The sequence below is a fragment of the Sciurus carolinensis genome, chromosome X, assembly GCF_902686445.1.
Source record: "Sciurus carolinensis chromosome X, mSciCar1.2, whole genome shotgun sequence".
NCBI lineage: Eukaryota > Metazoa > Chordata > Mammalia > Rodentia > Sciuridae > Sciurus > Sciurus carolinensis.
Window position 1 is genome coordinate 40,057,047 of NC_062232.1, and position 70,797 is coordinate 40,127,843.

Sequence of the window (70,797 nt, forward strand, 5' to 3'; positions counted from 1 at the left end):
AAAATTAAAAGTTACTTTTTTGGCTGGAGTTTTAACTCCATGGTAGAGCACTTGCCTAGTTTGTGAAGGCCCTTGGTTCTACCTCACCCCCAATGTTAAAAAAATTGCCCACACAAAAGAGACTAACGTTTTAAGTTAACACAATCAAAAAAACAAAAGGCAAAGTTGCCAGAAAAATTTAAATGTGCTCAACTACATATAAAAAAAGAGAAAATTTGCATATAACAATACTTTCTCAGAAAAACTAAAATGGTAGTCGAAGACACTATATGTCATTGTAATGAAATATTTTGGGTCCCAGATCCAGATAGTTTGCAAATAATGCTTTTATCAAACTTTCCAGGATCTGTTAGTTCCCATTTTATACAAATTATTCCAGAAAATAGGAAAAGAACAAAAGCTGCCCAGCTCATTTTATGAGGCTGGAATAATCTTGATTCTAAAAGCACACGAAGATACCTTAAGAATAAAGTTACATAACCATTTCACTTCTGAAAATACATGCAAAAATTCTAATAAAATATAGCTACCTGAATTCAACAGGATTTTTGTTTGTTTGAATTTGTTTTGTTTTTTCTGGGAGAGTTACTGGGAATTGAACCCAGGGTCTTGTCTTGTCCATGCTAGGCACCACTGAGCCATACCCAGCCCTTTTTTCTCTATTTTTTTCTGGGGGTGGGGGTGAGTAACCAGGTATTGAATCCAGGGGTGCTTAACCACAGAGTCACATCTCCAATCCTCTTTTATTTTTTATTTTGAGACAAAGTCTCACTAAGTTGCTTAAGGCCTTGCTAAATTGTTGAGGGTGGCCTCAAACTTGTGATCCTCCTGCCTCAGACTCTCAAGTGGCTGAGAATTACAGTGTGCACCACCACACTGAGCTCAACAGTGCATTTGGAAAAAAAATAGTAGAATACATCCCAGGAAAGCAAACATGATCCAAATTAGAAAATTTGTGAATATAATTTACCACATTAATAAAAGAGAAAATCATATGATTATCATAAAGCAGCAAATGATTTAATTAGGTTCAATACCTGTTCATGATATTAAAAAGAAAAAAGAACTATCAAACCAGAGAACTTCCTTAACCTGATAAAGGTAACCTGATAAGGCAAAAACTTAGAGCAAAAATGCCTAGTAGAGAAATTTTATTCTTTTCTCTCTTTTTTTTGTGGGGAGGAGGGCTGGGGATGGTATGCAGAGTTGCCTGCATTGATAGGCAAGCACTCTAACACTGAGCCACACTCCATCTCTCTAACAGAGAAATTTTAAGTGCATTTTCTTATTAATATGGGAACGAGGCAAGAATAGTTCTTCTCAATACTCTAATAAAAAACTGGTTAATGCAGAACAAGAAATGAAGTGTAAGTTGTAGAAAAAACTGATAAAACTAATTTGCAAATGATATGAGAAAAACTGATAGGACTGATGAGAGTTCAGTGAGGCCTGCAGATACAAGATCAACCCACAAAAGTCAAAAGCATTTCTCTATACTAGCAATAACCAATAAAAAATAAAGTAACTAGGGCCGGGTGCTGTGGTACATGCCTGTAATCCCAGCTACTTGGGAGGCTGAGGCAGAAGGATCATGAGTTCAAAGTTCACGTAATCAAAAGAGAGGCACTAAATAAAATACAAAATAGGGCTGGGGATGTGGCTTAGTGATCGATTGCCCCTGAGTTCAATCCCTGGTACCCTTCCCCCACAAAAAAAGAAAGCAACTAGGTATGCACTTAATCAATACAAAAGACATTTATTTAAAAAGAAAAATCTAAAGCCAGGCGTGGTGGCACATAGCTGTAATCCCAGTTACTTGGAAGGCTGAGGCAGGAGGATGGCATGTTTGAGACCAGACTGCACAATACAGAGAGAACTGTCTCAAAAAAAAAAAAAGGAAAAAAAAAAAAGAAAAAAGTTTAAACTGTAATAGAAACATGATCTGAATACAACGACAAACATACATTTATTTATTCACTTATTATTTTGAGACAGAGTCTTGCTAAGTTGCCTAGGGCCTTGCTAAATGGCTGAGGCTGGCCTTGAAGTTGTCATCCTCCCACATCAACCTCCCAAATTGCTGGAATTATAGGCGGGTGTGTGCCACCTCACTTGGCTAAGGAGAGACATGTCATGTTGTGCTGGGAAGATTTTGGAGAAGTTTTAGTTATCTATGTGTAACAAATTACCCCAAAACTTTCTGTTTAAGAAAAAGAAAAGTGGACTGGGAGTGTAGCTCATTGGTAGAGTGCTTGTCCAGAATGTATGAGGCCCTGGGTTCAGTCCCCAGTACCACTACCCACCCCCCAAAAAAGGAAGGAAAAAATATAATGCACCAGGTGTGGTGGTGCACACCTGTAATCCCAGTGACTCAGGAGGCTGAGGCAGGAGGATCAAGGCCTCAGCAACTTAGTGCGGTCCTAAGCAACTCAGTAAGATCCCTGTCTCTAAATAAAAAATAAAAAGGGCTAGGGATGTATCTCAGGGTAAAGTGTCCCTGGTTTCAATCCCCAGTACCAAAAATGAATGAATGAATGAAAATATGAACGGTATCTCCTATATCTTGAGTCAGGATTCCAGGAGTGGCTTAGGTGGTTCTGGCTCAGAGTCTCTTATGAGATTGCTGTCAGAATGTCAGCCAGAACTGTAGTTATTTCAAGGCTTGGATCCACTTCAAAGAAGGCCTGCTCACATTGTTGTTGGAAAGAGGCCTCAGGTCCTTGCCACCTGAGCCCCTCTATAAGACTGATCAAGATATCCCAGCTAATGTCCCACAGAGTGAGCAATATGCCTGAGAGAGATAGAGATGGAGATAGAGATAGAGATAAGAGATAGAGACAGAGACAGAGAGAGAGAGCAGGAAGCTGAGGTTCCTGTTATGATCTAATTTTTAAAGTGACACTATCAACGTTTGCCTCATTCTATACATTACAATTGAGTCACTAAATCCAGGCCACATTCACAGGGAAGGGAATTAGACTCTATTTTTTTCACGTACCAGAGTTTGAACCCAGGGGTGCTCCAACACTGAGCTCCATACCCAGTCCTTTTTACTTTTTTATTTTGAGACTAAGTTGCCCAGGCTCTCCTTGAACTTGCAATCTTCTGCTTCTCAGTCTCTTGGGTCGCTGGGATTACAGGCATGTACCACCTTGCCTGGCTCCTAGGTGCTAACTCCTGATAAAAGCAATAACAGCATGTGATACTTACCCCACCCCCAAACACACACACAAGTAATATTATCATGATGATATCTGTCCTCAAATCTATACATTCAATGCAATCCCAGTAAAAATTTCATTACTTTTTTTAGCCAAAATAAACTTCCATTAGAACTTAGAATACTAGCTTGGCATGGTGGAACACACCTGTAATCTCAGCTACTTGAGATGCTGAGGCAGGAGGATGGCAAATTTGGGGCCAACCTGGGCAACTTAGTGAAACACTGCCTCAAAATAAAATAAAACAGGTTGGTGTGCAGCTCAGTGGAAGAGCACCCTGGGTTCTATCCCCAGTACCACAGACAGACAGACAGACAGACACACACACACACAGAGAACTTAAAATACTAAATGATCATGGAGAGCTAAGACAATCTCCAAAAGTAAGTCACCATTGGGACTTGCCCCATACTAAAGGCCTTAATCATTTAAGAAAGAAACTAATGTTGGTACAAGAGCTGACAAATAGACCAATGGAAGAGAAAAAACAGCTCAGTAACAGTTATATATTTACACAACTTAATATATGATAGAGATGGACACACACACACACACACACACACACATACTCAGAAGATTGATAGATTGCTTAGTCAATGGTGATAGGACATCTGGTTCAATGACATGGAGAAAAATAAAAATAGGTATCTCTCATCTCTCTCTCTCTGTCTTTGTAGTGTTGGGGATTGAATCTAAGGCCTTACCTATACTAAGTGAGTGCTCTACTACTATGCCATATTCCCAGCCCTAAAACAGGATCTCTGTCTCATATCACATACAAGGATATAGACCTTAAGTATAAAGCTATAAAGTTAATAGAAGAAACTAGAACATCTTTGTGTTCTGGATGAAGTGAAGGATTTTTTTAAAAGCACAGTTCAGAGCTGGTGATATAGCTCAATGGTAGAGCACTTGGCTCGCAAGCATAAGACCCTGGGCGGGGAATTGGGATGGGGGGAGGGAAGCAATCACCAAACAGGGAAAATTGATTATATCAACATTAAAGATCTTTAATTCAACTAAAGATACCACTGAATAACACAAATGCCATAGGGGGAGTGTGAGTTTACGATTTCCACACCTAAAAGAATTAATAATTAGAATATATGAGGATTCCAGAAATCAATAAGAGAGATATAGGAATGGGCCTAATAGGAATATGGATAAGTAGCATGATGTGTTCTGAAGTTTAAGAAATCTAGGCTATGTCAGGGGCAGGCCTTTAGAAGGATGGACACATTTGTTGCATGGATAAAAATTTAGAGTATCTGTAGGAAAATTAATTCATTCCCCATTGATAGGGAACTCAGAAATGAAGACTGTTAAATTCATTCCTTTGTAAAGGTAGCTTAGACACTGAAGGCTAGACAAGACCAAAGTGTGGGCAGCAGTCTGAGACAATATTTGCTTTACATTTCATTGCATCTTGTGAAAGTCCATTCTATGGGGCAGGTGCTCAGTACCCTGAGTGTCCCTAAAATTCCTTCAGTGAATTGGGATTTGCACCCCCTGAAGTTAGGAAAAAGCATGTTTTGCAGAGGGCATCTCAGGGAATCTACTGATGGGAAAATCAAATCTGGCGTAAGTTGTAATAAGATAAGGATAAGAGCTGAAGTCAAAGTTGAAAAGGATCACAAAAGGGGGAGGAGTCCCTGACAGGCAGCTAGAAGTTAGCCACAGAGGAGAAAATAAAGGGGTCAAGGTCAGGCACCCAGAAGATGAAGAGTCTGACATCACGGACCATAAAGTATGATGCTTCAAGGACAGTACATCAAAGTTCTTGATGGGTATGTGGTCAAAGGTTTAGAAAGTAAATATGACATCATTAGACGTTAATTATGTTGGAGGATCTAGTGCGTTAGCATTGGGGAACCTCAGATCCAAAGGGGGAAATGACATCAGAGTGGTGAGGATGACATCAGACACGGAAAGGGATTGAGAGGGAGAAATTTCATGCGTTTACGGAATGAAGACTGTTCAACTGGTGGGGGTGGGGTGCTGACGTCTGGGTCTAACAACTGCACAAAGGTCCCCTTCACTCGCGGAAGCGCACAGGGCGAATGCTCCCTTCGCTCTGCCGTCCTTGCCTCTCCCCGCACCCCCGCGGTGGCCTCAGCCAATGAGCACGCACGCCAGCGCGTGCTGGGAGGGCGTTCCGTGACGTGTCCGCATACGTATGCTTTATCAAGCGTCTTCCCGCGCGGCAGCCTCCCTATTCTCCCTGCTCTTCAGAGCCTCCTGTCTCTCTACTTTTTGATTTCCAGGTAAGTAGCGTAGGTCCTGAGGAGAGGATGCGCCTCGCCCCACTCACGTGCGCCACGCCGGCTTTAACGGAGTACCCGAGTGGGGAGATTAGCGGCCGCTGACACGTAGGCTTGTTTTTCTCTGGGGCAGAGGGGTCCAGTGCTTAGAGGTTCAACCTCTTGGTTGGTGGGAGGTTGACTCGCAGTGTCTTGAGTGCCAGGGATGCCAGGAGGAACTGGCAGCTTCAGCGTCGGCAGTGGCTGCGCGACAGCCGACTTGCTGTCCCCGTTTTCCCACGTGACCGCCGCCATCTTCTGTGGGCGCAGAGGGAATGCAAGGGTGTTCTGGGCCTGCGCGGCAGCACAAAATGACGGGCGTGGCGATATAGCATGTAAAGGGCATGCGCTCTGGCGGCACCAAATGACTACTGCGCTCAACTGCACCTGTAGATTTCCCGCCTTTTTAGCCATCTTCCTGAGTATTCTCGCTTAGTCTTTGTTTCTCTTGTCTGTGTTCTGTTCTGCTTTTCACTTTTTCTCATTTCTCCAATGTCTTTTGCTTCTCTCACCTTCACTATTTTTTCTACCCCAAACTCTACCCGCAGGATTCAAATTCACTGCCATGTCTTCTGAAGAAGGGAAGCTCTTCGTGGGAGGGCTCAACTTCAATACTGATGAGCAGGCACTGGAAGACCACTTCAGCAGCTTTGGACCTATTTCTGAGGGTGAGATGTGGGCTGGATCCACAAGGGTTTGCTAAAAGTATCTCTGGCACCCTTGTATTTCATGGAAACTTAAGAGAAATGTTAGGACTTCTCCTAACTTTATTTCTCTAGGTCTGAGGTGTAGACTTAGGCCAAGAACATAGAGGATTGGTGGGGGAGGCCATTCTCTTTATCTCCTTTTTCAGGCCAGTGCTTGGAACTTAACCCTTTCACGTACTGACTGATCTGTTTCCTTTCCCTTTTCTAGTGGTTGTTGTCAAGGACCGGGAGACTCAGCGGTCCCGGGGTTTTGGCTTCATCACCTTCACCAACCCAGAGCATGCCTCAGATGCCATGAAAGCCATGAATGGAGAGGTGAGGCCTCCTACCTGCAGAGGGGCCCTGTCCCCATCTGCCACTTTCTCCTTTCTTTCTATTTTTCCCTCTGTGTCTGCTAGGGGCAGCGCGGCTATGAAGCCCCGCAGTGCCCACTCACAGGAGCGTGACTGCCTTCTGTTCTAGGGGGTGGAGGGCAGCGGCAGACAGAGCCGGGCTGCCTGGGAGGCGACGACTGGTCCTGCATGAGGCCGAGAAGCCACCTGTGGATGGTTGACCTGCCCTGGGCTTAGGTAGTAGAGTCTGCAGACCTGTGGGCCTGGCCCGGAGAGGACCTCGTGAGTCTTCTGGGATGGACTCTGAAGCCTCAAACCAAGAGAGGTGTCTATCTAGCCCTAATAGTGGGGCAGCTTAGAGGAGTGGGGAGGAGAACTCAGCCTGAGTTCAGTCAAGATGTAAGTAGTAGCAGGGGGAACACGGTGGATTCAGGTCATTTTGTGGGATTTTGTAGCTCCTGATGAAGCCATTCTGGTCAGAGGAGCTTGTTCTGGAACATGGCACCCAGAATCTGGTGCCTAACAGGAATTTCTGGGCTCTTTTGCCCACCTGCCCATGCCCATTCTTCCCTCACCATTGCCCTGACTGACTGCCAACCCATCCTCCTTGTGTCTTCCCTCCCACACCTAGTCCCTGGATGGTCGGCAGATCCGTGTGGACCATGCAGGCAAGTCTGCCCGGGGCACCAGAGGGGGTGCCTTTGGGGCCCATGGGCGTGGTCGCAGCTACTCTAGAGGTAAGTGCAGTAATGAGTTTGATTATAAGGTGAGGGGGAGAGCCACATGTTAAGTGACCTATGTCTGGACAATTGGCATTTAAATATTTTCTGTCTGCTTTAGGTGGTGGGGACCAGGGCTATGGGAGTGGCCGGTATGACAGTCGACCTGGAGGATATGGATATGGATATGGAAGGTCCCGAGACTATAGTGGCAGGTGGGTATCCAGATTGGAATTCACTGCTACAGCTTCTCTCATGAAGCATTCAGCAGCCTGGGTAATAAAAAGAATGAGGGCTGGGGTTGTAGCTCAGTGGTAGAATGCTTGCCTAGCACATATGAGGCACTAGATTCGATCCTCAATACCATGTAAAAATAAATAAAGGTATCGTGTCTGTCTACAACCAAAAAATATTTTAAAAACATTCCTGATGGTTAATTTGTATTATGTATGATGCATTGATTTTATGGTCATGTAACTATAACATAGTCAGTAGTAATACAAAAATGTTGATTGTGTAACCATTGCATTAACTTGTAATGTGAATTTATGTACTATATATAAATTAATGCCATCAAATTGATGTTCATGTGCTTCATATATTCTTCTTTGTGCACTTTAAGTTTACATGATGGTGCATATTATGTGACTTTTTAAATATTGCCTGCAGTGTAGAATACATTCCTGTATAACAATTATGTGTTTTTTCCCAGAAGCCAGGGTGGCTATGACCGCTACTCAGGAGGAAATTACCGAGACAATTATGACAACTGATTTGAGGCATGCACACTTAAAGTAGGTGAGGCCTGAATATTGGCTCTAAGCAGACTTATGCCCATCAGACCCTGTTGTGTTCCTCTCATCTTTTCTTCTGACCAGACTGCTCAGCATTTCTGCTGCCCTCATATATCTCACCGAACCAGCCCACTAAACACCATTTTTAGATTTCCCTTACTCTTAGGTGCATGTCAGGGCATGGGGGACTGAAAAGGAATTTCCTGTAATCCTACTCTTTGAGGGATGGAGGAAATAGAGGTGAGAATATTGTCAGCTCATTTTCTTCCTGCCATCACAATTCTGCCCCTTCTTACTGTTCTCAGATACACAAGGAATAACACTTCTGATCCAGGATCGTCCTTCCAAATCGCTGTATTTATAAAGATTTTTGGAGCTGCGCTGAAACATCTGTTTTAGTACATCAACTTCTATTTTTGAATTGAGCTCCCAAGGTAGCTTGTTAAAAGACCTTTTAAAAGCTCCATGTAAATTTTTTTCTCATTTAAAGACAAATTCTGGGACATTTGTTGAGCCCAGGTATTTTTCCTTTTACCAGGTTTTTAGTTTGGGCTCTCAGGATTATTGCTTCTGGCAAAAGAAAAGTTTGGCCAGACTTAATTTTTTTAAAGCTAAAGTTGGGGACATTTTTAAAACCTGTACACAATGTTTATCATGATTAGAGAGTAATTTCCAAATGTACCTGTAAGCAATCTGTGTCAATAACATGATACTTTTTCTTAAAATTCAAGATCACCACCCTGATTATACAGACAAGCTTCTTAAAATGTTTGTGAATGTCATTTTTTAATGCTGGAAGAAAAATATTCTGTTGTGTCTCTTGTAGTGTTTAGGATATCCTTCACAGAACTGATTAAAATATGAAACCTGTACACAAATTGATATTGAAAATGCTTATTTCTTGCTCAACCTGGTTTGGAAGTTAAACAATGGAGGCAGGTCAGGAGGAGGGGGCTTGGAGAAAATGGTTGGGAGTGACATGGGTAGGGAATGCCAAAAGGGTAGAAAGTAGCAAAGTTTAGTGAAGTTTGGAATTATTTTGGTATGCATTGAGGCATGAAGTATATGGTGGATATAGGTGAAATGCCCTTCTGATTGGAATTAGATGGATTTTGGTTCCAACATCAGGGGATTTTTTTGGATTTTACTCTGACTTCTGAGGATTTGGTAGGTACCCTTCTCACAATGTTGTTCTGAGGATCTATATATGTAATCTCAGGACATGAATTCTGAGGATGCCAGTTACTTCCTGTGAAATGACGGGGGTTGGGGGAAGTATATTGAACCTATTGTGAGAGAAATCTGGTTTGAAAACAGTCTAAGAGCTTTGACTGATTTCATATGTCACGATTAAAATATAGACTCTTCTACTCCCCCAGGTAATTTGACCTTTGGAGAGTCATTTAACTTGGGTGCCTTTGTCTTGTGGGCATTTTACATTTACTGTGGGGGGTTAAGTGAATTAAATAGCTTATAAAGACAACAGTGGAAGCACTGTTGCAGGGATTTGGTAAGGTGGTAGTGGCCCTTTTAGTCTGATTTTGTATCTAGCTGGCCTCAGTCTTTGCTTCTCTCCCTCCCTTTAGTTGTGGTTCTAGTGACTGTATTAAGGCCCCATGGATGCTATTTCTCCATTGGTTCATGTTTAGAACAGAAAAATCAGTAATGCCCATGCTTACATGTGACCATTATTGAGCCAGATACCATCAGGTTACACCCTCCAAGACATTAGTTACACTAAGCTTCCTTGTTAATAGAATGTGGAGACTTGTATTAGTCCTTAGAGGCCTGCTTTCTGGCTTTCCCAACTAGTAGGGACAGACCCAAGAACCCTTTCCCTCCCAACCAAATGGTCATGAATTTGCTTTGGCAGGTGAATGGAGACTCAGAAACTTCTCAGACTTCTGCCTCACCTACTGAGCCAGGCCCAGCTTAGGGGCATTGTGGCTAACCCCACCAGGTGGGTACTTGGTCTAAGAGGCATTCTATGATGGCCATTTGTGGGGAGCTAATGTGGTGGGAGCTGACAGGAAGACAACTCTAAACTTCCTTATAGGTCAGGGTTGGGGAGACTTTGTTCCCTAGCTCAGGAGGGAAAATTTTACCTCTTAACCCATTGTCACCTGAGGTAGGAACCTATAATCAGTCACAATATTCCTGCAACAAAATGATTTCCTCTGTGGAATCAAAAAGACCACAAATAGCCTCATAGATCTGAATTAAGAGCTGTCAACCTGTTCTTTCTGGATATCAGGAGGTTATTGTAATTCAGCTGTGGGAGGCTCAAGACCCACAGCAGTTTTCTGTTACCACAGTCCCTAATAAAATTCCAGATCTGAAGTTCAAAGGACCACCCTCTTTTGGTTTTTGGAATTGAAGCCAGTTCTTTGTACATGGCAAGCATGTACCCTTACCACTGACACGCCTGTCCTCAGATAGCAAATGTCATAGGGCCCCTTGTTAGTCTCCTATTTTGATTTGGCCAGGAACCCACAGAAACTAAAAATGCCTACTCAAGGGTACCTTGAAAACATGTATCAAGGCTTGCAAAGACTTCAATCTCTGACTCTTTGTCTCTTAAAAACCTTGGTAGGGCTGGGGAGATAGCTCAGTCGGTAGAGTGCTTGACTTGCAAGCCCGAGGCCCTGGGTTCGATCCCCAGTACCACACACACACACACACACAAAAAAAAAAAAAAAAAAAAAACAAACCGAGCACTTGCCTAGCACATATGAGCACAACATGTAAAGTTTTTAAAAATTGGTACAAATGCCTTTTGTTTTTGTACTAGGGATTGAACATGGGCACTTCACCGCTGACTACCACTAACTTAAGTGTCATCATTTTTTAAACATTTTGCCTTCCTCTAAGACCTTTTGAAGATCCAGAATAATCACAATGGCTTTCAAATTCAAAGCCCTGCCTCCTACCCAACTTAAGTAGAAATCATTGTTTCCTGACCCTACTTTGTACCTTAACTTCTCTGCTTCAGTTTCAACATCCACAAAATGAAAATATTAGTGCCTATTTCATAAATGAGTTACCTGGTAAATGTAAAATGTTTATAATGGGCCAGGTCTCTGATATTGCCCCTATATCCTTGGCTCACCTTCTGAGTTTAGGTGATACAGAAAACAATTATATTTCAGACAACTGTCTATAGAAGTTTTGGTGAATAGTTAAGGTATGTATAAACAGTTGTAACCAGTGTTGCCACTCATTCCTTATCAAGATAACCTGCCAGTCCTGGCCCAGCTGATTCCTCTTTCCTTCCTAAGCTAACACACAGCCACCCTCACTTATAGGTAATTCATAGGGCACAAAGATCTGAAAAACTTAAAAGGGGATTTAGTACAGGGTTGCCTTTACAATTGAACCTACATCCCTACTCTCCCCCCTGCGGGGGTCTCACTAAGTTGCTGAGGCTAGTTTTTTTGTTTTGTTTTTGCAGTGCTGAGGATTGAACTCAGGGTCTTGTGCTTGCAAGGCAAGCAGTCTAACCAGCTGAGCTATATCCCCAGCCCCTGAGGCTGGCTTTGAACTTTAACCTGCCTCAGCCTTCAAGCCGCTGAGATAGGACTGTGCCACTATTCCTAGCACACATGTAGCTATTCTAAGCAGGTAAAATAAGTTCTGGAAAGCTTCATGTTTTTTCTTGCCACCAAGTTTAAAAGCCACTCAGCAAGACCCTGTTTCTAAAGAAAATACAAAAAGGGCTGGGGATGTGGCTCAGTGGTTAAGTGCCCCCTGGGTTCAGTCCCCAGTACCAGAAAAAAAAAGTAGCTATGTGTGAGGATTACTGAAGAAATACTAGTGTGTGGTTATGATAAACTAGCCTGTATCCTATGAGGGATGGTTCTTAATATATGGTGTATGCACAAAGTTAAGGCTTCTATGTTAAACAACTTAGGACATTCTGAATAAATATTTCTATTATGCTGTTGAGGTTTTTTGTATGATTTGTTTTTGTTTTAGTGTTGAAAATTGAACCCAAGACCTTGGTGCATACTAAGCAAGAGACTACTACCACAGAGCTACACCCTAAAGCCCCCAGTTTTTAAATACTTTAGTCCTTTTATTCATACTGAAGGCTGGAAAATAAGCATAAGTGTTACATTATGATGAATAAACTTAAGCAGGCATGTGCTACCTTGAGAAACCATTTGATAATTTAAGTGAAATAGCAGTTTTCAGATGCAGTGTTAAAAGCGTGATGAAATCTCAAAGTTCATGGGACCTGATTGCCTTGGATACTTGTCTACACGGATAAAAGTAGGAGTTTGTGCCAGGTGCTGTGGCACAAGCCTATAATCCCAGTGGCTTAGGAGGCTGAGACAGGAGGATCACACTTTTTCGAAGCCAGCCGCAGCAATTTAGCGAGGCCCTAAGCAACTTAGTGAGACCCTGCGCTACATAAAATAAAGGGTTGGGGATGTGGCTCAGTGGTTAAGCACATCTGAGTTTGATTTCTGGTGACAAAAAATGTAGGAATTTGCCACTTAAGACCAATTCATGTAGTGTTTTTTCCCCTAGTTTGTCTCTTATGAGGTTTAACGGCTTGAGAAAGTAAGTTCACCTACTCATCACCCAAGAACTCTCCCTTTTTCTTGGGTAGTAATAGAGGGAAACATTTTAAAATTGAATCTGTCAATATTCACATTGTAAACCCAGTAAACATCTCAAACTTAATGTTCGTATAAGTTGGTTTTTTTGGTTTTTGTACCGGGAATTGAACTCAGGCATTCGACCACTGAACCTCATCCCCAGCTCTATTTTGTATTTTATTTAGAGACAGGGTCTCAAAGAGTTGCTTAGCACCTTACTTTTGCTGAGGTGGCTTTGAACTCGATCTTCTTGCCTCAGCCTCCTGAGCCATTGGGATTTCAGGTGTGTGCTACCACACCTGGCATGAGTTGGTTTTTTATTATTCACAGAAGGTTTTTGTTGTTGTTTTTGTGTTTTTTTTTTTTTTTTTTTTTTTTTTTGGCAGTACTGGGGGTGGAATCCAGGGCTTTTGCACATGCTCATCCAGTGTTCTACCACTGAGCTACACTGTCAACTCTAAATTTTGAGACAAGATATTGCCAAATTGCCCAGTCTGTCATCAGACTGAGTCTTCAGAGTACCTGTGATTAGTACCACATCCATCATCCCACGTGGGTCTGTGTGAGTCTGATGAGAATACTTGTGATCTTTGCACTTTTTTTTTAAACCAGGGACACATGCTAAGTAAACGCTCTACCACTGCACTATATGCTCAGCCCTTTATTTTCATTCCTTATTTTGAGTCAGGGTCTCTAAATTACTAAGGCTGGCCTCAAACTCCTGTTGCCTCAGCCTCCCAAGTCTGGGATTACTTCATACACCACTGCACCTGGGTAGTCTTTGTTTCTATGCCACTATGGTATGTATTTGATTACTAGGCCTCTAACTTTGTTCAGTCTCAAGATCATTTTGGCTGTTTTAGGTTGGTGAATCCGTTTGAATTTTCAGGTTGCTTACCATTTCTGTAAAAAATGCTGTTGAATTTTTTTTTTTTGCAGTGCTGCAAATTGAACCAAGGGCTTTGCACATGCCCAGCAAGTACTATACTGCTGAGCTACATCCCCTTTCTTTTATAGTACTAGAGATTGAACCCAGGCCTCACACATCCTAGACAAGTGCTCTATCACTGAACTACATCCCCAGCTCTTTTATTTTTATTTTGAGACAGGGTCTCAGTAAGTTGCATAGGGTCCCGCTAAATTGCTGAGGCTGGCCATGAACTTGTGATCCTCCTGCATGAACCTCCTGAGCACTGGGATTATAGGAGTACACCATAGCTCCTGGCTAAATTTTGAGACAGTCTTCACTAAATTTCCTGTGACTTGCCTAGAGTTTAACATTCGACCTGCCTTAGCCTCCAGAGTTGCTGGGATTACAGGCTTGTACCACCACACTCAGCTGCCATTGGATTTTTGTTATAGATTGCCTTGGGTGCTTATGGACCCTTGAAAAATATAAAATCGGATTGGGGTTATAGCTCAGTTGGTAGAGTACTTACCTTGGAAGCACAAGGCCCTGGGTTCAATCCCCAGCACCACACACACACATGCACATACACACACATATTTTTATATATATATGTAAATATATATATAAAATCTTCCAATACATGGATATGGAATGTCTTTCATCTCTATCTCCTTTAATTCATCAGCAGTACATAGTTTTGTGTACAAGTATTTTACTCCTTGATAGAGTTCTTTTTAATGCTATTGTAAAGGTGTTTTTGTCATTTTGTTTTTGGTGCTGGGGTTAGAACCCAGTGCCTTGCACATGCCGAGTACCCACTCTACAGCTGAGTTACACCCCCAACCCTGGAGTTGTTTTCTTAATTTCCAGATAATTCTTTGTTAGTGCAGAAACAAAGCTTTTATAATTTTTTAATTTTTTTGTACTGGGGATTGAACCCAGGGGTGCTTTACCACTGAGATACATCACTGGCCCTTTTCTATTTATTTTGTGACCAGGTTCTTGCCAAGTTGCTTAGGGCCGTACTGCAGTTGCTGAAGGTAGCTTTGAACTTGGGATCCTCCTACCTCAGCTTCCCAAAGTCTCTGGGATTGACCATATAGTGTTTGTCCTTCATCCTGTTAATGTGGTACATCAATTGTATTAATTTAGGTATATTAAACTACTCTTGTATCCCAGATATAAAATCCCACCTGATTGTGGTATATGATCCTTAACATATACCACTGAATTTGGTTTGTCAGTGTTCTGTTTAGGAATTTTGTAGTTTATTTTGTTTGAGATGAGTTCTTTCTGTGTTGCCCAGGTCAGTTTCAGAACCCCTAGGCTCAAGTGATCCTTTTGTCTTGGCCTCAGTAGCTGGGACTACAGGAGTACAGTACCACACCTGCCTTTTGGGGGTGGTTCAGGGGCAGTACTGGGAATAGAACCTAGGGACACACTACTAAAAAAAGATATATTCCAGCTTTTTTAAAATTTTGAGACTGTTGGGGATATAACTCAGTGCTGGAGTGTTTTCCTAGCATACATGAGGCCTTAGGTTTGATCCCCAGTACTGAAAAGAAGGTATTTTGAGACAGGATCTTGATAAGTTGCCCAGTGGTGATCTTCTTGCCTCAGCCCCTGGAATTGGTGTGATTACAGGCATGCAGCACTGTGCCCAGTCACTGTAGGGAGGTTTCTGGGCTTTTTTAATACGGAGTCTTCCTACATTACTCAGGCTGACCTTGAATTCCTGGGTTCAAATGATCTTCCTACCTCAGAATCCTGATTCCTTGAACTACAGACCTGTGCCACCATGCACAGCTGTTAGGAGATTCTTTAGTAATTCAGTATTCCTTTTTATTGATTATTTTGGTTTTCCATTTGTGATTTAACCTTAGTCATTTGAATGTTCCAAGGAATTGATCCATTTCTTTTAGGTTATCCAATTTGTATATTAATTGTTCATAGTGGTCTTTTATGATCTTGTGCGTTTCTGTGGTATCAGTTGTAATATGGTTTTTTTTGTTTGTTTGTTTGTTTTTGTACCAGGGATTAAACCCAGGGGTGCTCAACCATTGAGCCACATCCCTATCCCCTTTTATATTTTATTTAGAGACAGGGCATTGTTAAATAGCTTAGGGCCTTGCTGAGTTGCTGGAACTAGCTTTGAACCTAGAATCCTCCTTCCTTAGACTCCAGAGCTGCTGGGATTACAGGTGTGCAACAATGTACCTGGCACAATGTCTAGTCTTTGATTTCTGATTTTTTTTCTTAGTTTAGCTAAATAAAGCATCTCAAGTTTGTTCATCTTTTGAAAAGAAAAAATTTCATTGGTCTTTTCTATTTTTCTCAACTATTTCTGCTCTGATTTTTGCATTTCCATTCTTCTGCTTTATGTTTAGCTCTTCTAGTTTCTTTTCTTTTTTCTTTTTTTTTTCTTCTAGTTTCTTGAGGTATAAAGTTAAGTGGCTTTTTGATATCCTTTCTTTTTTGGTACTTGGCCAAGTGCTCTACCACTGAGCTACAACCCTAGCCCCAAGTACATTTTTCTTCATTGGGATCCATTCTACCCATTTGACCAGGTAAGTGAGAGAAAAACTTAACGTGGGCATAGTTCTTTTCTTGTGAAGCAATGTGATGTTTCCTGGTTTAATGTATTTTAACAAAGATAGTTATTCATCCTAAAGTGATTATGGAATCTGCAATTTGAAAAAATGCTCCAGCCTGACAACTTAATAAGACCCTGTCTCAAAAAATTTAAAAAGAGCTGGGGATGTGGCTCAGTAGTAGAGTGCTTTCCCTAGCTTGTGTCAGGCTGTTTTCAATCCCCAGTACAAAAGAAAAAAATGGTGTATGTTTATAATTGTTGAATCTGGATGATGAGTATGTAAAAGTTCACTATACCAATATTATCTTTGGTTTGTAAGTTAGAAATTTTCTATATTGAAAGGTTAAAAAATACTATCAGGAGTGTGGTTTATATAACTTGCAAATTGGTATGGGAGCTGTCAGGTGTTTTTCTACTGGCCTGCTCTGTTCCCCATAGCCCTTATCGTAGTTACAGGCATTCCTATTGAAGGGCCTCAAGAAATCCTGTTTGATAAATGCCAGTTTGCATTTCTTGCCATCTGACATTTATTAAGTTGATCTTTGACACATACCAGCCCTAGAACCCCTTCCCCAGTCAAGCTTTCATTACTTCTCTGACTTCCTCAGACAGAAGTACCATCCCTTTGCCCAGCATCAGAAGTCCTACCTTCCTTCCTCTAAAACCCTAGACTGTTTTAAAAACCTCAATCTCCTTGCCTCTGAAAACATAATAATAAAGGTAGTCCACTAAATTAATTGAGACATAGGAAACACCTAGAACAGCATCTGGTACTTGGCATGGAGTTGATAAATGTTAGCATTTGTTGCATGCACCATATCATACTGTTGGGTACACGAATATGACGTAGCTTTCCCTCAGGCATCACATATTGGTAGAGTCTATGCACAGTAACTAAAAAATTGCTTTATGATGCAACATTAGTGAGTGACAATCCTTAAGAAGGAAAATAATCAGTATAAGTTGCAGAGTGATGGTACATGCCATTTCACACAGGGAAGGCAACTATGAGGTGGTGACCTTTAACAAGGACTTAAACTTAGTAAGCAAGGAGGCTGTCTGGTGCTCTGCATCTTCACATAGGCCACATAGGTAAGCTGATCCATCTTCGCAGAACTTCCTGTGACGCTTGAAACACAGCATGGGAAGCTCAAGATGGGGTGCTATGAGGCCATTTCCCACTCACTCCTTGTCTCCCAGAGTGGCTGTACTGGCCTTACCAGGTTCTGCAGGTAAAAGACTTTCTACCTTTCTCTTGACTCAGGGCTCTAGAAATATAGCTTCACCCTGAAACTAGCTCCTTAGCAACATAGTGTCCTGTCAGCCATGGAATAGCTTTCCTGTTGCCTGATACAAGGGATATGAACTAAACTCTTGACAGTTTTGTTTTGATACTGATGGTAAAACCCAGAGGCAATTTACCACAGAGCTACATCGCCAGTTTTTCAAAATTGACAGGTTCTTTCTAAGTTGTTGAGCCTGAACCAGAACTTGTTATCCTCCTTCTTCAGCCCTTGAGTCACTGGGATTACAGGCATGTACCACCATGCTCTGTGGTTATTCTTGCTTTCAATTTCTATGTAAGTAACCTTGGAATCTAACAAAGGCTCTTTGTTTTACCAGCCAAATCCATCAGCCTTGCCTTGACATCTTAGGAGAATTATAGGCAGAAGGAAAAGCAAGTGCAAAGGCTCTAAGGTGGAAGCATGCTTGGTGTGTGTGAGGAATAGCAAGCATGTCATTAGGGCAGGTACAGAGCGAACAAGGGGGCCAGTGGTAGGACATGAGGTTAGAGAAGCGTAGGGCCTTGTGGAGAGAACTTTGGTTTTTTCTCTGAGAGATGGGAGTCACTTAGGGTGGGGCACCATGCAGGGAAAGGTGATGGGTGACTTGGATTGTAACAGAATCTAGCTGCTGTGAGGAGAGACAGAGGGGACAGGAAGAACAGCAGCAGTGAGAAGGCCACTACATCAGTCTAGGCCCTCAAAGGCAATGGTGGCAGCAGTGCAGTTAGAGAGGAGAGGTCAGATTCTGGTATATTTTAAAGGAGAAACCAACAGGATTTGCAAATAAAGCAGGGTGGGGTGAGTAGTACAAGTTAGGAATCCAAGCTAGATGCACTCACCCAGAGCCACTTGGCACTTGGTGTTAGCATAGAGGTTAAGAGGAAGGATTCTGCAGCAATGGCAGTGTAACTTCAGGCATGTCACTTTATCTCTGTCTTCATTTCACCATCTGTGACATGGGTTGGTCAGAGTACTAACCTCATAGGACTAAGGATGAAATATTATTTTGAATTATGTAAAGAACTTATTATTAGTCACATTACTGTATGATGAATCAAGTGCCTAGGAAAGAGCATTCCAGATACCAAAAACAGTTTGTATAGTTTTCAAAGGATATAATAGGAAGTCAGTGTGACTGGAGCCCCGACTGATAAGAGTGCTAAGGGATGCAGCTAGAGAGGAAGCCTAGGAGATTGGCTTCTCATGGAAACTCGAAGCCATTTTGAACTTCAGAGGTGAGACCAGACACAGGAATGGAAATTGATTTGGGTCTTAAATCCGGTGATGTACAGAGGGGAGAGAGAGAGAACACTGTTGTCAACACTGTTGCCTGGTTACATGGGCGGGGTGTGTTGATTGTTTTGGTGTCTGGGATAAGGAACTTAAGTTCAACTTCCTGCCCAAGTCCAAATACTAGTTATAATATTTTCTACATCAGTGGCCATGAGCAGTAAAGCCCTCTAGGGTGACAGTTACATAAGATCATTGTAGTAAGTGCTCAATAAATGCAGGCTGTCGTGACAATCAGGGAAAATCCAGGATGGCTTAAAATTTAAAGAGCTTAACAGGGGCTAGGGTTATAGTTCAGTGGTAGAGCACTTGCCTAGCCTGTGTGAGGCAATGGGTTTGATCCTCAACACCATATAAAAACAAATAAAATAAAGGTCTTGTGTCCATCTACAACTAAAAAAATTTTTTTTAAAGCTTAACATTAAAAAGTACAAGATGTAATTCAGTATATTAGTAGAAAAAAAAAGAAGACGACTCGAAGGCTGCATCCATTTTGGCTACCATTGCCAATGACTACAATTGAAAACCAAGGCCCAAGTTTTTCCAGACACTCAGGCTGGGTGTGAGTCCCTCAGTGGGCAATTGAACTGAGTCCTATCCCTATGAAGGGATTTCTCTACTCTGAATCAGTTGCTGACAGGCCTTAACTATCCACCTTATTTTTTTCACAATTAGAAGTCAAGAGCTCTGTGTATCTGGCTCCTTCCTTTCTTTTTTCTTTCTTTTTTTTTTTCAGTGCTAGAGATGGAACCCAGGCCCTTGTACATGCTAGGCAAGCACTCGACCACTGATCTATATCCCCAAACCCTCTGATTTCTTTTTTTTTTTTTAATATTTTTTAGTTATCAGTGGACCCTTATTTGTATGTGGTGCTGAGAATTGAACCCAGTGCCTCACGCGGGCTAGGCAAGTGCTATACCACTAAGCCACAACTCCAGCCCCCTGATTTCTTTTCATTCTAGTTCTAGCTCAAATTTATTTCTCATACCGCCCTCAGGGTAACACTAGCAAAACTATTGTTGTATTTATAGTAAGTACTAGTTTCAGAAATTTTTTTCCCCCAGAACACAAGTTTATTTAGCATTTGGATGAAATGGTTCTCATAGCATCTTAAGAAAAGGATTAGTGTCAACTGGACCAAAAATACACCCAAACTAAAACCCTTAGTGAAAGGAAAATGTAAAAACAGGCATTGAGACTGTACAGTATCAAATTCCACCTCTACAAGGCAGGTCAGGGGGCCCCAATCTCAAACAGTGGCAAGGCATTCCTAGAGGAGGGGGCCCCTCCCAGGAGCTTGGTCAGTCCCTCAGGCCCTATTATGGAGTAGGTGGAGAGCATCTCACAAAAACACAAGTCTCAGCAAGGCTGGCCTTGGGATTGTTTATCAATCAGCCCTTGAGTGCAACTAGACCTTGCAGAGGATGGCCAATGGAAGTGACAACATATGGGCAGATCCTAGCTCTCCTTGCTCCCTTTATAACTGTCCCTAGCACAATATGTGGAGCTGTAGTAGACAGTGTCTGGGCAGCCCTGCAGCACAGGCCTTCTGACCGGCCTCAGGACATCAGTGGGCTCTGTACCCCAGCAACAGGCCTGAACATCCTGGGGGAGGCCTGATGCTTCCCAGGGGAAAGGAGCCACTGGGCAACACTGAAAGAGCACCCTGAACAGACACCTGGCCAGTCCCAAAGCAAGCCCACACTCTGCAGCCCCCACAGTCTACTTCAGGCCACCCTCTTCCTTAATTCCTCCTCTATGTCCCTGTAGTCCCCAGAGGAAGCTTTCCAGTTCCACACACCTCATGCTAGCTGGCCTATATATGTGGTTCTGCAGTCTAGCAGGGACCCACTGGACTGCTGGTGCCTGTGTAGGGGCTCTGCTGGGTGTTCCTCAGGACCCTTTTAGTCCTGGCAATAAGACTTGACTACTACGGTGGAGTCTTACTGCCCACACTGCACTTACTGGAGATACAACATGCTTCCTGCTTTGTTCTCAGTGGTGGGTGTTGGTCCCTTGTGGCTATGATGTGATTCCAAGGAAGCCCTTTGACAAGCAAAGTGTGGCTTCTAGATCTGGCTCCTATGGGTCAAGCCCAGGGACAGCTTCTTTAATGACAAAATTTATACCTCCAGTCAGCTCTGGAATACATGTCAGGTCTAGGCAATTTAAAATTCTGCACAGAAAGAAAACTGGTTTCCGACCAGTAAGAGAATGTGCCTAGAACTGAGCTGTGTATAAAGGCCGGTCACCACAAAGTACCATTGAACCATATGCCTTAGTCACTTCTTCCCTCTAATTTTCCTCAGTGGTACAAGGTGCCCAGATCCATGAGCAAAGGCAAAGGCTTAGACATGTCTCCATCTAGAAACCCAAGATGAAATGGCCAGCTTGGGAGAGTAGAACCCCAACTGATCCCAAGTTCCTGTGAACTACCATTTGCAAACATTTGGCCACATGTAGACACGTGGAGACACACAAAAGATCCAGACATTCAAAGTAGAAAAGATGAATGTGCTTAAAATCACACAGAGCCAGCTTAATCTCCAAACCTCAAATGCTAAAGGCCTGTGTCATGAGACAAGAACATTGCCCCTTGGACCAAAGGCACCCAGCACCCAGTGCCGCTGAGGGGTGGGGAGGTGTGTATGCAGCCATCAGACACTGGACTCCACTGGTGTCGATGGTGCAAGAAGTGGGATTACGGGATAGGGACACAGCCCAGGATGTTCCTTTAGCCACCCCTCATCCCAAAGAAACAGCCCTTTATGGCACAAACAAGGTGAGGTTAAGGCGTACCAGACCCAGAGGTCATTCAACAGAAGGTAGTGCCTAGGGCTCCAGCATGTGGCAGGTAGAAGCCTGCTTAGCTCCCAACCTGTGTAGACCCAGTGCCTCCTCCTGGGGGAGTCATGCATAGCAATGCCTTAGAGATGGGAGGAGTGGACTCCGTCCTCTTGCCACAGAGTTGGGCTTCACAGAACCCAGGTGGAAAGTGGGCAGTAAGTTCAATTTCCTTCTATCCCCCCTTCTTAGGGCTTTAGTTATCTTGATGTTCACAGCTGGACTGGGAAGGGTTATCCCCAGAGTAGCCAATGTAGCAGAGCACACCCACTACCTAAATGACAGTCCACAAAAATCCCCTACTGCCTCCTGGGCACGCATGGCAGTCCCATGCTCCATCTGCCCTGGGGCTCAGTGACTGGTTGATGACTGGCCAGCAGGCTTCTCTGTGTGCCACTACAGTGAGCAAGCCCATCTAAGATGTGTTTGGTTTGAGCATAGCTCAGTACTTTTGTTCCCTACCTCCAAAATGCACAGTTTGAACATTTTGTCTCCTCCCATTTAAAAAGGGACAGTGACCAAAAGCTATGCCATGTTTGTGAAGCCCTCAAAGAAACTCAGTGCAGATGCTTGCTCTTCTCGGAGGGAGGCTGACTGCATTTTATGTACACGCATGCTTGCCGGTGGGTATGTGGGAGTGGAACGGGGTCCAGACTGTGGCAGGGCCCTCACAATACTGCCGTTTGCCTGTGATGAGTTCTGCTTCCTCAGATGTTGAAGCACGCCAAGGCAAGAATATTATGCAGGTTTTATTTAAAGGTTATAATCAGACTTCTCCCAGGAGGAAGAAAGGGGCCATGGCTGATGTTCTAGAGTCCCCCAGAAGTGAGCACACCTTATGTATTTTATAGATCAGGGACTCCTTTGTTCTCCTGTTCTTCCCCCGCCCCTTATCTCTCTCCTTCCTGCCTACGTGACTAGGCCCAGGAGATGCCAGTTGACATAGCAAAGAAAGAAAATGAGAAGCGGATGGCAGGGGGAAGGGCCACAGGGAGAATTCAGACAGGTAGGGACCCAGGGGGCATTAGCAACTCCCTGCCTGTAGGTTTTTGGGAGAGGAAGTTAGGCAGGTAACCTTGGTGATCAAAAAGACTCTGGGGAGCTGGGGAGATAGCTCAGTCAGTAGAGTGCTTGCCTTGTAAACACAAGGCCCTGGGTTCGATCCCCAGCACCAAAAAAAAAAAAAAAAAAAAAAAGACTCTGGAGACACATTCCAATCTCCCCAGGGACAGTCTCCAGCTTCCAGATGCAGATGGATTTCATGGCTTCTGTTTCTTCCATTTGGAGACACATTCCAATCTCCCCAGGGACAGTCTCCAGCTTCCAGATGCAGATGGATTTCATGGCTTCTGTTTCTTCCATTTGACTCAATTCCCTATTTTTACACTAACTGCCTGTCTTCACCCACAAGCCTCCCACAGAGGTCAGTGTCTCCTCGACAGCAAACAGGAGCTCCATTGCAGTTCCCATTGGCTTAGCTGTCTACACCATGGTATTGAGGGACCTGTGACTGTGGCACGTCTTCAGTTGGGGTGCTCCCACTCTGGGGAGGGTTTGGGGCACAAGCAGGACACTGCTACTGTCAGCAGTCTTTCGTGTCTGCCAGGGAGGCTGCTCCAAGTATGGAGGCAATGCAATTTCAGTGTCACCATCCCCTGGGGGCAGTGGGCCAGCTTCCACAGGCTCAAAGGCATTGTCTGGATCCAGACACATGAACTTGCAGCATTCCCTGGGGTCTTTTTGATACTGCTGACATCCCTGAGGCCCCTCACAGAGGGTGGCCACACACAAGTAAGGCTCCCCTCCGTGGCAGGTACAGCTCAAGCATGGGTCATCCCCCTTGGGGGTGAAGTAGAATCCTTCATCAACCGTGTTGTCCTTGATGTTGACGCAAGTTTGACTTCTTTTACACAGAAATGAAGACTTCTCATAGCAGCTCTCAGCATGCCAGCTGTGGAAGTCATAGTGCCGCAGTGTGGGGAAGTGGAAACACTGGAGCTGGACGCAAAACACATTGTCATTCTCAGACATGGCCAAGGTGAAAACAGGATCTGGGGACAGGAACACCTCTGAGGAGCCTTTGAATGCTACCTCCCAGTGACCTTCTAAGGAGTGGTTCTGGCTGGTGAAGACATACTGATAGCCAACTCACAGCTTACGCTGGTCCCTCCAACCAAAGCTCTGCTTGGGCTGGTCCCATTCCTGGGCCAGGATGAAGCGCAGTTCCTGGTCATTGGAGAAGGCGACAAGCGAGCTGTTCACACGCTGGCAAGTCTGCGCAACATCCCAATAGTTCTCCCCAGTCAGGTAGACACGGTAGCAACCGGCCGTGCCTTCATTGTAGTGCCACCCTGTTGGGCACTTCCCTAGGAAACTGCTGAAATGAACCGGCTGTGCCACATTGATTGCATGGAAGGGTGTGGGGTTGCCTCTTCTGCCCTGCCCCAGCCACAGATCCACAGCCTCCTTCCCATGGTAAGGACCTGTCTCCCCAGTTACTTCTGGACAGTCAGCTTCATCACTCATCTTCACAAGTTGCCCATCCATCACACTGGCATGGAACGGGGGGGATGCAATGGATGACACTGCTGCAACAGGCAAACTGCCCAGGGTTGAACCGCAGCTCTGGTCACAGCGGTTCAGTGACAGTGAGCGCGAGTAGGAAGAGTAGCAGGAAAGCACTGCTGTCTGCTTTGGGCACCATTTGTTCTCTGTTCATCATCCCCGGGGCAGACGCGTGACTCCACGGGGAGGCTGAAGCAGCCAGGGCGAGGTTGGAAAGGCTGAACCCAGGCTAGGCACTGAGATGTGGCAGGCCAGGATTCCGGTGGGGAAGTGTTGGGATTAAGCGGTGATGAGGCAGGGCTGCAGACTTGCACTCAATCTAGGCCACAACCTCAGGCACTGACTCAAGCTCCGTACAAGATGGCGGCCACCCTGTTCGAACCTGCGCCACCTTGCCTCCTCCAGAAATTATTTCCTTGTTGTTTTATCTTGACAGCTAGAACAGCAGCTCTGTAAAAGCAAGGACCATTTTATATGAGTTACAGCTGTTTCCCCAGTACCTGGCACCTAGAAGGACCTGAAGAAATCCTTTCTGGAAGGCTGGCTTGATATTTGTTTGCTGGGTGCTGCTTGAGTGGTTTTTTTAAGGCTTTTCCCAACTGGAGGAATCTTGTTTCTGATTCAGGCCATGGAGTGTTGTCAACCATGAAGATATTAGGGGTTGTGAGAACTTTGGCTTGAGAGGTAGATGTTTTCCTATCAGGAAATGGTGAAATTCATCGAGTTATGACCTCACATCCCAACCCCCTTTTGCTCCATTTAGGAAGAAACTTCAGGGATGAGATAAACAAATGAAGATTCAGTGTCTGCACTCCAGTTTACCGCAGCATCATGGCTTCTTCATTTCACTATCTGGTCTTGATTCTCAGTATACCCCTTGTCACCCCAAGCCACCTAGACTTCCCCTCAAATTATGTTCTAATTTGTCCCCTGAAGTTTGGGGGCCAACTTCGGATTTCATTTCAACCTGGGATAGTCATGAAAAGCTGACGAGAGTGGTTCAGTGCTTTTCTTTGTATTCTTGGAAACCCAAATAGGCACACAAATGAAGGATGAATTTGGATAAGATCTGACCTCTTCCATCACTGGAATCACTACTGTCATGAGTATTATCTTCAAAGAGCTCTGGCTTACCTGTCTTTTCTATCTATATCTATTTTTTTGTTTGGCTGGGACCTTCAACCACATTCTAGAAGTAAAATTGCCCTAGATCCTGTTAAGAGTGAATGGGACCTGTGATCTTCCATGGGGTTGACCTTTTCTCAATCATGATTGTAACCAATGTTACTCAAAAGCTCCATGAGCCTCTTTTCCTCCATTCACTTACCTTCCTTTCTTGCAGCTCAATCTGCCCCTTCCTCTCTAGGCTCCCAACAAAATGGTTTCTTTCATCGGCTTGTTCAGAATTCAGTTTTCTTTTTTCCCTTTGTACTGGGGATTGAACCCAGAGGCACTTTACCACTGAGGTACAACCTCAGCTTTTTATTTTTTTTAAATTTTGAGATAGGGCCTCATGGAGTCTGGCCTTGAACTTGTGATCCTCCTGCCTCAGCCTCCCCAGATGCTGATATTATGGGTGTTTACCACAGGGCCTGCCTTCAGAATTCATTTTTTAATCTAATAACAATATTTACATGGTTTAAAATTGAAAACTGTCGGATACCTAACATATAAGAGGTGACTGTGGTCATTTTAATTTACAGGAGCTATCTCTGGCAAGTAGATTCTTTTTTTTTTTTCCACTTCAAATATAGAATTCTTTTAATTATTTTTAATTCTCACCAAATTACATTCCTGAGGGTCATATTTTAAAAGTTGTAAGATCATCTATTTTCCTCAATGTAGAATCCCATTCTGACGTCCCAGTAGAAGTGAGACTCACGTCACATCCCTGATTAAGATACGCCAGTTCAGCAGTGAGACCTTCCTCGGCCTCAAGTCACCTATTTGTTCTCAACAGCAAAAACAAAACATGAACACAAGAGAATAAGCCCAGGCTGGGGATATAGTTCAGTTGGCAAAATGCTTGCCTTGCAAGCACAAGGCCCTGGGTTTAATTCCCAGCACCGCAAAAAAAAAAAAAAAAAAAGAGAGAGAGAGAATAAGAGAATAAGCTCTCCTGAGAGCCCACCACTCAGGTCTGAAACAGAACACTTTTTTCTTTTCCAGTTTTCTTTTTCTTTTTATTTATTTAATAATTTATTTTTGTTGTAAACAAATGGGATACATTTTGTTTGTACATGGAATAACAGCATATCATTTGCATATTCATACATTTACATAGAGTAATGATGTTTGATTCATTCTGTTATTTTTTTCCTTCCCCCCCACCCCTCCCACCTCTCTTTTCCCTCTGTACAGTCCCTCCTTCCTCCTTTCTTGCCCCCCTCCCACCCCCCATTACGTGTCATCATCCGCTTATCAGTGAGATCATTCGTCTTTTGGATTTTTGAGATTGGCTTATCTCACTTAACATGATATTCTCCAATTTCATTCATTTGCCTGCAAATGCCATAATTTTATCATTCTTTATAGCTGAGTAATATTCCATTGTATATATATATATACCACAGTTTCTTTATCCATTCATCAATTGAAGGACATCTAGGTTGGTTCCACAGTCTGGCTATTGTGAATTGAGCAGCTATGAACATTGATGTGGCTGTATCTCTGTAGTATGCTGATTTTAAGTCCTTTGGGTATAGGCCAAGGAGTGGGATAGCTGGGTCAAATGGTGGGTCCATTCCAAGTTTTCTAAGGAATCTCCGTACTGCTTTCCAGAGTGGCTGCACTAATTTGCATCCCCACCAGCAATGTATGAGTGTACCTTTTTCCCCACATCCTCTCCAACACCTATTGTTGCTTGTATTCTTGATAATTGCCATTCTAATTGGGGTGAGATGGAATCTTAGTGTAGTTTTGATTTGCATTTTTCTTATTACTAAAGATGATAAACATTTTTTCATATGTTTGTTGATTGCTTGTAGATCTTCTGTGGCAAGTAGATTCTTATTGGTAAAAGTTTTTAAAACAATTCTACATTTAGTGGGTATTTTCTCAGTTCTAGATGCTAGTCAAAGCTTTGTAAGCATTAATTGTAAGATCTCACAATAACCGTGAAACAGGTGAAGAGACTGAGTCACAGACAAGTTATGTGACTTGCCTGAGACTACATAGCTCTTAGCTGGCAGAGCCTCTGCCAGTGGCCATGTAACTCTGTCCTCTGAAGTGAATTGTACTGCTTCTCACAGAAACAGCAGATGTTCACACAACAGGTTGTACACTTTATGTACATTAATGACTCATACTTTAAACAACCCTATCATTAGGTTGTGTTATCTAGTATCTTTAAAAATATTTTGTGAATATGAATATTGTAAAAACAAAAGTCTGACAATCTGGGCAATTCAAATTCAAATTTTTTGTTATTTGTTTTCTTTTCCTCTTTTTTTTTTTCCCATGCTGGGGATTGAACTCAGGGCCTTGCACTTGCAAGACAAATTCTCTATCACCTCCTCTAAACTGTATCCCCTGTCCTTTTTATTTTTTAATTTTTTCTCATACTGGGGATTGAACCCAGGGGTGCTTAAGTATGGAACCACATCTCCAGCCCTTTTTATATTTTAATAAGTTGCCAAGGCTGGCTTTGAACTGGTGATTCTTCTGCCTCAGCCTCCCAAATATGGAATTGAAGGCATGTGCCACTGTGCTCAGCTCACATAATTTTTCTTTGGAACAGAGTGGTGAGATGAAGAAGGGTTGGGAGGCTGCGGTTCTGGCTTAGTGGTAGAGCGCTTGCCTACCATGTATGAGGCACTGGGTTTGATTTTCAGCACTGTGTACAAATAAGTAAAGGTCCATCAACAACTAATAAAATTATTTTTTAAAAAGAAGGGTTGGGGCTGTGTCCAGGGAGGATAGACGTGAGTGGGAAAAGCATTGCTCACAGCACACATTATGCTGAAAAAGGAAAACATGTGAAAGTATACTCAATGCTGGTCAAAAATAGGGGACCATTCAAATAAAATGTTGCCCTTGAATTCCCTGGCCTTTAGATTTTCTCATTAAAATGGGGATGATACTAGAACCCACAACATTCCTATTGATTAAATTGATTCATACATGTAAATCACCTTCAACAGTACCCAGCACTTTGTCCAGTTGTTGAAGTTACATGTTTGTGCAGTGAAACAGTTTATTCAATCATGTTACAGGGTATTTAAAATGAAAACACCCTGATAGCTTACCTAAATGAATAAGAGAGCTGCTAAACCAATATAATTCAATATGATCTATTTTTGTTAGAATAAAAAAAGGGTGATCTTCCATATGTCTCCTCATTTAAGGTGGCTTAAAAAACATTCTTGTGCTTGGTACAGTGATGCACACCTGTAATCCCAGCAACTTTGGAGACAGGCAGGATTGTAAATTCAAGGCCAGCCTGGGTAAATTAGTGAGCTCCTGTTTCAAAAAAGGCTGCAGATATAGATCAGTGGTAAGTTGCCTCTGGGTTCAATCCTCAATACTGAAAAAATAACTTGTTTAGTTGATTAGTTGATAAAAATCATGTGAGGAATGTTATGAAAATAGTGTCAGTTGATGTTAAGATATAATAGGAACTATACCTTGAATTTCAACCTTGTAAATTCTGTTTCTCCTGATGAACACGTTGAGATGCAGCTTCCAATTGAAATTAAAGATGATTTGGATGACCTTGGATCCAAACTCCAAAGCCTCCTTTGCATAATTGTGTCATCTACACTTAAATTCAAGCCTCAAGCTTCCTGGGGGGCATCCAAATCCAACCACTCCCAGTCCGTGCACACATGGACTATTATCACAGAGGTGTCCAGAGCACCCTCCCTTTTGGGGGGTTACCAGGGATTGAGCTCAAGGGTGTTTAACCACTGAGCCATATTCCCAGCTCTTCATTTATTTATTTAAAATATTTTAAGTTGCAGATGGACACAATACCTTTATTGTGTTTATTTGGTTTTTTTTATGTGGTGCTGGGGAACGAACCCAGTGCCTCATATTGCTAGGCAAGGGCTCTACCACTGAGCCACAAACCCAGTCCATCATTTATTTATTTTAATTTTTTTTTTATTGGTACTGGGGATTGAACTCAGGGGCACTCGATCACTGAGTCACATCCCCAGCCCTATTTTTTTTCCTTCTCATTTAGAGACAGGGTCTCACTGAGTTGCTTAGTGCCTCGCTTTTGCTGAGGCTGGCTTTGAACTTGCAATCCTCTTGCCTCAGCCTCCTGAGCAGCTGGGATTATAGGTGTGCACCACCACACCCGGCTATTTAGTTTTGAGACAGGGTCTCACTAAGTTTCTGAGGCTGCCCTGGAACTTGCCATCCTCCTGAGTCACTCCTAAGAACTGGGCACGGTGATGCATTCCTATCATTGCAGTGGCTCAGGAGGCAGGAAGATTGGGAGTTCAAAGTCATCCTCAGGGGCTGGGGTTGTAACTCTGACGGTGCGCTTGCCTAGCATGTGTGAGGCACTGGGTTCTAGCCTCAGCACCACGTAAAAAAAATAAAGGCATGCTGTTCATCTACAAGTAAAATGTTTTTTAAAAAAAGTCATCCTCAGCAACTTAGCAAAACCCTAAGCAATTTAGCAAGACCTTGTGTCTAAATGAGGTATAAAAAGCGGCTGTGGATGTGGCTCGGTGGTTAAGCATCTCTGTGTTCAATCCTCGGTACAAAGTTTTAAAAAACAAAAACCCTAAAGAACGTACTAAAGGTTTCTGCATCTATGATTATATTTTATTCTACTATTCAAGATTTGCTCAGCTAAGATTGTGCTGCTAAAAAGCAGCCTCCACCACCCTCACAAAAAGTTGCACTGAGTTCTAGTGATTGATTCGCATACTTCTCATCCCGCCATACCTGGGACCCCTGGACATTATCCCTGTGTATAATAAAGGTGCTCAAAAGGAGTGGTTAGAACTCAAAGGGTGGAGCCTCCTTCCTTGTACCGGAAACTACTGTCCCTCAATGCGCCTGCGAGACTCCCACGCCCTGTGAAGTGTTCCTATCGATTCGCTCTGTGCTCAGCAGCTCTTTCTGTTAGCAGGCGGCCATCTTGCCTAGAGCCTGAGAAAGGGAGAAGAGAGACAGAAGGAACGGGTGACAGTGGTCTCAGGGCCGCCCCGGGGGCCTCAAGAGCCGGAGGCAGCCCCGGAGGTGGTCCTCGATCCTGGGCTATGCTCTTGGACCCGAGAAGGGAAGGCGGAGGGCGGCGGGGTCAAGATGGGTGGGGAATGTCAAGCAAGGATTGCTAGGCGGGGGAGGGGCGTTGCTATGGCGACTGGGGAGGGCGGGGTCAGGTCTGAATTGCTGCTGTGAGTCACCCCGGCGCTGCCCAGGAAGGGCAGGGCTGGGGTGATGACCATGGTAACAGCCCAGTGGGATTTCGCGACGTCCCCGGCGTGGAGGGAATCGGTGTCTATGGCAACGGCCACCTGGAGGAAGGGGCGGAACTAGATCCCTTTGCTTGGGACGCTGACATTCCAAGCCCTTATCCTGCAGGCTCCCGCGGGCGGACAAGCCAGAGGAGGAGGCCGGGGAATGGCCGCGGTGTGGCAGCAAGTCTTAGCCGTGGACGCGAGGTGAGGCGTGGGGTCGGAGCCCATGGGAGCGGAACTTACTGTGGTGCATGCGCAATGGCGATAAGTGAGGCTGGGCGGAGAACTTGCCTTATGCGGCTGCGTGGGCATGCCGGAGGTGAGCATGCGCAGTAGCAGGGTATGGGGGCACTCCCGCAAGTGAGACGACCTGGCCGGAGAGGGTTCTAAAGAGCATGCAGGGGAAAATGTGGCCAGATATGGGCATGCGCAAAGAGGCTACTGGGGATGGGGGCGGTGGAGCTCAGGTTGATGACTTCCTAGGCACTACCATTGCGCTCTCCACCCCGTCGACTTCTCCATGATCACTGAATGTGACCCCATCACCACACCACACTAACCTGTACCATTGCCTCACACTAACCATTGTCGTGCCAGCCTGGCTTCTATCATCATGCTAGACTGATCCCTTTTATTGTTTGCCTGACTCAGTCATCCCATACCACCCCAACGGAGCTGCAGAATGTGTTGTCCGCACTCTGAGCTCATCACCATGCCAGTCATTACTGCAGAATCACCACTATCACAGACCAGGAGGTACCCTCCCATCACCACCATTGATCACTCTTGCCACCCTGATCTCAATCACTGCCACACATCTCATTCGCCGGCCCTATGCCCCAAGCTGATTGATTCCCTTTGTCCCGTGCCTGCTGCCTGCCTGCCTCCTGACCCCGCAGGTACAACGCGTACCGCACACCAACGTTTCCACAGTTTCGGACCCAATATATCCGTCGGCGCAGTCAGCTGCTGCGGGAGAATGCCAAGGCTGGGCACCCCCCAGCACTGCGTCGGCAGTACCTGAGGCTGCGGGGCCAACTGTTGGGGCAGCGATACGGGCCCCTCTCTGAGCCAGGCAGTGCACGTGCCTATAGCAACAGCATCGTCCGCAGCAGCCGCACAACCCTTGACCGCATGGAGGTGAGGCCTGGTCATACCACCTGTCATGCATCTTGCTTACCTTCACTATATTCACCACAGACATTTGTCAAGCAGTGATATGTGTAAGGCACTCTTCCAGAATCTTAGGGTCAGCAGAGGATAAAGAGATAATATACCAAATAAGCCAATAAAAAGACAATAAACCTGGGACTGGGGTTGTGGCTCAGTGGTAGAGCTCTTGCCTAGCACGAGTGAGGCCCTGGGTTTGATCCTCAGCACCACATAAAAAATTTAGTTGTATGTACTGTGTCACATACAACTAAATACACATTTAAAAAGACAATAAACCTGGTAAACAGGCAATACACAAAATAAACATGTTAGCAAACATATAGCAAGCCAGATAAATATATCAATAATTACCATGGTGAGAGTAAAAAGTGCTAAGATGGAAAAATAAAACATTCTTAAGGGATTAAAAAAGGACTGGTGTAGGGGTGGGATATAGCTCAGTGGTAGAGCACATTCGCGAAGCCCTGGGTTCACTCCCCAGCACCAAAAAAAAAAGGGGGGGGACTTGATTAGGGAACAGAAGGAAGCTATGTTTGATAGGAGTGATCAGGGAAGCCTGCTTTGCTTCAAGAAGATGACAAATGAGACCTGAATGAAGTGAGAGTTTGAGCCAACTGGTTATCTTGGGAAAGGGTATTCATTCTTTGTGCAGAGGACGTGTATTGAGTATGTGCGGAACAGCGGAGCAGAAACAGGAACGAGTGAAGAAGCCATGCAGATGAGCTGTGATGGTGGGGGGGGCAATGTGTGTGATGAGAAGGGATCAGATTCTGGATATATTTTGAAGGCTCCAGGCCTCAGAGGTTCTCAAGGGCTATTTTTAAGATATATCCACCCTGACCCTCTCTTCCTGTAGGACTTTGAAGATGATCCTCGAGCCCTGGGGGCCCGAGGGCACCGCCGTTCTGTTAGCCGTGGCTCCTACCAGCTGCAGGCACAGATGAATCGCGCAGTCTATGAGGACAGGTATGCACCAGGGGCAACTGAGGGATGGGCATCCTTTTTTTTTTTTTTTTTTTTTGGTACCAGGGGATTGAACCCAGGGGTGCTTAACTACTGAGTCACATCCCTAGGCCTTTTTTGTACTTTTCCTTTGAGATAGGGTCTCACTGAGTTGCTTTGGGCCTCGCTAAGTTGCTGAGACTGACTTTGAACTTGTGATCCTCATGCCTCAGCCTCCCATGTTGCTGGGATTACAGGCATGTGCCACTGTGCCTGGCTGGGATGGGCATTCTTGAGGAAGAGAGGGGCACCAGGGTATGGCAGGTCGAACACCCACACCTACCTCCTGTCACCCTCCTCCCCATTTCCTTTTGGGGCTAAGGCCTCCTGGCAGCGTGGTGCCCACATCAGCAGCAGAGGCAAGTCGGGCCATGGCTGGGGACACATCGCTGAGCGAGAACTATGCCTTTGCAGGCATGTACCATGTTTTTGACCAGCATGTGGACGAGGCAGGTGAGCCAGTGTATGACGGGTCCCATCACCAATTTTTGTCCAATCAGCTACCCAAGGTATCCTTTTCCAGAATGCAGGGCCTCTGACATGCCTCTTAAGGAGGAATTACCATCCATAAAGCCTTTGACAAACTCAAAAGTCCTCTCCAAAGTGGTGTGCAAAGTCTTGGTACTTTATATACTATAAAGGACCTCAGAAACTCAAGAGAGTACTTTGCAGCAGGCTGCCTGGGTTCTTGAGTCACTGGGAAGAGTTCAAAGCCTTTGCTGATGATAAATTCCCTCGTAGAGAGCAGAGAGGGCTACACAGTGTCAGGTTTTTCAAACTGCTGACACATGGGTGATTGTAAAGTGCTCTCTAAGACAGTAGGAACTTTTTCACATTGCAGAAGACTTTTGAAATCTGCAAAGTACCTACTGAAATTTAGGGAGCATTTTGGCAGAGGATACAACTGCCTTTGTCAGCCAAGGAATGCCCTTTGCTGAGGCCACCATTCCTTTTGCAATGGGGTCCCAGCCCCCTGTACACATGTCGGAGCCTTTTATAAACAAGTGCCCAGCAAGTGTGCTGACTCCCACAAATGGCTCCTTGGCATTGCAGTCCCAAGGGTGCGCTTCGCCAATGACGACCGGCACCGCCTGGCCTGCTGCTCCCTCGATGGCAGCATCTCCCTGTGCCAGCTGGTGCCCGCCCCACCTACTGTGCTCCGTGTGCTGCGGGGCCACACCCGTGGCGTCTCCGACTTTGCCTGGTCCCTCTCCAATGACATCCTCGTGTCCACCTCGCTCGACGCCACCATGCGCATCTGGGCTTCCGAGGACGGCCGCTGCATTCGGGAGATCCCTGACCCTGATGGCGCCGAACTGCTCTGCTGCACCTTCCAGCCCGTCAACAACAACCTCACTGTGGTCAGGCTCCAGGGCACCTGCTCACAAAGGGCGGGCATGCCGGGTCCAAGGGCTGTCTGTGGGCATCAGAATATAAGGTCTAGGAGCCCTCCCTAGTCCTGCCACATAGCATTGCTACTGTGGTCAGACTCAAAGGGAAACCTGCCAGAGAATGGGAAACACAGTTCTGGTCTGAGATGGCCTTGCTGTGGTAGACTCCAGGGGGTGAGGCTGGAGATGCGGTCATGGCTCCTGGACCCCTTCAGTCCCATTGGTCAAAGTCCTAGTTTTTCACCTGCATGGGGCTCTGGAGAACAGGGCGATGAGGCTGAAACTTCATCTAGTCTATCACTGTGGTCAGACTCCAGAACAGATCAGTCAGGGCATAGGGGTAGTATATGAAAAATTTGGTATGGCTTGGGGGTGGTGGCATTAGGTACAGGGAACTGTGCAAGAGTGAGCTGGGGTTTAGGGCTCTTTCTTGTTTTAGCAGGAGCAGCCTCTCAGTCTCCAGGAAGGAGTGGTCAGGGCACAGGGGAAAGCTATTATTTTATTATAGGCCTGGGAAAGCCCTTTGGTTTTCAGACTGGCCAAGGGTCAGTATTATGGCTGTGACCCCTTTAGTCCCATGAGCAGCTTATTCTACTCTGGGCAGACTGCAAGGGAACATGACTGAGTCACCTTCTGCTCTACCCACTGCAGTCCCACTCTGGTCAGACTCAAGAAGAGACTGTTGGGGCACAGGACGATGTATGCATTCTACCCACAGGTGGGGAATGCCAAGCACAATGTGCATGTCATGAACATCTCCACTGGCAAGAAAGTGAAAGGTGGCTCCAGCAAGCTGACAGGCCGTGTCCTTGCCCTGTCCTTCGATGCCCCTGGCAGGCTGCTCTGGGCGGGTGATGACCGTGGCAGTGTCTTCTCCTTCCTCTTTGACATGGCCACAGGTAGGCAGGCCATAGACCTGCATCTGGGTGCTCTCCCTCTTGTCCTTCCAGGGCTCAGCCTTCACCTTCATCTTTGCCTCCCCTGCCTCCACTGCTATAGGAAAGCTGACCAAAGCCAAGCGGCTGGTGGTGCATGAGGGTAGCCCTGTGACCAGCATCTCTGCCCGTTCTTGGGTCAGCCGTGAGGCCCGGGACCCCTCGCTGCTCATCAATGCTTGCCTCAACAAGCTGCTGCTATACAGGTGGGTCCCTACCCCATCAGGTTCACTTTGGCAGGGACAGGGTAAGAAGGCCTTCCTCCTCCATCAAACTGGGAGAGGAGCCTATCTCCCTCATCAGATTAATTTTACTGAGGGTGGAGGTCTGGCTTCATAATATGATGACAGGTCTGGCAGTATAGCTCAGTGGTAGAGCACTTGCCCAGGATGGGTGAAGCACTGGGTTTGATCCTCAGCATCACATTAAAAAAATAAATAAAATAAAGGTATTATGTCCATCTACAACTAAAAAAATTTTAAGAATATTTTAAAAAATTAACTCAATTATGATGATAATAACAATAATGTGAGTAACAGGGGAAATAATAGCAGTAGTGTGCCTCTGTATGGCAACTGCTGTGGCCAGGCCCATTCAAACCGCTTTCCGTGTATCAATTTGATTCTCACACTAACCTGTGAAATAGGTACTGTTATTATCTCCATTTTATAATTGAGCACATTGAGGCATAACAGGTCAGGGTCATGGGCTGGGGAAGTAGCTCAGTGGTAGATGCTTGCCTAGCATCAGGCCCTGGGCACCATCCCTAGCACTGCAAAAACAAAGGGGGAAAAAAGGAAAAAGAAATAAAGAAAAAAGACCAGAGTGCCTTAGAGCTGAGACCTGCTTCCCTTCCTTCCTTTCACTTATTGTATTTACTTATTTTCTGGTGCTGGGGATGGAATCCAGGGCCTTGCACATCTTAAGTCTATGTACTATCACTGAGCTACACCCCTAGCACTATTGTTGTTTGGCATGTCTGTGGGGGAGAATTCCCTTTCCTCACTCACGTCTGTCATGTTACCCAGTTGGGGCTCACAATCTCTGGATTGTGCACTAAACCACTTAGGCTGGCTGGACACAGTGGCACATACCTGTAATCCCAGAAACTTGGGAGGCTGAGGCAGGAGGATTGGAAGTTGGAGGCTAGCTGGAGCAACTTAGTGAAACCCTGTCTCAAATAAAAAATAAAAAGGGCTGGGGGTGTAGCTAAGTGTTAGAGTACCCATGGGTTCACTCCCCAGGACCACACACACACACACACACACACACACAAAACCACACAAAAGACATGTCCAGGCCCTACTCCAGTTCAACAATTTCAGAAGTACTGGGTGTGTCTGGGTTTGGTATATTGAAAAAGTCTCCAAGCAATGTCTGACCTGTTCTGGCCTGGCCTGGCCTGAAAACCACAGCCCAATAAGATGTCAGTTCTGGAGATTGAACCAAGGACCTTATACGTGATAAGCAAGCACTACCACTGAGTTTATCCCTAGACCTGTTTAATTTTCTTTAAATTTTGAGACAGGGTCTTGCTAAGTTGCCCAGGCTGGCCTTGAACTTGGCAATTCTTCCTGTTCCAGCCTTCTGAGTAGATCATAAATGTCTGCCACCATGCCCAACAACAGAATGATTTTTAATTGTACTATTAATCTTCAAGAAATTTTCTATATAGATATACACGTTTACTTTTTTTTTTTTTTACTTCTAGTATACTCTTAGGTTTTTGCCCACTTCTCCCACCCTCTGCCTTCCCTCCTCCTGCCACCTCTGCCTTCCCATTGCCACAGCAAGGATGGTGATAATAGGCATCTTTCCACATGTGTTCTCTCTCTGCCCTCAAGTCCTTGGTGTGTGCACACACCCACATGTTGAGGGACACTCATTGTTTTACAGAAATGGGCCCCTCCTGCATCTTGTCCACATCTCAAATTTACCCCTGGGAGATGTCTTATGGAACCCCTGCCCCCCACAGGTTACCCATAGTAGCTGTACCTCATTCTCTTTAGTAACTTCAGTTCTCCATTGGGTGGACTGACCATGATTTATACAGTCACTTCCTCTCTGTGCCTGTCTTGACACCAGATCTTTTAGAAAGAGCTCCTTAAAATGAAAGACTAGTTAACAAAACTCTAGAGGCTCTCATTCATGTCTACTGATACAGTTTCTGAACCCTCATGAACACACACAGCAGCCTGTACTTACAGGTGTATGCTATCCTCTCAACACTGGATTTAATGCCAGGCAGAGTGGCACATGCCTGTCATTCCAGCTGTTTAGGAGATTGAGGCAAGAGCTTGAGCCTGGGAGTCCAGGGCCAGCCTGGGCAACATAGTGAGACTCGTTCTTATAAAAAAAAAAAAAAGGTTTCATGAACCTTGAAAAGATCTCAGGCACAGGGGTGGGGACACAAGATTGGCCCCCCTGCTAGCCCTCTCCTGGAGCAGAGGCTATGCCCTGACTCGCTCTGTCATTCTCTTCTCAGGGTGGTGGACAACGAGGGGACCCTGCAGCTGAAGAGAAGCTTTCCCATTGAGCAGAGCTCACACCCTGTGCGCAGCATCTTCTGTCCCCTCATGTCCTTCCGCCAGGGGGCCTGTGTGGGTGAGTCCCGGAAGGGCAGGGTGCCTGGGTGACTGGGAAGGAACAGACACCAGGTCTGCTACTGTCCTGACTCAGACATCACAACACCCTAATGCCATGACTTCCTGGGCTTCATGTCCTCTTATGCCCTGTCAGCCTCACACAGGAACTCACAGCTCCAAAAACTTTGAACACAGACCCCCAAATAACCCAGAAACTTCACAGCCTGAGACACAGGCTCCCAAACAGCCCAGAGATCCCACATTGTACACACAGAACCAAAATCATCATGACCTTCCATCTAGGGATGGTTACCCTTTTCAAACCTCTGCAAGCCATGCTAGGTCTTCACACCTCAGATATCTCAGGGCCTTCTTACCCGCAGCACCCCAGTTGTCCTGATGGCCTCTCCCTCTCACCCGGACAGTGACAGGCAGTGAGGACATGTGCGTGCACTTCTTTGATGTGGAGCGGGCAGCCAAGGCTGCTGTCAACAAGCTGCAGGGCCACAGTGCACCTGTGCTTGACGTCAGCTTCAACTGCGACGAGAGCCTGCTGGCCTCCAGTGACGCCAGTGGCATGGTCATCGTCTGGAGGCGTGAGCAAAAGTAGGGTCCTGCAAGCCCTGTGCTGTCCACCGCCCCCCCACCTCCTACCCTGGCCTTGTGTTGTAAATAAAGTTTCTGTGGTTGTGCTGAGGGCCAGATCCCAGGTCTGCCAGGGGGCGGCATGGGGGAGTGGGCAGCTCTGGGACCCATGATGGAAGGAGTTCCACTTATTCATGCAGTGTTGTGTTCATTCATTCAACAAGCACTTACTGAATGTCTGCTGTATCAGCCTTTTACAGCCATGCATTCAACAGTGTTGAGCACCAGCTGTGTGCCAGGAACTGTTCTAAGCCCTGGGGATACAGCCGTGGCCTAATATGACAGAAATCTCTGTCCTCATGGGCTTGTATCCTAGTGGAGGCAAGCACACAATAGACAAAAGCATGGCCAGTCCCCCACTTATGATGATTCCACTTATGATCTATCCACTTTCCTACTTCTAAACTCTTTGATGGTATGAAGGCATACCCATACTAGTCTGTTTTTTCACTTTCAGTACAGTGTTCAGTAAGTTACATGAGTAGTCAGTACTTTATTATAACGTGGGCTTCGTGTTTGATGAGTTTGCCCAACTGTAGGCTAATATAAGTGTTCTGAGTACCTATAAGGTAGGCTAGGCTAAGGTAGGATATGTGGTAGGTTAGGTGTGTTAAATATATTTTCAACCTATAATGTATTTATCAGGATCTAACCCCATTGCAAATCAGGAAGCATTTATATGTAATAAGTCAGCTAAAGATAAGTGGTATGAAGAAAAATAAGGCAAGGAAGGGAGATAGTGTGGGAGTGGGGGTTGCAGTCCTTTTGGTGATGTCATTAGGGAAGACATTGTTGACGGTATCATTTAGACAGAAGTCCAGAATGAAATGAGAGGGAGCCATTGTGTATAGGAGAGAACATTCTCGACAAAGAAAAAAGCCCGAAGAAATGCACTGGAGGCTATAGAGGGTGCCTGAAGGATCACTGTAGGCCTGAGCGTGGTAATAGGTGAGTTCAAACAGGCCAGGTGCTGTTAGGGGTTCATGGGCCATCGTGAGGACGTCAACCTTTTTCTTGAGTGAAGGAGAAGTCACCAGTTGTAAGCAGAGGAGGAACATGATCTGGTGACAGTGGAGGAGTTGGGTAAATGATGCTGGGTTCTGTCCCAGGGGATTCATCATATTAGGCTGTAGAACTCTGCCAGGTCCTCCAGGAGGCTGAGACTCTGCAGATCTTCCAAATGATAGCTCCTGCCTGAGTGGGCCCCTACTTTTATATTGGACTGTTTTCCACAAGCAGGGAGTAGAGATGTTGATTTCTTGGAGCGCCCAGTTGGTGCAGATATCCGTGGACCCTGAGACAGCTTGGGGCTTCTGCTGTGGGATGGAGGCAATGGCAAATCTCCCAGACCATTCTTTTCTCCTCCTGTGCACACCCAGGGCCCACATCAAGCACTGCAAGAGCTCAGAAACCAAAAAGTGATGTTCAGTAAGGAACCCTGAGTAAGGAGAGATCATTTGGATTTTGACAGGGATAAATAACCTAAGTCCCTTGTTAATAATCAGAATGACCAGGAAATGTCCTTCCCTCTGGCTCTGTATTCTGCCATGAATATGTCAATTTGAACTGTGACTAATATCTTAGGACCTCAGGGTCAGCCAACAAAGTCAGACTCCAGCCTGGTGTCCCAACATTGTTGAGCTCCAGAACTAACACCACCAGTCTTCTTGGGGCAGGAAAATAATCTGTTCAGTTTCCTGATATTTGGCAAAAAGATTTCTGATACTTCCCTCTGACAGAACTTAGGCAAATGGTGATAAGCCAGGGACATAGGGAGCTGGGTCATTCACACATATTGTGTATCATTGTCCCCAATAACAACTACAGGTTCAGTAATATGCTAAGAGGACTCATAAGACCCAGCATATGGTTGTATTCATGAATACTGTTTATTACACCAAAATACAGAATAACATTAGCAAAGGGAAATGGTGCCTGGAGCCAAGTTGTGGGGAGACCAGGCACAAGTTTCCAAGGATCCTCTCACAGTTAACTCATCGGATGTGCTTAGTTCTCCTGGTAATGGGGTTGTGACAGTATGTGAAATGTTGCCAACCAGGGAAGCTCATCAGAGACACAGGGCTAGGGTTTTATTGAGGGCTAGTCACAGAAACACCCCTTTCCCAGCACACTGGCCCTTATCCAAATTCCAGATTCCCAGAAGGAAAGCAGGTGTTTGGCATGAACCACATTCCTTGTGCAAATAATTGAGGCACAGTGAGCCATCCTTACCTTTTAGGGAGTCATGGGAACACTTCTGAAATATAAGTTCCCAGACAGCAGTCAGAACCAACCTTGAAGCAGGCCTTTCCAAGGAGAGCAGTTCAGATCTGCCATGTTAAGTCTTCTGCACTATATGCCACACTAAATAGATGCTCAGTTTCAGCCAAGGCCTCTAGATGGCAAGATAATTATGGAGCACCTCAGTTTTCTTAACTTCTTTTCATTACACTCTTCATGGTTTATTGAGTCTGGATTCAGGATGATTGGTCATGATTGTTGTGCATGATTTTGGGGGGTTTCCTCCTTGTGAAATTTTTGAGGTGGCAGAGTTAACATTTCTACTTTAAATTCTTCTTGTTGATACTTTTCTTTGGCTGCAAATCTAAGGGAAAATAAAAACTGGACAAATAATAAAGAATAAAAAATAACATACGTTGGTCAAACGTGGGCCTCTGTTAACTTGTCCATCATCACTGTGCCTCTGATTTGACATCAGATCTGGAGCTCTGTTAACCATTCCACCATCAATGCCACTCTCCCATTCCCTTATAGCTGGGCCTCCATTAACTTGTCCATGCCCCTTGTCTGACTTTGAACTGTTATGTTTAACTACTTAACCATCAAGAGCCTCTCTGGCAGGAGCCTAAAAGTGGGCCTTTATTAATTATTACCCCACCAGTCAGTTACCACTGGTCAAGTCTCAAACCAGGGCTTCTGTAAGATATTCCACCAGCAACCATCCTCTAAACTGTCCTTGAACTTAAGCTTCTGTTAGTTACTTTGTGAGCAGTGTCCTTTTGCTCTGAGGATCCTCAATCCTGACCTTGAATCTGAGCCTCTATTAGTTATTTCACTGTCAGTTCTCTAATGGTGTCAATTCCAGTCAACACCTCTATATTAGCAGTTGGACCATTAATACCTGTGTAGTCCATAATTAAACCCAGGCCTCTTAACTATTCTAACATCACTCTTTGACCTAAAATCTGGGCATTTGTTTGTTTGTGGTGCTGGAGAATCAAACCCTGAGCATTGCACATCACATGCTAAGCAAGCTCTCTACTACTAAGTTACATCCCCAGCCTCTGGGCATTTCTTTATTTTTTCTTTATTTTGTACCAGGAATTGAACCCAGGGGTGCTTAACTACTGACTCACATACCCTTTATTTTTTATTTTGAGATGGTCTCACAAAGTTTCTTAGAGCCTCATTAAGTTATTGAGGCTGGCTTTGAACTTTCAATCCTCCTGCCTCAGTCTCCAGAGCTGCTGGTGTTACAGGTGTGTACCAACATGCCTGGCCGCTGGGCATTTCTTAATGGTTCCTTAACTGATGCTTGTCTAGTATGACCTCAAACCCAGGTATTTTAAAGACTACCACCATGAGTATCCATCTGGCATATGCTTAAACCTGGGCCTCTGTTAATGCTCCCACCATCTTTTGTTTATTTATTTATTTTGGCACTGGTAGTTGAACCCAGGGATCCTTTACCACTGAGTGACTTCCCCTGCCATTTTTTTTTTTTTTTTTTTTTTTTTTGCAGTGCTGGGGATTGAACTCAGGGACTTGTGCTTGCAATGCAAGCACTCTACCAGCTGAGCTATCTCCCCAGTCCTCCCCTGCCTTTTTTATCTTTTATTTTGTGAAGGTCTCACTAAATTACTGTGAATGCCCTTGAACTTGTGATCCTCCTGCCTCAGCCTTCCAAGTTTACAGGCCTATGCCACCATGCCCGGCAATGCTTCCAGCATCAAGACCCCTAATTTTATTTTGAACCCGAGTTTTTTTTCTCTCTCCTGTCAGTGTCATGGTGCTCTAAACTCCAGTTTGGGGCTCTATGATCCCACCATCAGTAACTCTTTGCCATCCAAGCATGACGATGCATGCTTGCAATCCCAGCTACTCAGGAGACTGAGACAGAAAGATCGCAAATTCAGGGTTAGCCTGGCAACTTAACACGATTCTGTCTCAAAATACACAGGGCTAGGGTGTAGCCCAGTGGTAGAGAACTCCTGGCTTCCATCCCCAGTATGGTGGGGATGAATCCAGGCCTCAGTGAATTCATGGTCAGTGCTCCTCAGATCTGATATCTGAATTTGAACCTCTATTAACTTTTCCACACTCAGGTTTGGAATGTAGGTTAGTGGTCAAGGGCTTGCCCAGCAGGTGCCAAGTCCTGAATTCAATCCCCAACACTGCAGAAAAAATAAAGAAAACTTTTCCACATTCAGTGCTCTTCTGGCCTTGACCTCAGTAAACTAGTCCACTATTTATACCCTCTGATATTGCTTCAAACCCTGGCCTTTATTTACTATTTCTCTGTAACTGCTGCTTTGATCTGATCTTGAACCTTGGGCACTGGTCACACCTGCAGTATCAATTCTTTCTGGGGCAGGCCTCAGGCCTGTGTGCTTATTTACTATTCCATGGTTGTTTCCCCCTGTTCTGTCCTTGAACCTGAACTTCTGCAAACTATTCCACCATCAGAACCCCTCTGATCTCATTTGAAACAAATTCTGGCTGAAAATTCTTTTTTTGACCTTCAGTCTGGGTCTCTTGTTAATATCCTATCATCACTGGCTCTCTGCTCTAGCTGGACCTTTCTGAACTCTAAAACCATGAAGGCATATCTGGTCTGACCTTGAACCCAGACTCTATTAGCTTTGTCTCTATCAAGACCCACTTTGATCTGAATATTCACATGGACATCTCTTAACTAAATAAGCATGACAGACCCCTCATCCAATCAAAACCGAGAGCTTTGGTTGACTATTCCACCCCTGGTATCCTCTGCCCGACCTCAAACCTGGGCCTCACTAAACTTTTCCACCATTATTGGTCCTCTGGTCTGACCCTGAAATGACACTTCTCTTAATTTCTAAAATCAAGTCCTCTGTTTTGATTTTGAACTATCCTCACCTCTCTGGTTGACCTTTTCTGTTACCAAGTCCACCATCGGTATCCTAGTCTACCTTAAAAAACAAATGTCTCTGTGCACCATCAAACCATCCCTGCTCTTCTGGCATGGCCTTGAAATCAGGCCTTCATTTGATAATCCAGCTTAAAGGTCCTTCTGGTCTCAAATCAAACCCAGACCTCTATTAATTCTTGATCCAAGAATGCCACGCTGATCACACCTGGGCTTCTTTTTAACTATGCAACCTCTAGTCCCCTCTAGTCTTAATTTGAACAGGTCATTTTAACCGTTAAACCTTCAGTGCTCCATTGGTCTGACCGTAAGTCTGGTTCACTGTTAACCACTACAGCATCAATGACCATCTGGCCTGTTCTCAAACTGAAGTTCCCTTTCAAAGTTATTTCACCTTTAATGTTATCCTGATTCTTAATAAAAGCTCTTCCACTATCCTTACTCTCTGATCTGATTCTTTTTCTACATTAAAAAATTTTTGTGGTCCTAGGGATTGAATTCAGGGTTTCTCTGCCACTAAACAACATCACCCGTCCTTTTTAATTTTCTTTTTAAATTTTGAGATAGTATCTCACTAGGTTGCTTAGACTGGCCTCTAACTTGGAATTCTCCTACTTCAGCCTCCTGAGTTGCTGGGATTACAGGCATGAGCCATCACACCTGGTTTAGTCTGATTTTTAGCCAGGACTTAAATGCTTACTCTTCCATAATCCAAGATATTCTTGTCTAGTTACCCAACACAGCCAATTAACTGTTGCAAAATCTTTCCACCTCAGGCCTGGCTTCAAACCCAGTCCTTTGTTAAATATACCACCATCATTTCCCTCTGGTTTAGCCTTGAACTGAATCCTCTGATGCTCCATCACTGGTACCCTGAGGATCTATTGTTGAACTTATACAGTTGTTATTGCTTCCAACATCAGTGCACCTAGAGTCTGAATTTCCCCAGGTTTTGTCAAATATTCCAGAATCTGTTCCCCTCTCAACCGACGTCACCCAGATATTCATTTAGTTGTCCCCATCTCTTTTTCTCTGGTCTCATCCTAAACTAGGGCCTCTGTTAACTACTATACCATGAATAACCCTCTAGTCTGAATTCAAGCATTTGTTGACTATTCTATCAATACTCACACCTCCATCTAGATATCCAAACAGAATAATTGTTAACTAATTAAAAATATTGGCTTCTCTTACTGACCTTAAATCTGGCCCTCTTTATTCCTGGTATCTTATTGAACTGTGTGTATTAACTCTTCTTTCACTAATGCCCCTCTTATCTGAATTGAAACCATGATCTCTGTTCATTTTTTCACTATCAATTCTCCCCTAATAGTGTCACCTCAACCTAGGCCTCTGATGAGGACACCACTGTTAACGCTTCTCTGACCTGAGCTTAAACAAGGGCTTTGGTTAGCGAGGTTGCCATCAATACCCTCCTGTTTTAGAGTACTCACCCACTCACCCTGGCATAGGTTAATTGGTTCATCATTCATACCCTATTTCTTTTTTGTTGTTGTTCTTTTTAGATACACATGACAGTAGAGTGTATTTTGACATATCATACATACATGGAGTATAACTTCCCATTCTTGTGGTTGAACATGATGTGGAGTTACACTGGTTGTGTATTCATATATGAACATAGGGAAGTTATATGTCCAATTCATTCTACTGTCTTTCCCATTCCCATCCCACCTCCCCTCCCTTCATTCCCCTTTGTCTAATCCAATGAGCTTCTTTTCTTCCCTCCCTCCAACCCTTATTGTGTGTTAGCATCTGCATGTCAGAGAGAACATTTAGCCTTTGGTTTTTTGGAATGGGCTTATTTCACTTAACATGATAGTCTCCAGTTCCATCCATTTACTGGCAAATGCCATAACTTCATCCTTCTTTATGTCTGAGTAATATTTCATTGTGCATATGTATCACATTTTCTTTTTCCACCAATGTCTATTTTCTGATCATAAATGTGGGCCATTGTTAAGTCTTTCAATATCCATGCCTCTTTGATACGATTTCAAGCCTGAATTTATGGTAAAGATTCCAGCATTAGTAGCATTCTGTTCTGAATTAGGACTTCAAAATGGCTACTCCTGGGGAAATATACTACAGTCCGGATTTAATGGGGTGTTCTCAGAAACAAATGTGGATTCTAGAGGAGACACAGACTAGGATGTGGATATGGATACCCTATGATCTATACCTGACTCTAGGTGAACCCAGGAGTCTCCACATCCTGGTCTGTGTGACCCCAGAAGTGCTCGTACCCCATGTATGACCCAGAAAGTTTCATACCCCAGTGCATATGTAACCAGGAGTGTCCACATTCTAGTCTTGGTTACCAGAGGATTGCTGACTCCCTACTCTGTGTGGTTCCATAAGTTTCCATGCTTCAGACGGTGGTATGCCAGAAGCATTCATATCTCAGTCAGTATGACATCAGGAGTATCTAGATCCAGTCTGTCTGATCCCTGTATTTCCAATCTGCAGGCTGTGTGACTCATGGGGTTCCATTTCCCAGTCTGTTATTTCAAATATACCTATACCACAGCCAGTGTATGTTTCATAGCATGGAAATCCATCTGTGTAACCCAGGGGAACTCACAAAGGAAAGAAGAAATGGATAGATATTCTTTAATTTCTGTTGCTGATAATTGCATAAATGTAGGTAAGTTCAAATGTTGTTTTTTAAACCTTAAGGTGAGGGCTGGGGCAAAGCTCAACTGTAGAGTACTCTTAGCATGAGTGAAGCCCCAGATTTGATATCTAGCACTATAGAACAAAAAGGCCTAAAGGTAGGCTGGGAATGTAACTCAGTGGAAGAGCGCTTACCTAGCATGTACAAAACCCTTAGTTTAATCTTTAGCACTTCAAAAACAAAACAAAACCCTAAAGGTAACCATACATTGAATTAAAAGCAAAGATAGAAGCTGGAAGTTGGTGGCTCACACCTGCAATCCCAGCTACTTGGAAGGCTGAGGCAGGAGGAAACTTGAGGTTAGCCTAGGCCACTTAGCAAGATCTGTCTCAAAATAAAATAAAAAGGGCTTGGAACGTAGCTCAGTGGTAGAGTGCTTACCTAGGATATCTGTGACTCTGGGTTTACTCCCCAAAACCATGAAAAACACACACAAACAGGGGCAGAACTTCCAAATCACTTGAAAAGGAATGAGAAATAATTCCATAACAAAAGGTGAAATAGTAAGGAAGCATCAAGGAAGTATTTAAAATACTGAAAACATCAAACAAGACATAATTTAAATCCTGACAATAATTTTTTTGTGTGTGTTTGGTACTGGGTACTTGATGATTTACCACTAAGCTACATCCCCAGCCCATTCTATTTTATTTTTATTTTGAAACAGGGTCTTACTGAGTTACCAAGGCTGGCCTCTTACTTGCAATCCTCCTGCCTCAGCCTCCCAAGGAGCTAGGATTACAGGTGCGTGCCACTGCCCTGGCCCAAAAGTATTCGGAAGAAAAGCCAGTCCTGGGTTTTCTTGTTCTATCTTACTTGCCTGGTTGTGCTGGGCTCAGCTTTAGAGAAGGAAAAGTTTATTTTGTGGCTCATGGTTTCAAAGGTCTTAGTCCATAGACAACTGACTCCATTCTTTGGGACCCAAGGTGAGGCTGAACATCATGTTGCAAGACTGTGGCAGAGGAAAGCAGCTGGGAACATGGCACCAGGAAACAGAGAAGGAAATTTGGGCTCAGCTTTATAGCACACAGTGCCAGAGACATTCCCTATGATCAATTCCTGCACCTTTATTTCATGCTACACCCCTCCAATTTTCTCAGGTAAGCTTTATTGACTCAACTACTTTTATATATACATTCAGCTGAGAAGCAAGATGGCCATTCCACTACTCTGCTTCCCCCAAACTGGTGTCGTTCTTGGTGAATGCAATGTTAGGTTCAATCTTTTACTGGGACATTTTATGGGGACTTTGCTGGACAACCAATGTCATTGGATTGATTTTCTGGAAGCAGAATTCGAGATGGAGTTTGGAATACAACATATTTATTAGGGATCAATTCCTACAAAGGGAAACAGAAGGAGGCTGGATTGGACAGAGGGAAAGCTCAAGGGCTATATGGGCCACACAAAGACTTGGCCAACCCAGTAGAGATCTTTGGAGCAGGGATGACCCAGCAGAATGCCCCCTGTTTGAAGGAGACTATATCCCCAGGAAGGGCACAGTCATGGAGGGGTGGAGGGCTTGGCTCTCTGCAGCTGGGGAAGGCCTTGATGGCACTGACAGCTGGAGGCTGCCTGCCTGTTATATTCACTCCCTGAAAGGAGGTCTGGGTAGTGTATGTCCTTCTCTATCACTGCCAAGAAAGGCTTGGGGAGAGGGGATGTGAAAAGAAATAGGTAGCCACTGGGTACTTAATGGGGACCCAGGTAAAATCTCAGTTTTCCCATTACTACACCACATGTTCCTGGATTAGTCACTTCACTACTCTATACCTCAGTGTCCTTGAGACCATTTTGAGGGCTGGGAAATAATTCATTCATTTTTCTGATATATATTGACTGAGTTGCTACGTGTACCAGATATAAGAATGGGCAAAATAGATAAGACTACTGCCGGCAGGGAGTCAATATTCCCAATGACCTTCTAAAATCTACCTAGTGACACAGACTGAGAGTAGCATTCACTCCTGGCCTTGCTTGTCGTGAATGTGACACATAGTGAACACCTTGTCCTCAATACATACACAGATAGATGACAACTTGGTAGTGAGGTAAATAATCACTGGGATCCACATGATACCAACGAGGGAGCCACTGTGGGTTCTTGAACAGGAGTACAGAAATGAATGTGGAGATTTAGAAGGGCTATACTAGTGGCAGTCAAAAGAAAAAGAAATTTGTACTGGATATCTCCCTGCTCCTCACATAGGTCAAACAAGATCAAATAAACAGTTAAGACCTGGCTATTCTGTCTGTCTACCCCTCTGTAATATTTTTATTTTTGTTGTGATTATAGGCAAGTTTTTTTTGGACTGGGGATTAAATCTGGGATGCTTAACCACTGAGCCACATCCCCAGACTTCTTTCATATTTTATTTAGAGACAGGGTCTCACTGAGTTGCTTAGGGCCTCGCTGTTGCTGAGGCTGGCTTTGAACTCTTGACCCTCCTGTCTCAGCCTCCCAAGCTGCTCCGATTACAGGTGTGCACCACCACACCCAGTCATTTTTCTATCTTTGGAGGGTGTCTACAAATTATTTTGTAATGATTATCAAATGAAAGGATCTCTTTATGATTATTAATAAAGATTAATAAGCACTGTGGAGTATGGTGGTACAGTCCTGTAATCCCAGCTACTCAGGAGGCTAAGGCAGGAGGATTGCAATCTTAGGGTCAGCCTGGGCAACATAGAGACCATGTCTCAAAATAAAATAAAAAAGATTGAACTGGGGACATAGCTCAGTTGGTAGAGTGCCTGCCTTGCAAGCACAGGGCCCTGGGTTCAATCCCCAGCACCACATAAATAAATAAATAAATAAATAAATAAATAAATAAATAAGGTTGAGGATGTAGCTCAGTGGTAGAGCCCCCTGAATTCAATCTCCAATACTCTGCCCCCCAAAAATACCTTGCAAATAATAGGACTACAGGTGCATGCTACCACACCTGGCTTAGTTGGGAATTCCTATGAAATTAGCTCTGACTGTATGTGCCCCTAACATCTGTTCTTAAGGAAAGTGTCAGTCCATTCTAGAATATGAAAAAGAACAATGAAGGATAAAGCTTTGAGAAGTGAATTTTATTTGCCTTGGTTTATGATGCCCAAGGCTTGGGGGAGCTTATACAATGTGTTCACATCTTAGAGAGGTTTACTGATTTTTAATGGACCTATTTGTTTATCTTCTTGGTTTACTGTTATTGTCTTTGCTTAAATCATGAATGGTTAGTTGGACACAGTGGTGTATGCCTGTAAACCAGCAGCTTGGGAAGCTGAGGCAGGAGGATCACAAGTTCAAGGTCAGCCTCATTAACTTAACAAGGCACTCAGCAACTTCGTGTCACCCTGTCTCAAAATAGAAAATAAAAAAGGATACGTAGCTCAGTGGTAAGGCACCCCTAGGTTAAATCCCCAGTGCCAAAAAATAAATTAAATTAAATTAAAAATTTAAAAAGGGCTGAGGATGTAGCTCCATGGCAAACCACCCCTGGGTTCAATCCCCAGTACCCCACCCACATAAAAAGAATAAAAACATGAATGGTTATTACTTACTTTCTGTTTAATCTGCCTAGACAGCAAAGGCTCTGTGTCTTATTGGGTTAGTTTTTTTGTGCTTTGTTGTCATTATTTTTGGTGTTGTGGATGAAACCCAGGGCCTCATACATGCTAAGCATGTACCCTACCATTTAGCTATACCTCAGCCCCCATTTTGTGCTTTATAATGCCCTTAATTTTGGAGAAAAAAATAGGAAGAACACAATTTGCTCAATTAAGTTTTTTTAGAATTGTTGCTTTTTCTTTTGTTTTCTTTGTGTGTGTGTGTGTGTGTGTGTGTGTGTGTGTGTGTGTGTGATGTGTGTGTGTATGTGTGCATCCACACATGCATGCATGCTATGGATGAAACCCAAGGCTTTGCACATGCTAGGCAAGTACTCTACAGCCACACCCCCAGTCCCAATCATGTTACTTTCTATGTTTATTTTTTTATTTTTAAAATTATTTATATATATTTTAGTTGTTGATGGACCTTTATTTTTATTCATTTATTCATATGTGGTGCTAAGAATTGAAACCAGTGCCTCATACATGCTAGGCAAGCGCTCTACCACTGAGCCACAACCCCAGCCCCTCTATGTTTATTTTGATATGTTTTATTGACATTTGATTAAATATTATACCTGTTTTGTTTGGTTTTTGTGGTGCTGGGGATTGAACCCAGGGCGTTTTGCATGCAAGGCATGCTCTCTACCAACTGAGCTATATTCCCAGCCCTCAGATACCTGTTTTAATGAAGTGTCCAAATCTCCTGGGATGAAGTTTTTGATTTTTGCCTTATCCAAATCACATATAAATATAGAGAAAAATTAAATTAGATTGAAGTTTAAAGATCTCTTCTGTACCTAGAACTCTGAGATTTCACCAGGACACCTAGAAAATCATGCTAGATAAGTGTTCTGCCACTGACCTACACCCCAGCCCAATTGATATTTTTGGCATATTTTGTGTACTATGTCTCAGGGTTATTATATATTATATATCAGGATTTTTCCAATATAAAAGTTTCGTTTATCCATTTTTATAAATCAGAGGTGGCATTCACTGTCTTCTTTAAAAATAAACTTGATCATTATCCTTTGAGACATTTTGTCTTAAAAAATTTTTTTTAATCACTTAAAACCAGAAACATCATTATCTTACTCTTTCTTTTGATCTGGAATCTAGGTGCAGCTTTGGCTCAGGGTCTCTCACCAGGTTGCATCCGGGGCTGCAATCCATTAAAGGCTTGACTGGAGCTGGAGGGTTCTGCCTCCAAGAAGGCCTATTCACATGACATGTGGTTGGTGTTGATTGTTGGCAGGAACACTTCAGTTCTCCATGTGGCTCTCAGCCTCTAGGGACAACCGAGTAGGGTTATTCAGAAGCCATCATGGTGTTTATGACTAAAGAGGACTAGAGTCAGATTAAACTGAATCCATACAATATCCCATCATTTCTGCCATAGTCTGTTTGTTAGAAACAAGTCATTAAATCCAGTCCACACTCAGAAGAAGGGGATTATGCAAGGGTACACATACCAGGAGATGGGGATCAACAGGGACCATCTTAGAAGCTGCATACCATACTGCGTGTAAAGTGTGCGGGGCCCCAAACAAATATTTCTTGCAGGGCCTCCATCCACATAAGCAATTAGAATAAAAATACACTATAATATCATAGGTTCATGTTAGATATTATGATTTATTGATGACAATTTAGATGAAGGTATAGAGAAGAAGTATTTATGTTTATCATCCACTCTATCCACATGAGGAGCCTGCACAGTCTCCAAGCTCCATCTCTCCCTGTTCAGGTCCAGAAAAACCATTTTCCATGTCCTTTTTTTCTTTTCTCTCTTCCTTCTCCTCCTTTTGTTAAGGGGTGCAACTTAAGAACAGACTGATCACCACCGAGAAGTCCAAATTTGAGAGTCTTTATTAAGCTGGCCAGCTGACTGTCTCACACAATGCCCCAAAAATGGGAGAACAGCCCCAACCATAGGATTGTAGGGGTTCTTATACCAAAAATCACATTAATCATAAGTGTCTGTTGCTATGATTCAAAATTACAAACTAACATCATGAGATCATCGACAGAGGGGGAAGTGGGTCAGAATGACCCTTACCTAGGTACAAACTAAAGAATGGTTGCTAATATCCACACAATTACTGTTTACATGGTACATTGTTTAGGAGCAATAGGAATCAAAAGAGAGCAATTCTTTACTACATAGGAGTTGCCATTGTATATTATTAAACATGTCACACCAAGTAACTGATGATGGGCACAGAGGCAGGGTGTTCCCATGGAAGAAGCTTATTTCCTACATAACGTGGAGTCTCAGAGCAAAATGGAGTCTGTTTAGTCATTTCCCTTAGAGTCTGGCCTATAGCATTCTCATGGAGTCAGATCTGTCAGCCCATCACACTTTTCCTTCTCCTTCTCCTTCTCATTCTTTGTGTGTGTGTGGTACAGGGAACCCAGGGACTCACACATACTAGGCAAGTGCTCTACCACTGAGCTCTATATCCCAGCCCTTTTTATTATTTTTTAAATTTTGAGACAGGGTCTCACTGAGTTGCCCAGGATGGCCTCAAATGTGTGAACCTCCCCCCTCAGTCTCCAAGTAGCTGGGATTACAGGTGTGAACCACTAAGTTCAACTCCATGTTCTTTATTTATGTTCTTTATTGTCAAATATGCTATTCCTGGCTAACTTCATATCTCCTATCACAAGAAGGTAGTAACACTGTTGCTTCTCATAATGTTTGTATTGGAGAAATATAAATCTTGTCTCTGTAGATTCAAATATGGTTTATTCAAATTATTTTTACTTTTTTTGAGGTACTGGAAATTGAACCCAGAACCTTGTACATGATAAGCAAGCACTTTACCACTGAGCTACATCCCCAACCCCCTCAGATTATTTCCTGCTCATTACATTATTATGCATGACTCATCATCCATTGGGTTGGCCACTGGTGACTCATAATGTGTTAATAAAGACCACGGAAGCTTCGGAGTATGGAGAAAAATATGAACAGTAATTCATTCTCTGGTTGTGTTAAATTTGCCATCTGAAATTTTATAACAAAATGGTTGAACAACACATCTTCTAACCGTGGCTTCTCTTGAACTCTTTAAACAGTAATTGCTACATTCCTAGAATGAAATCTCTTTCAAGATTGACCATTCCACTGCCTTACACACAGCACCACCAGTGGGAAGGATTGGCAAGGGGCCCATCCCCACTCTGTACAAAGAATATTCATTTCTCATCTGGCATGACTTCAGCCTGACCTGGGTAATCCCAATATCATTACACTGATGGGAGCTGAGAGGACATTGGTTCTAAGGAGTTATGGAACAATAGTTTTGAAAGTTGTTGAAGAACATAGGTGTGGCTCAGAGGACTGCCCAACAGCATGTGTGGAACCTCTGGAGGAAATGACTGTCCTGGATGCCAGTGACAGAGACACACAGGAAAAAGGCATCTGCCAATACCCCTAACACCTTGGGATGCTGTACACTAGAGCTGGCTCCTCAATTGGAATGCTGATGGGTGATAGCTGATACATGGGCCTATACATGCAACTCAAGTTCAAGTGTTTGCAGTGATTGTTGGTAGCCTAGAGTCTTGAACTTGTCCTGTAAATGACTTAAATAAGAGCCACCCAAAATCAGCATGTCAGCACCATTATGAGGCCCAGTCTCATGGGATGTGTGAAATAAATGCCACACCAGCCAGTGGGAATGATCCACTTGCCAGGTCACTCACCCAATACTGGCCATGGAGCTTGGGAAAACCTAATAAGTATAAATAACAGAGATCCCAAGGCTTGCATCTGACCCCACACATAGGGTAAAGGGCAAGACCACCTCCAGAAAGAATAAATGGGGCTCAGGGACAAATGGGTCCCAGTTCAGATTCAGGGCATCTTACTCAAGTGGTACTTGTAGCTCCAGTCAGTCAGTTACCAAAGGGGGTTTTAGACCATTTTGAGAAAAATACTCCAAAGTATGTGTTCTTCTGAGGTTTAGGACCTAGAGCAGAGGTTCAATTTTAACTGCCATGCCTTATGTATAAAACCTACTGGGAGGCTGGAGATATAACTCAGTTGGTAGAGTGCTTACCTTGCAAGCACAAGGCCCTGGGTTCAATCCCCAGCACCGCAAAAAAAAAAAAAAAAAGAAAAGAAAAAACATACTGGGGAGCTGGCAAGGATGTTTACCTTACTGGTAAAGCATTTACCTAGTATGTGCAAGGCCCTGGGTTCCATCACAACACTAAAAAATAAAAACCCAACCAATTCAGTTCCCTATCATCGTTCATGAAAGTTAACCTGTAATGTATTAGTGTGATGTTTTTATAATACACTTACAAATTCTTTGATATTCCTTTATGTTAGTCAACTTTCCATAACTACAACAAAATACCTGAGGTAATTAGCTTTTCAACTGAAAAGGTTTATTCTGACCCACAGTTTGGAGATTTTAGTCTATGATTGATTGGTTCTGTTCCTTCTGGGCCTGTGGCAGCAGTCTGTGACAAAACCATTCACCTCATGGCTGGGACCAGGGAGACACACACACACACACACACACACACACACACAGAGAGAGAGAGAGAGAGAGAGAGAGAGAGAGAGAGGGAGAGATAAAAGAGAAGGAAGTTGCAGGGTCCCACTACCCTTCAAGGGCATGCCTCTAATAACCGAAAGACCTCCCCATAGACACCCCTCTTTTTTGGGTACTGGGGGTTAAACCCAGGGATACTCTATCACTGAGCTACATTCCCCAGCCCTTTTTTATTTTTTATTTGGGACCAGGTCTCACTAAGTTGCTGAGGGGCTTGCAAAGTTGCTTAGGCTGATCTTGAACTTGTGATTCTCCTGCCTCAGCCTCCTGAGTTGCTTGGATTATAGGTGTGTGCCATGGTGTCTGGATTAGGTTCCACCCACCCCACCCACACTTCAAGTTTCTACCACCTTCCAAAAGCACCAAGCTAAGGACCAAGTTTAACACATGAAACTTTGGGGGACCTTCCAGATGCAAACTACAGCATCCTTCATTCATAAGATGATGCTTCAGGGGCTGGGGAGATAGCTCAGTTGGTAGAGTGCTTGCCTTGCAAGCACAAGGCCCTGGGTTCAATCCCCAGCACCACAAAAAAAAATAAATAAATAAGATGATGCTTCATTTCTCTCCCCTTGAGAGTGAGCTAGACTTAGTAACTCAATTCTTACAACTAGAATTTCACAAAGAAACAATGTGCAAACTTATACAACTACTTGATAAAAAGCATTGTTGTTTCTTTCTTGCTCCTTCTCAGATCACCCACCCTGGGAGATGCCAGATGCAGTGTTTTGAGGATACTTCAGGCAGCCCTATGGATAGGTCCAGGTGGTGATGAACCCAAGCTTCCTGTCAGTAGTCATGTTGGCAGATCCTCCTGCCCGAATAAGCCTTCAGATGAGTCCACAGTCCCAGCCACATCCTGACTGCCAACCTCTTGAAGAACCAGCACCAGAAACAGCCAGATAAGGCACTCATGGCCCTCAGAAAATGTGCCAGAGATTTTCAATCACTGAGTTTGGGAATCATTTGTTGTATAGCAATAGATAACTGGTACAAACACTAGTGGTTAAAATCATTCAATAAAACTTTATAAATTCAGGTGCCATAGAATAGCCAGTAGAGAGGGGGATATATTTGGTTTTCTGCAGTGGAAAGATCTTAATATTTAAGTTTGTGAACAGCCATTATTTGTACAGTAGTCCCCCTTATCTATGGAGGATATGTTCCAAGATCCCCACTGGATGCCTAAAACCTCAATAGTGAGAACTCTGTAGATACTATTCTTTGGACTATGTATATGTACTTGCGATAAAGTTCAACTTAGGAATTAGGTTAGTAAGAGATGAACAATAATGAATAATAAAACAATTCAATATGTGATAGTTGTTTAAAACTTATGAATTATTTATTGTTGGAATCTTCCACTTAATATTTTCAGACCGTGGTTGATCATGGGTAACTGGAACCACAAAAAGTGAAAATGCAAATAAAGGGGACAACTGTACATTCTAAATTTGCTAATCACAAGGGTATCTTTTTTTTTTGTATATACTGGGGATTGAACCCAGAGGCATTTTATCCCTGAGCCACATCCTCTTCAGTCCTTTTTACTTTTTAATTTTGAGACAGGCTCTCACTGAATTGCTTAAGGCCTCGCCTAATTGCTGAGGCTGATCTTAAACATATGATCCTCCTGCCTCAGCCTCCCCAGTCACTGGGATTACAGGTATGCACCACCATATCTTGCTAAGTGTGTATCATTTTAAAGACGCCTAATTGCTACTAGATAATTCTTATTAGCCATGAGATACTGGATATAGTTAAAAATATAAAATTGTATTTAACTGAGTGTGGTGGCACATGCCTGTAATCCCAGCGACTTGGGAGACTGAGGCAGGAGGATTGCAAGTTCAAGGTCAGCCTCAGCAATTTAGTGAGACCCTAGCAAATTTTTGGCCCTCTCTCAAAATAAAAAATAAAAATGGCTGGGAATGTGGCTCAGTGGTTAAGCACCCCTGGTCTTAATCCCCAGTACCAAAAAAAAAAAAAAAAAAAAAAAAACCTGCATTTAAAAATTATAAGTAAAATATTATAATGAAGTTTGCAAACAAGTTATACTTGCTATTCTTCCAGCTAATCTGGTTAAGTGTCTATTGGTACACAGACTGCTTCCCATTGACACACTAAAAGCCTGAGCAAGCAAGCATTTACTGAGATCCTACACAGTGTCAGGCCCTGGAGACACAATGCTGACTAAGATAGGACCCTGCCCTGAAGGAGCTGGCAGAAATACTGGCAATGAAGTGATTCATGGAGGGGCTTTGAAAATGAGTTGCATGGTACTATGTAGAAAAGACTCAGTGTTGGGGTTCCCCAGGACCATACTTAGATTTGATGATTCACTATCAGGACTCAGGACTAAGCATATAGTGATACTCACAGCTATATTTTTTTGTTTGTTTGTTAAGATTGAACCCAGGGGGGCTGGGGAGATAGCTCAGCTGGTAGAGTGCTTGCCTCGCAATCACAAGGCTCTGAGTTCGATCCCCAGTACCGCAAAAAAAAAAAAAAAAAAAAAAAAGATTGAACCCAGGGGCATTCTACCCAGTCCTTTTTATTTTTATTTTTATTTTTTTATTTTAACATGGGGTCTCACTAAGTTTCCAAGACTGGCCTTGAACTTGAGATACTCCTGCCTTCAACCTTCTGAGTCACTTGGATTACAGGCATGCACCACTGTATATGGCTGATAGCTGCCTTTTTGTTGTATCCTGACATAACCTTTGCTTTGTCTGTGCAAGGGTAGGGAGAGACCTCTCTGCTATCTCTTCCTCTTCTTATAAGGACACCAGTCCTATGCACTTAGAGTCCCACCCTTATGATCTCATTTAATCCTAGTTACTTCCTTAAAAGCCCTGTCTCCAAATCTAGTTACACAGGAAATTAGGGCTTCAACATATGAATTGTGGGAGACGAAATTCAGTCCATAACACCACCAAGGGCTAATCTTTGCAAGTAGGTCTTTCTAAGAATAGCAGTCTTGGGCCTGCTATTGTAATGTTTTCCTGCACAGTCTCTAATAACAGATTCTGGAAGCCTTGAAATGGTTGCCAAGTACATTTCAGCCTGGGAGAAAGGAGGCCCCATTGGGTTCTTTGTGATCTACATTACAATGGCTCTTCCCTGTGGATTGAGAACCTTCCTGAGCTGGGGGTACAGCTGTGACAGAGCACTTGCCTAGCATGCAGAAGACCCTGTGTTTCATCCCCAGAACCAAAGTAGAAAACAGAGAAAAATAAACTGATCTAGGCATGGTGGTGCATGCATTTAGTTCCAGCATTCCCAGCAATCTGGACACTGCGGTGGTTGGGTCTCTTGAGGTGAGGAGTTCAAGACCATCCTGGGTAACAGAGTGAGATCCCATCTCAAAAAACAATCAGGATCAAGTATGGTGGTGCATGCCTGTGATCCCAGTGACTCAGGAGGCTGAGGCATGAGGATTGCAAGTTGGAGGCCAAACTCAGTAACTTAGTGAAACCCTATGCAACTTAGTGAGACCATATAGCAAATAAAAAAGATAAAAAGGGCTCGGGATGTGACTCAATGGTTAAGTGCCCCTGGGATCAATCCCTGGTACCCAAACAAACGAACTAAAAAACAACAATAACAAAACTCCATAAAAATTCAAGCAAGATTTTGCCAGTAATTGCTGACCAAACATGAATTGTGGGCAAACGACCTGGGGTTCTATGTCATTTCTGAGAGAACAGCAAAGAACTTCTTGAGTCAGAAGCAAACAGATGTGTTCAAAATACTTTCCACATTATTCATGCTTTTTTTTTTTTGGCAGTACTGGGAATTGAATCCAGGGCTTTGCACTTGTGAGGCAAGCACTCTACCAACTGAGCTATATCCTAGTCCTCTACACTATTCATGAATCCTCATAACCACTCATGAAGTAGGTAAAATACTAATATACCTGTTTTACAGATAAAGAACCTGAGGTACAGAGAGCTTTAGTAACATGTCCAGAGTCACACAATGAATAAATAGCAAAAATGGAATTTGAACCTTGCTGGGTTCATACCAATCAACTTATCCCATCTTTAATCAGTGGAATCATCACCACATTGGCTTCTGGATCTTTCTTCATGTCTTCTGGAATTGCTACTAAGAGGAATTCTTTTCTAATGTTGCAGGCACCTCTTATTTGACCCTGACTTGAAACTTTCTCATAGATTCCTTTTTTTTTTTTTTTGGTATTGAGGATTGAAGTCAGGGGTGCTTAACCACTGAGCCACATCCCCAGCTCTTCATTTATTATTATTATTATTATTATTATTATTATTATTATTTTAATTTGAGACAGGTTCTCCCTCAGTTACCTAGGGCCTCTCTAAGTTGTTGAGACTGGCTTTGAACTCAAGAACCTCCAGCCTCAGCCTCCCCAGTCGCTGGGATTACTCTCACATATTCCTCTTTTTTAAATTTTTTTTTAAGTTGTTGATGGACCTCTATTTTATTTATTTATTTTTATGTGGTGCTGAGGATCGAACCCAGTCCTTCACACATGCTAGGCAAGTGCTCTACCGTTGAGCTACAACTTCAGCCCTCACAGATTCCTCTTGATGGCAGTGTTGCTCCAGAAATACACGAAAGCCCCACCATCCCTCACCCAACCCCCAAATATATGCACTCTCCTCCCACCCTTTGGATCTGAAAAAAAAAAATTAACCCAACCAGGAAAGCTGAAAAACAGGTTGCATGCTGTTCTTTCTGCGGGGGAGCTTCTCCTGGATGCAGCAGCTTTGTTTCTTTGAATTTGAAATCTTTCTTTCTGTTGTCTAAACTGCTATCTGTCGTCTTTTCTAGAATTCTATTTTTTCCCTACTTATACTTTGTGAATCCGCACTCAATCACTCCACGTTAGATCCTGTGTAGTCAGGTTGTCAGTTTGATGGGGCCAGTCTCAGGAGCCGGCAACCAGTGCTGGAACCTAAAAGCCACAAGTTCCAGGGCCTTGCTCACTCAGGCTGTCCTCCAGTTACTGACTCCTACACTAAGCCAGTGGTTCACAAAGGGGTGGTCTCAGAACTGGCTGCATCAGGATCAATGGGGAACGTGTTGCAAATGCACATTCTCAACTCCAGCCCAGACGCACTGAATTGGAAACTATATGGCTGGGGCCCCGCAGCCTGTTTTCGCAAGACTCCAGGAAATTTTTGTTGGTGGGCTTAATAGGACACAGCTATTTGGTTCAGATTCTCACAGGACCCACCGGATGATTCATCAGTGTGCACTACACAGTGCTCACACAAAAGGACAAATGTCCCTAGGAGTGTGCGCGTGTACATCTATGCAAGAGTGCACTGCTGCATGCACGTGTTCTGTGTGTGTGTGTGTGTGTGTGTGTGTGTGTGTGTGAGTCTCAGGCAGAGGGAGGGACAGTTTTGCCTTATGGTTTTACCACTTGCCATTGGAAAGAGAGCCTTTTCTGCCACCATTAAATAGCCTTCCATTGTTTCCTTCCCTCTACCCCAACCCCTTTCTTTGAGAAATAGTGTTTTCTCTTCTTGTTAGAAAAGTCATCCTTGACCATGCCCTGGCGCTGGTCTATAATCCCAGCTACCTGGGGAGGCTGAGGTAGGAGAATCAAACCTCTCAAAGGTTGAAGGCATGTCCCAAAATTTAAAAGGGGTCTGGAGGTGTAGATCGTTGGTAGAATGCTTGCCTAACATGCTCAAAGCCCTGGGTCCTATCCCAAACGGAGGAAAATCAAACAAATAAAAATGGTCATGAGCCTCCTGTAATCCCAGCTACTCTGTGGGTTGAGGCAGAAGGATGGCAAGTTCGAGGCCAGCCTGGGAAATTTAGTGAAACCATGTCTCAAAAGAAGAAATAAAAAGGGCTGGAGATGTAGCTCAGTGGTATAGTGCCCCTGGGGGTTCAATTCCTATCCCTCCACACACACATACTCTCTGTCTTTCTCTCTCTCTCTCTCTCTCTCTCTCTCTCACACACACACACACACACACACACACACACACACCACATCATCCATGCCACTTGAAAGTTTTTCAAAAACAGAAGGAACTTGAATTGTGGGTATAGCTCACTGGTAGAGTGAGGCCCTGGGTTGGGGCCCCAGAACTAAAGAAAAAAGGAACTATGTTCTAGAAATAAACGGCACACATAATCAACATACTCCTATGTATCATTTCTATAAAACTGAATTTACTTGTATATATAATTTTGATTTATACTTTTTCTCCTCTATACTTAATGTGAAATTTTTCAGTTACTTGTGAATGCAAATTTTGCAATTTTAAAATTATACATCAGTTTTACTTGATTATTTTTATTTTTGCAGTGTTGGGGATGTAACCCAGGGCTGCACATAGGCTTGCAAGTGTTCTACCACCAAACTCCACCCAGTCACATTAATATATAATTTTTACACTTTTGACAACAAGCTGAAAATTAAACTACCAAAAATATTAACTTGAGTTATGAGAGGAAGTTCCTATGATGCAGATGAAGCTATTCTTATTAACGTGATGTGTACGATCTGGTGTTTTAAAAGCAGATAATAGGGGGCTGGGGTTGTGGCTCAGTGGTAGAGCGCTTGCCTAGCATGCGCAAGGCACTGGGTTGGATCCTCAGTACCACATATAAATAGAATAAAGGTATTATGTCTATCTGCAACTAAGAATTTAAAAAGCAGACAATAGATTTATTACTCAGTGACTTTAATTATATGGGTAAAAAATCCAGGTTTCAGTTAAGAATCCTGTATAAATGATAAAGTAACAGGAATATGAAATGTGACTTCCAAGGCACTGAGGGAAAGGAATAAAAGTCCCTAAATCAATCCAAGCATAAGCTTTTCCCTTCCCAGGAAAGTTATTTGTAGTCCAATCCTCTCTGGAGATGCTGTGCAGTAATCTGCAGCTCCCAGTCTGCCACACCACCACAGGGGAAACAAGGAACCCCCTTGGATGGATTAAATATATTTTCAATTTACAATCTTTTTAATATACAATGGGTTCATGATGATATAATCCCATCCACTGTAAATTGAGGAACACCTGTACCCATATTCTACACCAGTTTCTTTCTTTCTTTCTTTTCTTTTCCTTCCTTCCTTCCTTCCTTCCTTCCTTCCTTCCTTCCTTCCTTCCTTCCTTCCTTCTTTCCTTCCTTCTTTTTTGATATCAGGGATTAAGTACCCAAGGGCACTTAACCACTGAGCCACATCTCCAGCCCTTCTTAAAATATTTTATTTAGAGACAGGGTCTCACTGAGTTACTTAGAGCCTCACTAAGTTGCTGAGGCTGACTTTGAACTTGCAATCCTCCTGCCTCAGCCTCCCGAGCCACTAGGATTACAGGTGAGCACCACCACACCCAACCTCCATACCAGTTTCTTTGCTTATTTTTCACCCTTGTATCCCACTACCTCATTCTGTTTTTTTTTTTTTTTTTTTCCTCCTGTTAACTGGAGTACATTCTCTGGGACATAAAGTCTCTAGGTGGTAATCATGGAATTCTTACTGTCCCATGGTAATTATGATGTTCTTTTTTTTTTTTTTTTTTTTTTTTTTTTGCAATACTGGGGAATTGAACCCAGGACCTCCAACGTGCTGGGCAAGTACTCTACTACTAGAGCTAACCCCCATGGTAACTATATCTTGTCCTCACTCTTGCAAGTTCACTGGCCAGTGATGAAGACCTAGGTTCTAAGCTAGTTTGACAAGTGTTGGCAAGGATGTGGAGAAAAGGGAACACTTGTACACTGTTGGATGGAATGTAAATTAGTACAGCCATGTTGGAAAACAATATGGAGGTCCCTCAAAAAATCAAAAAAAGAACTACCATATGATTCAATCATTCCACTACTGGGTATATATACAAAGGGAATGAAATCAGTATGTCCAAGAGGCATCTGCACAGCCATATTCATTGCAGCACTATTCACAGAAGCCATGAAATGGAAACAACCAGAGTGTCCATCAACAGATGAATGGATGAAGAAAATGTGGTACCTGTACATCAAGGAATACTATTCAGCCATAAAAAAGAATGAAATCTTATCATTTATGACAACATGGATGAAACAGGAGATCATTATGGTAAGTGAAATTAGCCAGGCACAGAAAGACAAATGCCATATTATCTCATTCATATGTGGAATTTTTTAAGTTGATCTTGAACTGGGGGTATATATAGCTCAGTGATAGAACACTTGCTTAGCATTCATGAAACTATGGGTTCCATCCCCAGCACTGCCAAAAAAAAGTTTATCTCATAGAAGTTGAAAGGGAATGGTGATTATCAGAGGTCAGGGAGAGTAGGGTGGAGAAAGAGATGGGGAAAGTTGATCAATGGGTACTAAGTTAGTTAGATAACAGTAAAAAGTTCTAGTGTGTTATTGCACATTAGGGTGACTATAAAGAACAATAATATGCTATAAAATTTTAAAAGCCAGAAAAAAGGATTTTGAAAGTTTTCACTATAAAGAAATGAAAAACGTTTGAGGAGTTGGGTATGTTTAACCTGATTTGAATATTCCATAATGTGTACATGTACCAAAATATTACATGGTACCCAAATAAAATTATATATATATATATATATATATACATACATATGTGGTACTGGGGATTGAACCCAGGGGTGCTGTACCACTGAACTACATCCCCAATCTTTTTATTTTTTTAATTTTAAGACAGTCTTATTAATTTGCTGAGCTTGGCCTTGAATTTGTGATCCTCCTTTGTCAGCCTCTGGAGTTACTGGAATTACAGGCATTCACCACTACGCCTGGCTGTATGATTTTATGTATCTTTTTAAAATAAAATTTTAAATGCTAGTTTTAAAGACACTGCTCTAATCAACCATTACAAGTAGGTACTAAGTGTCCATCATGTGCCTGGGGCTTGGACATATCAAAGACAGAACAATGAACAAACAGTTCTTATTTTCTCTTCCAGTCTAATGAATAAAGATCCCTTTGATACTTACTTTTCCAAATTTAGTCTGTTTTTTCTCTTAGATTTTAGAATTTTTAAAAAGTCTTACACTCTTGAAGTTTTTTGTTTTTGTATTTGGTATCAGGGATTAGACCCAGGGGTGCTTAACCACCAAGTCACATTCCTAGGCCTTTTTAATATTTTTATTAGGGACAGAGTCTCACTGAGTTGATTAGAGGCTCACTAAGTTGCTGAGGCTGGCTTTGAATTCACAATCCTCTTGCCTCAGCCTCCCAAGTCACTGGGATTACAGGTGTGTGCCACCACACCTGACTTGAAGTTTTTTTTTTTTTTTCTTTTTTTATTTACTTTTTTACGTTTACATAGGGTAATGATGTTTCTTTTTTTTTCCCTTCCCCCCCACCCCTCCCACCCCTCTTTTCCCTCTACACAGTCCTTCTTTCCTTCATTCTTACCGCTCTCCTTAGCCTAACTCTAAACCTAACCCTAAACCTAATGCTAACCCCTCCCACCCCCATTATATAAAAATATGGAATGCTTCACGAATTTGCGTGTCATCCTTGCACAGGGGCCATGCTAATCTTCTCTGTATCGTTCCAATTTTAGTATATGTGCTGCCGAAGCGAGCACCTGACTTGAAGTTTTAATACCAGTTGTCCGAAGAGAAATTTTAAAATATGTGACTCAAGTCCTGGAAGCTTGAAGAAAGCACTGTGCTAAGGAAACTAGAAATGGTAGGTGAAGGGACTTAAAGTCTCAAAGAAATAAGCATGCTGGAGCAGAGAGATTATGAAAGATTGGAAAAATGTGCTGGATGACTATGTCCCATGGAAGTCCAGCAGATTCGAGGTTTATCAAAGTGATAAGTGGTGCCCAGATAAGGGGGCCAGCATCACTAAGAGGCTGGGCAGAGGCCCTCTGTTAGCCACTGTCAGCAGGAGCTCTTCAGGGAATGGTGGAGTGGGATGTGGGTGTGCCATGGTCTATATGTGTCCCCCAACATTCACATGTTGAAACTTAATCATCAACATAATAGTATCAAGAGATGAAGCCTCTCGGAGTGGTGAAGTCAAGAAGATGGAGTCTCCATGGATGGGATTGGTGCCCTTATAAAAGGGGTGAGAGGCGGCTCTTTGCTCTTTCTGCCACTTAAGGCAGCAAGAGATGCCATCTATGAAGCAGAAGGCAAGCCTTTACCAGACATCGAATCTGCCAGTGTCTTAATCTCAACGTTCCTAATTTCCAGAACTGTGAAAAAGAAATTTTTGTTCTTTATAAATTACCCAACCCAGAGTATTTTGTTATAGTAACCCAAACAGGAATGGAGAAAGAATGAGTTGAGTAAGAAAGTCTTGTGCTCAGCCTGAGATACCCCACTCATCCTTCAGGTCACCAACATCCTCAGGAGGGATTCAAGGTCAACAAAATACATACTCCTTGTGTTTCTCAAAAATAAAATTGGGAGCCGGATGTGGTGGCACATGCCTGTAATCCCAGCGGCTCCAGAGGCAGGAAGATTGCAAGTTCAAGGCCAGCCTCAGCACCTTAGTGAGACCCTGTCTCAAAAAATAAATAAGTAAATAAACAAACAAATAGGGCTAGGGATATGGTTTAGTGGTGGAGCACCTCTCGGTTCAATCCCTGGTACCAAAATATAAAATAACATAACATAAAATAAAATTGGAGTTTGGGGATGTGACTCAGTGGTAGTGCACTTGCCCAGTATGTGAGAGGCCCTAGGTTGGATGCCCAGCACTGCAAAAATAAAACAGGGCTGCAGGTATAGTTTAGAAGTAGAGAGCACTTACATGAGGCAGGCCCTGAGTTTGGTTCCACAGCGCTGCCAAAAATTTTGGCCCTGTGTCAAGATAAAAAATATAGAGCCAGTGGATGTAGCTCAAACCTAGTGGCAAAGCACTAGGTTCAATTCCTAGCATCGGAAAAAAAAAAAAAAAGAACAGCAAGTTGGGTGCAGAGGCACACACCTGTTGTTCCCAGTGAGGCACTAAGCAACTCAGTGAGACCGTCTCTAAAACACAAAATAGGGCTGGGGATGTGGCTGAGGGGTCGAGTGTCCCTGAGTTCAATTCGTGGTACCCTGCCCTCAAAAAGAACAGCATATAAATGCAATCATAGATCCATTTCCATACAAGCTTCTTTCACTCTACATAATGACATTGAGATTAATCCAAGTTGTGCTGTGTATAAATACCTTGCTTCTGCTATTACAGAGCACTATTCCATTGTCTGATTCTACTATAGTTTGTTTATCTATGTACATATGGATAGATATTTGGATAGTTTCCAGTTTGGGGCAATGATGAATAGAGCTGCTATAAACATTCATGCACGACTTTTTTGTGTGCATATAAGCTGATTCCCAAGAGTAAATATCAAGATATAAAATAGCTGGGTCACAAGGTAAGTCATGTAGAGCTATTTAGGAACCTACAAACTATTTGAAGAGTAGTTGTACCGTTTTACTCTTTCAACATAAATGTACATGTGATAACAGTTTCTTTGCATCCTTGACAGTATTATCAGTATTATTTTAGTCATCCTGCCTTTTTATGTTTATATTAGTGCATTATAGGTATACATAATGTTGGGGTTCATTTTGACATAAGAATATATGCATCAAATATAATTTGCTCTGCTTCAGTCTCTAGTACTTCCTCTTTCCCTCTCCGCCTCCCCTCTCCTGTTCCCCTTCCTCTACTCTACTGGTCTTCCTTCGATTGATTTATAGTTTTTATAACTAGTGCTTTATAGACATACATAAAGGTGAGATTCACTGTGGTATATTCATATTATCCATAGTCTTTTTTGTGCTATGGGGATTGAAATTGGAGACAGCATCTTCAGCCATATTTAAATCTTCTTTGTTTTGAGACTGGGTCTTGCTAAATTTTTGAGGCTGGCTTTAAACTTGAGATCTTCCTGGCCCAGCCTCCCAGGTAGCTGGGATTACAGGTGTGTGGCACCACACCCAGCATTTTAGTTATTCTGATATGTGTGTATGTCATTGGGATCCAAACCTGCATATACCTAAAAGGTAATGAGGTTGAACATCTTTTTATGTGCTCATTTGCCATCCTTATATCTTCTTTGGTGAAGTACCAATTCAAATCCTTTCTTCTTTAAAGTTGGATAACATGGTTGAGTATGATGACACACTCCTGTAATCCCAGTGGCTCAGGAGGCTGAGGCAGGAGGATCATGAGTTCAAAGCCAGCCTCAGCAACTTAGTGAGACCCTAAGCAACTCAGTGAGACCCTGTTTCTAAACAAAATACAAAAAAAGGCTGGGGATGTGGCTCAGAGGTGAAGTGCCCCTGGGTTCAATTCCCTGTTCCCCCAAAAATATTTTACTAAAAATCATTGGACTGACACAATGGGAGAATTTTGCGGTATGCAAATTACACCTCAAAGAAGAAAGGGAAGGAGGGAGGAAGGGAAGGGAAGGGAGTCACTAAGCAAGCAAGTACATACAGAACCAGATCAACAGGCTTTATCTTGTGCCAGCAGCCACAGTAGCACCAACCACAGTTTGTGCCTGGAAGATAAGCACAGGGCCTGGCCCTCACTCCACAGATGCAACGCAAGAGCTGGGCATGCTGCAACTTTCTCTCTACCAAAGAAGGTCAACTTGCTCAAGGACCCGTGATGGGAATTCTAAGCACCTTTTCTAGGAGTCTTCAGAGAGAACTCTATAATTTCCTTTGTTTGCAGTCAGACTTTTCCAGCTCCCACAAATGGACCGTAGTTCATGGGGGCTATCTCCCCATTGCCCCCAAATCTTTTTTTCTTCCTTCCTTTTTTATTTTTATTTTTTCAATACTGGGGATTGAACTCAGGGACACTCAACCACTGAGCCACATCCCCAGCCCTTTTTTTTGTACTTTATCTAGAGACAGGGTCTTACTGAGTTGCTTTGCACCTTGCTCGCTGTTGCCGAGGCTAACTTTGAACTCGTGATCCTCCTGCCTCAGCCTCCTGAGCCGCTGGGATTACAGGTGTATGACACTGTGAACTGGCTCCTTCCTTTCTTCTTGCCTTTTTTGTTTGTGGTGCTGGGATAGATAAACTCAGGGTCTTTGGCATACTAGGCAAGTTCTCTTGCAATGAGTCACATCCCCAGCCCTTTGCTGTCCTTTTAAACAAGGTTCTTTCTAGCTGATGCATCTGTAGTTGGAGCACTGGGGAGACTGAGATAGGAGGATCACTTGAGCCCAAGAGTTTGAGACTAGCTTGGGTAACAGCTAGGTCCTGCCTCAAAATAAATAAATAAACACAAAGAATGTAATCTAAATTATTTCTGTTCAATTTTTATTCTCTAGTGGCCCTATTTTTTGCTTTCTTTTTTTTTGATAGAAAAAGAATTGAACCCAGGGGTACTTAACCACTGAGCCACACCCCCAGTCCTTTTTTATATTTTATTTTGACACAGAGTCTCGCTAAGTTGCTGAGACTGGCTTTGAACTCACAATCCTCCTGCCTCAGCCTCCCAAACTTTTGGGATTACAGGTGTGCAGCCACCAAGCTCGGCTTGCTTTCTATCATCTCTTAAACCTGTTTCAAATATGTGTCTCTGTTTAGACTATGTTAAAGAGAAATAGCTTTTCGGCTCTGTATAGATCCTACTCTTCTCTTTTTCTTGTACTTCTATATACTTTTTTGTATTTTTAAAAATTATTTTTATTGCTGCATATTAGTTATACAGAATAATGGAATTCATTGTGCTATTTTCTGATATGTATATAACATACTTGGATCATATCAACCCTCCCATTACCTTCCTCTACCTTCTATTCCTCTGTCTCCCAGTCCCTTCGTCTTCTCCAATAGACCCCCTTCTACTCTCTTCACCCACTCACTGGGGATGGAACCCAGGGGTACTCTACCACTGAGATATATCTCTAGCCCCTTTTAAAATTTTATCTTGAGACAAGGTCTTGCTAAGTTTGTCCAGGTTGACCTCGAACTTGTGATCTACCTTAGCCTTCTGAGTGTCACTGGGATTATAGGCATGTAGCACCACGCCTGGATCCTGCCTATATTCATGGTTTTTTTTTAATTTTGCCAGATTCCACATATGAGAGACAATATACAATATTTATCTTTCTGAGTCTAACTTTTTTTGCTTAGCATGATGATTTCTAGTTCCCTCCATTTTCCTGCAACCAATTTGATGTCCTGCATGATACATTTCTAGAGAGGAGAGGCCAGGCCTATTGCAATAGCATTACATAGTGCCCCCCAAATCGCTGTGTGCAACAAGGTATTTAATAAATATTTTTTGAAAGACAGTTTCTAATCTCTGTGGATCATTGGAAAACCAAAAGCAAGCAAAGGCAGTAGAATTCAGTGGCTGATTAAAGACCTGCAATGTATTTCTATTTCAACTGTGAAGACTCTAATCATATGTCAGTTGCTTAGTAAATGAATTGATTGAAAGGACAAATTTTCAGTGAGATATGTGGGCCCACAGTCCCATCTGCATCCCCACCCCTGGATTTCAAATTTTGAGTTTGGTTATTCATTTCCTCCAGAGGATGGCATCAGGAGTCCCTTCTGTCACCTAGGCATTGTCAAGTGGCAACTTTTAGGAGGTCACTCTGAAATGAAAGGACAGGGTGGTTGATTAGGGAGTGCTTAGTCTCAGCAAAGTGGGACCCACATGTTTCCTTTCCTTAGAAGATGACTGAAAGGCACCGCGGGACATCGGCAAGCCCTGGGGAGCAGCAGGGGGCAGCAAAGGTCCTCTCCAACTGTGCCTAATTAGAAAGCCAGGGATTTAAGAGAAGGCCAAGAAGATTCCAAAAGGGCCAGGAGTTCTCTTTGTTCTACCACTTTTCCCATGCTGAGAACTGGAAGAGAAAACACACTGCAGGACAAGAATTAATGGTGTCAAACAAATGCCATCAAACACAATTGAAGAATTGATTTCTCTGTCGGAAATGGATGAAGGAGACAAAAGAGGAGGTACATACATTTTACCCATTAACTAGCCCACATTTGGAAAAGACAGGCAGACCATTATTTTATTGTATTTTTATTCACCTTTGCTAATGGTCACGAATATATAATTCACAGATTTTTTTTGGAGGGACTTGCTACAAAACTTATAGTTTACACTGATCATGACCATAACCTTGCTTATATTCGGTCTTAATTATAATCTCAAAATGCTAATAATGCCTACAGTGACTATGGAATCATTGTTTTAAATTCTTTTTTAAAATAGACTTTATTTCTGTCTAAAAACAGACTTTATGTTTTCAGTTTCACAGCAAAATTAAACGGAAATGCAGGGATTCCCCAAACACCCTATGCTCCCCGCACATACAGTCTTCCCCATTTTCAATATCCTCCACAAGAGTGGTACATTTGTTATGATTGATGAGTCTACATGGACACATCATTATCACCCAAAGTCCACAATTTGCAATAGGTTTTACTTTTTTTTTTCTTTTTGCAGTGTTGGGGATCGAAATTAGGGCCTCATGCATGCCAGGCAAATGCTTTACCATTAAGCCACATCCTCTGCCCCTTGGTATTGTATGTATTTTCTGTGGATTTGAACAATTATGTATAATGACAAGTATTCACCTTTACAGTAGTGTGCAAGCTTTTTTTTTTTTATTGGTGCCAGTGATTGAACTTAGGAGCACTCGACCACTAAGTCACATCCCCAGCTCTATTTTGTATTTTGTTTAGAGACAGGGTCTCACTGAGTCGCTTAGTACCTCTCTTTTGCTGAGGCTGGCTTTGAACTGGTGATCCTCCTGCCTCAGCCTCCTGAGTCTCTGGAATTGCAAGTGTGAGCCACCACACCCAGCATGTGTAGACTGTTTTTTTGGTTTTTGTTTTGTTTTTTTCCCCCCCAGTGCTGGGGATTGAACCCAGGGTCTTGTGCTTGGGAAGCAAGCACTCTACCAACTGAGCTTTATCCCCAGCCCCTCGTAGACTGTTTTAACTGCCCTAAAAATCCTCTGTGCTCTGCCTGTTTATCCATCCCACTCTCGTGAGTCCTGGTAACTACTGATCTTTTTACTGTCACCATAAGATTTCATTTTCTGGAATATCATATAGTTGGAATTATACAGTATGTTGCCTTTTTTAGACTGGCTTCTTTCACTTAGTTATAAGCATTTAAGTCTCCTCCAAGTCTTTTTTGTTGTTGTTTGGTTTTTTATTTTTTTGGTTCCAGGGATTGAACCCAGGGGCACTTAACCTCTAAACCACATCCCCAGCCCTTTTTAAAATATGTATTTTATTTAGAAACAGGGTCTAACTGAGCTGCTTAGGGCCTCACTAAGTTTCTGAGGCTGGCTTTGAACTCTCAATCCTCCTGCCTCAGCATCCCAAGCTACTGAGTTTACAGGCATGTGCCACTGTGTCTGGCTTCCTCCAAATCTTTACATAGCTCGATAGCTCATTTCTTTTTAGTGCAGAGTAATATCCCATTATCTGGATGTAATGCAGTTTATGTATTGAATCATCTATCGAAGGACCTCTTGGTTGCTCTCA

General features: G+C 43.4%; 2 protein-coding genes, 2 long non-coding RNA genes, 1 other non-coding gene and 1 pseudogene across 13 annotated transcripts in view; 4 read left to right on the forward strand and 2 right to left on the reverse strand.

The window, feature by feature from the left end:
• Positions 1–5,354: 5,354 nt before the first annotated feature.
• Positions 5,355–8,945, forward strand: Rbm3 (RNA binding motif protein 3). 4 transcript variants are annotated; one of them, XM_047536872.1, is made up of 7 exons: positions 5,355–5,485; positions 6,070–6,189; positions 6,437–6,543; positions 7,192–7,297; positions 7,401–7,494; positions 7,992–8,073; positions 8,379–8,945. In XM_047536872.1, exons 2-6 carry the CDS (start codon positions 6,087–6,089, stop codon positions 8,050–8,052), a joined length of 471 nt encoding a protein of 156 aa, XP_047392828.1. In that variant the 5' UTR covers positions 5,355–5,485; positions 6,070–6,086; the 3' UTR covers positions 8,053–8,073; positions 8,379–8,945. The 4 variants fall into 4 exon arrangements, with proteins under 4 accessions (XP_047392828.1, XP_047392829.1, XP_047392830.1 ...); XM_047536873.1 differs by having other exon boundaries at positions 7,995–8,077; XM_047536874.1 differs by having other exon boundaries at positions 7,995–8,073.
• A 14,137-nt stretch (positions 8,946–23,082) lies between these two features.
• Positions 23,083–24,204, reverse strand: LOC124971445 (integral membrane protein DGCR2/IDD-like; annotated as a pseudogene).
• Positions 24,205–30,223: 6,019 nt separating this feature from the next.
• Wdr13 (WD repeat domain 13) lies at positions 30,224–40,978 on the forward strand. Of its 6 annotated transcripts, none has more exons than XM_047536832.1 (10): positions 30,224–30,363; positions 30,709–30,788; positions 31,518–31,724; positions 32,614–32,723; positions 33,082–33,212; positions 33,813–34,120; positions 34,869–35,049; positions 35,150–35,291; positions 37,571–37,689; positions 38,096–40,978. In XM_047536832.1, the coding sequence occupies exons 3-10, from the start codon at positions 31,719–31,721 to the stop codon at positions 38,278–38,280; spliced, it is 1,182 nt and encodes a 393-aa protein (XP_047392788.1). In that variant the 5' UTR covers positions 30,224–30,363; positions 30,709–30,788; positions 31,518–31,718; the 3' UTR covers positions 38,281–40,978. The 6 variants fall into 6 exon arrangements, with proteins under 6 accessions (XP_047392788.1, XP_047392784.1, XP_047392785.1 ...); XM_047536828.1 differs by having other exon boundaries at positions 30,225–30,363; positions 31,484–31,724; positions 38,096–40,977; XM_047536829.1 differs by lacking the exon at positions 30,224–30,363 and adding an exon at positions 30,385–30,403 and having other exon boundaries at positions 31,484–31,724; positions 38,096–40,977.
• A 5,878-nt stretch (positions 40,979–46,856) lies between these two features.
• On the forward strand, positions 46,857–55,646 carry LOC124971987 (uncharacterized). The gene is made up of 3 exons (XR_007106420.1): positions 46,857–46,906; positions 47,089–47,262; positions 55,028–55,646. It is a non-coding gene; the product is annotated as an uncharacterized LOC124971987 (long non-coding RNA).
• An 8,142-nt stretch (positions 55,647–63,788) lies between these two features.
• LOC124972778 (U6 spliceosomal RNA) lies at positions 63,789–63,895 on the reverse strand. Its single transcript, XR_007106553.1, has one exon. It is a non-coding gene; the product is annotated as a U6 spliceosomal RNA (small nuclear RNA).
• Positions 63,896–69,104: 5,209 nt separating this feature from the next.
• The window catches only part of LOC124971988 (uncharacterized), a 3,155-nt gene continuing 1,462 nt past the window's right edge, over positions 69,105–70,797 (forward strand). Inside the window, exon 1 of the long non-coding RNA XR_007106421.1 lies at positions 69,105–69,249. This is a non-coding gene — a long non-coding RNA (uncharacterized LOC124971988). The remainder of the gene's footprint in view (positions 69,250–70,797) is intronic.

What these genes read in the sequence shown, in the direction of transcription:
- Rbm3 (XM_047536872.1), top strand. Translation starts at nt 6,087, where the DNA reads ATGTCTTCTGAAGAAGGGAAGCTCTTCGTGGGAGGGCTCAACTTCAAT. An exon ending in CTTTGGACCTATTTCTGAGG is followed by an intron (nt 6,190 to 6,436) that starts GTGAGATGTGGG and finishes TCCCTTTTCTAG; the next exon opens with TGGTTGTTGTCAAGGACCGG. An exon ending in TGGTCGCAGCTACTCTAGAG is followed by an intron (nt 7,298 to 7,400) that starts GTAAGTGCAGTA and finishes TGTCTGCTTTAG; the next exon opens with GTGGTGGGGACCAGGGCTAT.
- Wdr13 (XM_047536828.1), top strand. Translation starts at nt 30,748, where the DNA reads ATGGCCGCGGTGTGGCAGCAAGTCTTAGCCGTGGACGCGAG. An exon ending in CGCGCAGTCTATGAGGACAG is followed by an intron (nt 32,724 to 33,081) that starts GTATGCACCAGG and finishes TTTGGGGCTAAG; the next exon opens with GCCTCCTGGCAGCGTGGTGC. An exon ending in CCTCTTTGACATGGCCACAG is followed by an intron (nt 35,050 to 35,149) that starts GTAGGCAGGCCA and finishes CCACTGCTATAG; the next exon opens with GAAAGCTGACCAAAGCCAAG.